At 43.5% G+C, this 71,060-nt stretch overlaps 1 protein-coding gene and 1 long non-coding RNA gene across 8 annotated transcripts; one reads left to right on the top strand and one right to left on the bottom strand.

Annotated features, from left to right (window-relative positions):
- Window positions 1-21,555: 21,555 nt before the first annotated feature.
- On the bottom strand, window positions 21,556-26,332 carry LOC122114599. The gene is made up of 3 exons (XR_006148588.1): window positions 26,249-26,332; window positions 24,606-24,655; window positions 21,556-21,593 (listed from the first exon to the last, which is right to left on the bottom strand). It is a non-coding gene; the product is annotated as an uncharacterized LOC122114599 (long non-coding RNA).
- On the top strand, window positions 26,054-67,391 carry Gabpb1 (GA binding protein transcription factor subunit beta 1). 7 transcript variants are annotated; one of them, XM_042687867.1, is made up of 10 exons: window positions 26,310-26,355; window positions 42,182-42,314; window positions 46,393-46,500; window positions 47,533-47,700; window positions 49,449-49,643; window positions 50,871-50,982; window positions 51,340-51,453; window positions 55,847-56,032; window positions 58,509-58,643; window positions 66,408-66,539. In XM_042687867.1, exons 2-10 carry the CDS (start codon window positions 42,276-42,278, stop codon window positions 66,437-66,439), a joined length of 1,089 nt encoding a protein of 362 aa, XP_042543801.1. In that variant the 5' UTR covers window positions 26,310-26,355; window positions 42,182-42,275; the 3' UTR covers window positions 66,440-66,539. The 7 variants fall into 7 exon arrangements, with proteins under 7 accessions (XP_042543799.1, XP_042543798.1, XP_042543797.1 ...); XM_042687868.1 differs by lacking the exon at window positions 66,408-66,539 and adding an exon at window positions 61,764-61,879 and having other exon boundaries at window positions 58,509-58,624; XM_042687862.1 differs by having other exon boundaries at window positions 26,311-26,355; window positions 58,509-58,624; window positions 66,408-67,391.
- The last annotated feature ends 3,669 nt before the right edge of the window (window positions 67,392-71,060 follow it).

The raw sequence follows: 71,060 nt of genomic DNA, 5'->3' as shown, positions 1-71,060 counted from the left end.
CCCCCCCCCAAAAAAAAAAAAGATTTCTCTAGACTGCTGTTCATAAAAACAAGGTCAAAAGGGGGCATTCTCAATTCAAGTCAAAATAGATGCCCCAAACCAGGCATAGGTGGCTCAGGGCTCTAATCTAGCTACTCAGAAGGTTGAGATCTGAGAATCACGGTTCAAAGCTAGCCTAAGCAGGGAAGTCCAGGAGACTCTTGAGCCAAAAAAACTAAGGGAAAGCTCATGGCTCATGCCTATAATCCTAGCTACTCAGAAGGCTGAGATCTGAGAATCCCAGTTCAAAGCCAGCCAGGGCAGGAAAGTCCATGAGACTTATCTCCAATAAACCATTAGAAAACCAGAAGTGGCACTGTGGCTTAAGTGGTTGAGCACTCGGAGCTGGGAAGGTGGCTCAGTGGTAGAGCGCTTGCCTTGCATGCATGAGGCCCTGGCTTTGATTCCTCAGCACCACATAAGCAAAAAAGAAAAAAGCTGGAAGTGGCGCTGTGGCTCAAGGGGTAGAGCACTAACCTTGAGCTGAAGAGCTGAGGGACAGTGCCCAGGCCCAGAGTTCAGGCCCTACGACTGGACCCCCCACCCCCCCCCCCAAAAAAAAAAAAAAAAAGGTGGTAGAGCACTCAACTTGAGCTGAAGAGCTCAGGGACAGCACCCTGGTCCAGAATTCAAGCCCCATGACTGACAAAAAAACAAAAACAAAACTAAGGAAAAGCCTACAGGCCCTAAGTTCAATCCTCAGTACTGGCACAAGCAACAAAAAAGACAACTACAGTTAGTGATCACAACTCATATTTGATTTAAAAGTAACTTTTTCTCATGGCTATTGAATACAGCACAAGGGACAATTAGCTTTCAAAGATGAGATTTCAGGCCAATATTTCAGAAAGAGACATTTACCTTTCCATGACTATTAAATCAACACTTTATTGAGTTAGGAATATTTTACTTACTTGAAGAAAAGAACAGAGGAAAGCAGGTTTTCTTTGCCTATTTCTGAAACACTTTACTGGAGATTAAAACTATCAGCCAAAAACAACTTTTGCAAATTGAGAAACTCCCACAGGGTTGGGTTTTAAGTGGGTACTTGAAGTAAATATAGGGTTTCTTGGAATCTGAGAGGTCTCCATTAATCTTGCTTAAACACTGGGTTTAAAGAGGAAAGAACTATATTTTCTGCATAGCTATGAAAATCTTTTAGAGACTTTTCAGGCCTTGGAGTAAGTCTTTTTAGAGCAGCTCCAGCTATAGAATATAGACTACACAAATGAATATAGACTATAAAATATTGTGTCTGTCAGGGGGTCAAAGATTTGCCTGGCACTGATGGTTCATGCCTGTAACCCTAGCTACCCAGAAGGCTGGGATTTGAGAATCAAATACTTATCACATCTTTCCTTTGGCCTGGCTTTTCCATTCCCCCTGTCATTTTTGGTATGATCTCCAATTTACCTCTTACCTAGCTATACTAATGGTCCTGACTGCCCTCTTTGATTCTGATGAATCCTAACCCAAGAAATCCTATACAGAACTAACCTTATATATATACAGAACTAACCTTAAAGTTCTAACTTCATTCTGTCTCACTTCGAAAATCTCTATAGCTCTTCCCCATATTTAGACCCCAGCAAACAGAAGCTAATTTTCTAATTCTTTGTACCCATCCATACTTTAGTAAGAATTCCTTTGCTTCATGTTTTCATCTAGTTTTCCAATTTTTGTCATGCAGGTCCCTTATTCCCATCTTCTCAATTCTGAATGTTTAAACCCTTCCAGATTTTGAAGGTAAAAGGTTGACCCTTATTATCTTTCTCCAACTCCTGCATCTAGTAAACTTTGTATTTTAAGACCAAGCTCAGTAGCAGTCTTTCTTATACTAGGTCTGTCACGCTACTTCCAAATAATTTTGAACATACCAGTATAAAACAACTTCTCCCAACAGTATTTTGTTACTGTCTTCCCTTATTAAACTTAGCTTCTCAAAAGCAAGTATGAAAATTTTTCATCTTTGTGATTCTGGCATCTAATGAACTCCTTGCAAGAAGATATCTCTAATACATGTCTATTAACTGAGTATGTGTGTAGAGTGTGTGTGTGTGTGTGTGTGTGTGCGTGTGTGTGTGTGTGTGTGTGTGTGTGTGGCGGTCGTGGGGCTTGAACTCTGGGCCTGGGTGCTGTTCCTCAGCTCTTCAGCTCAAGGAGAGCACTCTTCAGCTACAACATCACTTGAGATTTTCTGGTGGTTAATTGGAGGTAAGAGTCTGACTTTCCTGCCCACGCTGGCTTTGAACCTCGATCTCAGATCTCAGCCTCCTGAGTAGCTAAGACTACAGGCATAAGCCACTGGAGTCCGGCTCATTTTCTATCTTAACTGGAATTTTTCCTTGTAATATCATTTCCTCCATATGTCATGCCATATTACCTTCTACCATGTTATTTATATAAATATCTTATTTACTAATAGATAACGTATCAGTCCACACTCTGTTGCTATAACAAATTATCTGAGGCTAATTTGTTTTTTTTTTAGATTTTATTTTTTAATTTTTTTTATTTTAATTTTAATTTTTTGTGAACATACTGTACAGGGGTTACAATTACATGGGCAAGATAATGAGTACATTTCTTATCAAGCATTGTAGCCTCCTCCTTTGTTTACCCTTCCCATCCCTTCCCAGCCTCTCCCCCCACCCCCACCAAAGTGGTAAGTTCGTTTTCGACATGACAACTTGTACTTCTCATAGTTGCATCGGGACCACCTGTATCCTTAAACGACTTGTTTTTCCCCATCTCCTCCACAAATTATACCGACATCAAATATAGTGAAAGCAGGGGTCTGGGGCTAATTTGTAAGGAAGAGGTGAGCTGGGTGCTTGTGGCTCACATCTGTAATCTAAGCTACTCAGTTGAGATCTGAGGAGCCTGGTTCAAAACCAGCTCAGGCAGTAAAGTCTGTGAGACTCTATCTCCAATATATCACCAGAAAACTGGAAGTGGAGCTGTGACTGAAAGTGGTAGTGCAGTAGCCTTGAGCAAAAGAGAGCCAGCACCCAGATTCTGAGTTCAAGCTCTCCACCCCCCCAAAAAAAAGAGGTGTCCACTTATCTCAGTTTTGAAGTCCAAAAGTCCAAGTCCAGGCAGCCCCGTATTTGGCCTTTGGTGAGGTGTTTATGATACAGTATGGCAGAGAAATGAGAAAGAAAACAGATGAATGCAGCAGGGACAGAGTATGAAGGTAACCTTGGCTTATAACAATTCATCTCGGGAACTAAGGAAGGTCCTCCATGAACTACACTGAAGAAGTACTACCTGTGACTTAAATGCCTTCACTGGGAGCTCAACCTCTTAAAAGGTTCCAGTATCTCTCAACATTGCCACCCTGGGTACACCGCTTGTAACACATGGATTTTTGGAGACTGCCCTGCCATCTGAGGGCCCAGTGGAGGAGAGGGCCCATAAGTAGCTCTCTACATCACTGGCACACTTAAGATTTGGCCTTTGGGTGGAATGTATGACCACACCTTAAGATACAATGTTCCAAACTAACATTCTACAGACAAGCCAGGGCAAGCTACAGGAGTCTAGCATGACTGTCTTCAGCAACTGGCAGTTCAGGTTTTTATAAATAAGGCCAGTATATCTGCTTAGGGAAGCTGTCTATTTTATTTTAATACTATCATTCTGTAGACATCACATCTAAAAGCCAGGCTCATGCTTGTAATCCTAGCTACTCAGAAGGCTGAGATTTTAGGGTTGTGGTTTGAAGCCAGACTGGACAGGTAAGTTTGAGCCTGTTATCTCCAAGCAGTCACCAAAAAGTGGGAAGTGCAGCTGTGGCTCAAGTGGTAGAGCACTACTTTTGAGCAAAAGCAGCTCAGGGACAGCATCCAAACAGAGTTCTGTTTCCAGAACAGGCACGAGTGCACACACACACACAATCGAATATCCATGCAATCATGTTCAATGCCAGTGAATGAGTTTTCATATACATTGAAATACCTCTTACTTCAATGCTAGAGATGGGCAGAAATCCCATACTCCAAGCAATTCTCAGGCTGCAAATTACAGGGACATTAAACAAAGAATTTCCCAATACTCACACACCACACTTAAAGAGATGAGTGTTTCAAAGCTGTGCAGGAGTTACACACAACAGCTGATTACAGTTAATCTTAAGGATAGGATATATTGCCAGCTAAAATAATTCTTTTTTGGATGGATCTATGTCAATTTGTGGAAAAGCAGAAACACATCATCTTACCTGGCTTGGGGTACCAGACCAAAATACCATAAACTGAGTGGATCAAATAAGAGATTTATTTCTCACCGTTTTGAAGGCTGGGAAATTCAAGATCAGTTTGGTTCCTTTGGTTCCTGGTTGAAGGCTCTCTTGCTAGCTTACAGATGATCACCTTCTCGTAGAATCTTCATGCTTTTTTTTTTTTTTTGGTGGAGGGTCCAGTCGTGGGGCCTGAACTCTGAACTCTGGGCCTGGGCGCTGTCCCTCAGCTCTTCAGCTCAAGGCTAGCGCTCTACCACTTGAGCCACAGCGCCACTTCCGGCTTTTTTCTTTTTGCTTATGTGGTGCTGAGGAATCGAACCCAGGGCCTCAGGCATGCAAGGCAAGCGCTCTACCACTGAGCCACCTTCCCAGCCCTCTTCATGCTTTTGAGGTCTCTTCCTCTTCCCCCCTCACTTTTGTGTGTGCCAGTCCTGGGGCTTGAACTCAGAACCTGGGCACTATCCCTGAGCTTCTTTTTTACTCAGGGCTAGTGCTCTACCACTTGAGTCACAGCTTCACATTTCCAGCTCCTGACTCCCCCCTCCCACGGCCCCAATTAATGGATCTCAGCCTCTTAAGTAGCTATTATTAGAGGCATGGAGCCACCAGCACCCAGGTCTCTTCATCAGTCACGTAACCCCCAGTGCAGCGGAACTCACAATCCAACATCCCTACTTCACTCTCCCCGCATCACTTCTGCAGCAAGCAAATTCAATCAGGACTCATCGTCAGCTCCTATCACATTAGGAACTTTATTTTTTTAAAAAAGTCATTAAGACATTTTTTTCTGCCCTCTTACTATGTTGCCTCTACTCCAAAGGAAGGATCTTTTCTGATCCCACTGAGCTTGCAAATTTGCCAAAAAAATAAACATTTAAGTGGAGCCATTTGTAGTCATTCCTGGCCTTTTCTGCAGGCTGGCTGGTCACTTTGATTACACAAGCAACCATGTTTTTGGTATTTTTGTTTTGTTTGGTCGGTAGGGGGGGGCTTTAGTGTGGGCCTGGGCGCTGTCCCTCAGCTCTTCAGCTCAAGGCTAGTGCCCTACCACTTGAGCCACAGCTCCACTTCCTGCTTTTTTCTGGTTATGTGGTGCTGAGGAATCGAACCTCAGGCATGGGAGGCAAGCACTCTACCACTAAGCCACCTTCCCAGCCCTTTGTTTTTACGTAGTTCTGGATGTGTTGCTACAGAGTAGCAGCAAACAAATTTTATATCCTTAACAAATTCTACATTCTGTTAACCGAACTACAATCCCCTCAACGTTTTATTTAATTCGGTTGTTTGAGGTTTTGAGACAGGATCTCACTATGCAGCCAAAGCTGGTCTCAAACTTGTGATCCTCCAGCCTTCTGTCTCCCGAGTACTGGAATTACAGGTGTGTACTGTTACACCTATATTCCCTCAATTTAAACAAATGTCTGTGTTACTGATCCTAAAAACATTAAGCTTGGCTTCAAAAGCTATGAAGTAGAAATCTAAAACTTGATCTTGACCACATTTCCAGTCTACCAGCAATGCCGAGGAGATACCCTGGGTACAAGAAAGGCAAACTGAAAACACCCTTTCACTGAGCAATTCCACCTGAGGGAATTGAGATGAGATAAACTTTGACCTTTCTTGCTGCTGTTGTTTTCAGATAGGGTCTTGGGTTTTTTTTGCCTGGAGCAGGCCCAACCCTAACGTCCTCTAATTTATGGCCTCCAGTAGAGTTGGGATCAAAGATGTACCAATTCAGGTGATTCTCCAGATGTCTCCTAACTAGCTCGCATTACAGGCACAAGCCATACACTTACATATACAAAAAAATATATATAGCATACTATATATATCGCATATATATAACATACTAGCTGTAATATAACATTGGAAAAACAATGCCCTTCAACTGGGTAATGACTAATCTACAAGGGTCTGGTATCTTTTATGCTTTGATATGGAGAAATCAAATATATCTTAAGTCTAGTGCTAAAGGCTAGGTCTATAAATGAAAATAGTATTAAGCATTACACATACAGGGATGCAAAAAAGATGGGGAAAATACACAAGCAGCAAAAACGGGTATAACCTAGGGACTAGGAACTTGATGGTTAAAAAAATCTGAGGCTGGTTCAAAGCAAGCCTGGGGAAGGGAAGTCCCTGAGACTATTATCTCCAGTAAACTACTAAAAAAGCAGGAAGTGGAGTGTAGGCTCCACTGGTAGAGCACTAACCTTGAGCAAAAGCAACTCAGAGACTGTGCCCAGGTCCTGAGTTCAGTCTCCTGGACCAGGAAAGAAAAAACAAAAACCTTTCAGTGGGGTGCCAGTGGCTCATGCATGTAATTCAGGAGGCTGAGATCCAAGGATTGAAGCCAGCTTGAGCAGACAAATCCAACACTCTTATCTTCAACTAGTAAAATGCTGTAAGTGGAACTGTGACTCACGTGGTAGAGCATCAGCCTTGTAAGAAAAAGCTAATAGTGGAAGGCCCTTAGTTCAAACCCATTACAGGCACCAAGAAACAATACAAAATACAACTCACCTTCAGAAGCCTTTCTACCCCCAAATACACATATTAGTCATCTGTGAATCTACAAAAGATTTGTAGTAAACAACTAGTAAACTCATTATAGGGGAGAATTTTCTGTTATTTTAGTAACAGTGCCTTTTCGTAAACGTAGTAGGGAAGTCTTTATTGATTGTAATGGATTATCTTGACATGGCATTGCAGCTTTTCAAAGACATGTTCGTCAGCAGCAGAAATTACCCTTCATTCCAAGTTTTAAAGACTTTGGCTGTGGATTCTGTGACTAAAACTGTTCTGTAGACACAGAACAAAATTATCTAATATTCAAGTTTTTTTTAGGGGGGGGGGGGAGGGGGAGGTCCAGTCGTGGGGCCTGAACTCTGGGCCTGGGCGCTGTCCCTCAGCTCTTCAGCTCAAGGCTAGGGCTCTACCACTTGAGCCACTGTGCCACTTCCGGCTTTTTTTTTCCTGCTTATGTGGTGCTGAGGAATCGAACCTAGGGCCTCAAGCATGCAAGGCAAGCGCTCTACCACTGAGCCACCTTCCCAGCCATCTTAGTATTTTCTTTTTTTTTTTTTTTGTCGGTCGTGGGGCTTGAACTCTGGGCCTGGGCGCTGTCCCTCAGCTCTTCAGCTCAAGGCTAGCACTCTACCACTTGAGCTACAGCGCCACTTCCGGTTTTCTGGTGGTTAATTGGAGATCGGAGTCTCACGGTCTCTCCTGCTCGGGCTGGCTTTGAACCACGATCCTCAGATCTCAGCCTCCTTAGTAGCTAGGATTACAGGCGTGAGCCACCAGCGCCCGGCTCATCCTAGTATTTTCTAAAGTAAAAGATTCCCATCACTAGGTGACTAGGAGTAGGGAGGGCCATCTGGATGGTTATAACATCACTTGAGGATCATACAAAATTACAAGCATGTGTGTCTATTCATCATGTACAAGTGATTTTTTCCCATTTTATTTAGCTCTAAAGCAGAGTTTCAAAAATTATGTGGTCAAAGATGGCTATATAAAATACGATACAAAAGAAAAACAAAACACATACAATGCAAGCTCCAAACTTTTATTAGATTTAGACAATAAAATGAGTCCGCTAGACTTGTTTCTAAATTTTCACCCTTACTTTCTGTAAATGCTTTGTACAGAGCAGTAACAAAGACTCCCTAGACCAGACTTTTGGTGGTGCTACTCTAGAATGCTGACAAAAACCAAGTCTTTGAATTTTTAGAGATGAATTAAAAACATCTTTAAGGGTTACTCTTGGTCTGAAGTCACCAGATGGCCACCTAGTGGCCTCTTTCTAGTTTTAAACACGATCCTGTCACGCCCTGGCTCAGAAAAAAGCCATTGTCCACCTGTCTCCAGGGTAAAATTCCAGTCCTTTATCTTGGAATCCAAGATCTCCTGGCCTAATTCCAAACAAGTTTGTTCTTTATTTTTGCAGTGTTGGGTGAACCCAGCGCCTTGTTTGTGCACAGCAACTGATCTACCCAGCTTTTCCAAACAACTTTTAAAGTCTTTCTATTATTCTGTTAAACTAGACTTTACTGTCCAATGTGTATAAGTGTCAACTAGCTCCAATTGATCATTTAGGAACTCATGCCATTGCAAAATTAGGTGCAGTTTGTTTTCTATTTTTATTTTTTGTCGGTTGTGGGGCTTGAACTCTGGGCCTGGGCACTGTCCCTATGCTCTTCAGTTCAAGGCAAGCGCTCTACCTTTTGAGCCACAGTGCCACTTCTGGTTTTCCAGTGGTGTATTGGAGGTCAGAGTCTCAAGGACTTTTCTGCCTGGTCTGGCTTTGAACCGTGATCCTCGGATCTCAGCCTCCTGAGTAGCTAGGATTACAGGCGTGAGCCACCAGCGCCTGGCTTCTATTTCTATTGAACAGTGCTGGCTTAAAAAATAAATGTGTGAGCCTAGGTACTACTATTGATTCCTCTTTCCCTCACTCTTCATGTATGTTCAAAAGATGCCAAGTCTAATCACAGAATATATAGCCATCTGCTTTATCTCTATCACTGTATCTTTGTCCTGGCTGATTCATTCCTTAAAACTCTTCAATGGCTGGATCTTATCAAAGCTGCACCTCCCAGCTCCCACCTCCATCCCTTCCAAAACCAACTCAATCTTCAGGCCTCAACTTCTTCCCTGTCAAGTCTCAGCTCCTCAGAGAACATATTAGAAAGGCCATTTCTAACCAAATAGCAGAATTTTGTCTGCTCTCAAATGCTTTAATCCACCACTCCTTTATTTTGTGAACTGTTTTGTGCTGAACAGGGCCAGCGTATACAGCTGCTCTTCCAACAGCCTGAACAGATGAAAACGTAACTGCTGACTAGACATGTCTGTCTTACCTCATAGCAGTACAGGACCAAGACCTTCCTAGTTTCTGACCTCAGTGAAGACATCACCATCCTCCCAGCTGCTCTACTGACACTAGTCACCTTTGACATCTCCCTCTCAGTCATTCCCCCAGCCTGTCAACCCTGTCTCTAAGCTCTCCATAACCACTTTGGTCACTTTCTTCATTGCTCTGTACCATTACCTCAGTTCTGGTCACCATTTCCTCACCGAAGACTTATCTCCAGAAGGGTTTGCCTTGCAGCTCTGTGTAACAGACACCTGTAAGAAATGCAAATTACATTGTATAAAGCTTCTGCTTAAAAAGCCTTCAATGGTGAGCTGGGCACCAGTGGCTCACGCCTGTAATCCTAGCTACTCAGGAGGCTGAGATCTGAGGATCGAGGTCCAAAGCCAGCCTGGGCAGGAAAAGTCCATGAGACTCTTATCTCCAATTAACAACCAGAATTGGCACTGTGGCCTCAAGTGGTAGCGTGCTCTCTTTGAGCTGAAGAGCTGAGGGACAGCGCCCAGGCCCAGAGTTCAAGCCCCACGACTAACCCCCCCCCAAAAAAATCCCTCAATGGTTTTTCCCCTTCGGTCTCAAAAGCTGAATTCTTCTCTCTTTTTTTTTTTTGTGCTGGTCTTGGGGTTTGAACTCAGGGCTAGCACAAGCAGGAAATTCTGTGAGACTCATCACTACTCAAAAGCCAGAAATGGAGCTCTGGCTCAATTGGTAGATCACTAGACTTGAGTACAAAAGCTCAGGGACAGAACCAAGGCCCTGAGCTTAAGCCTCAGGACAGACACACATACAGCTCAGGAAAAGCACCTTAACTGAGTTCAAGCCTCATGGGTATACATGCGTGGCCATGCGCACATACAACTTCTACTTAAAGTTCCACAATTTTTTTAATCATCTAAAGCAATGAAATATTATTATATAATGCTTTAATAAGTTGCTACTCGCTTATACTGCTAATTATAAGGAATAAGAAGTGAGTAATCAATATAGGCTCAAGGCTTTATTGGGTATTGGAGCTGCTGGGCTGCTCTAAGTGGGAACGGAGCCAACAGTGGTCGACAAGTGCAGGCAAGATTTAAGCAAAATTTTAGGGGTGGTCTTGGGTCCTATGTGGACTGTGGGCATTAGAAGGGTTATGTTCTGAGATCTGTAAGGAGACTGATGCAGCTGGAGCGGCGATTTGTGTGTCACACTGGGGAAATGGTACAGTATCGGGGAAATGGACACTTAGCAGATTTTTAAAAGGGACTCAGGATGAGGACTTTCCAAGATCAGTAAGCTGACTGTAAACACTTGGATTCATGTCTTTTTATGTATAGATCTTAAAAAATAAGAGGCAGAGGGTCAGCGAAATATCCTCTAGCTGCTTCCTGCTGGTTGGGGATGTCGGGATTTAATGCAGAGGTGTCCTGAAGGCTGTCCTTTTTTAGGACCTGGTATCCTGCCATGTGGTCTGGTGACCTTTTGGTTGGTGAAGGCTTTTATATGTTCTTGTAAGAAATTGCTGAAAATTTCCTAGTAGGGGATCCCACGAATGGTAGGATCCACAGGAGAGACCCCCCCACATGGAGCTGAACAGGGACTGTGACTGTAATTGATCACTAAGTTCTTGGCCTCTCTCCCTCACCAGGCCGGACTTGTTTTGGTAAAAGCAGCATTCTTCCCCTAGGGCCAGACAAGACTGCCTTTTTCCACAAGGAAGTGTCTGTTTTGGAGAGCCATAGGTGCTGAAGAATCCAACTGGTCTTGTTATGTCTGTGAATTGTTGGGTGATTTCTTTTTTGGTCGTGGGGCTTGAACTCTGGGCTTGGGCACTGTCCCTGTGCTCTTCAGCTCAAGGAGAGCGCTCTACCGCTTAAGCCACAGCTCCACTTCTGGTTTTCTACTGGTTTATTGGCGATAAGAGTTTCACGGACTTTCCTGCCTGGGTTGGCTTTGAACTGTGATCTTCAGATCTCAGCCTCCTGAGTAGGTAGGATTACAGGCATGAGCCACCAGGCCCAGCTTGTTGGGTGATTTCTCTTGATCTCGAAGCTCAGTAGAGAAGGTCTTGTAATAAGCAAGAGATGTAGCCAGTCTCAAGGGTTAATTTGGTTAAAGTCTCTTTTAGGGTCCTATTCATCTTCTCTACCTGACCTGAACTTTGAGGGTGATAGGCACAATGTAATTTCCAATTGATTCTCAATGACTTACCAGTAATTGAATTACCTGGGAGATGAAAGAGGGGCCAATGTCTGAATCTATGGCCATCAGGAGTCCAATTATCTCGTACAGCACTTCTTTGCTACTGTTTGTGCTGTTCCCGTTTGGTTGGGAAAGCTTCTGTCCATCCTAAAAAGTGTCTACAAAAACTAGCAGATACTCATATCTGTACTTGCCTGTTTTGTTTTGTTTTTGGGTCCGGTCGTGGGGCCTGAACTCTGGGCCTGGGCACTGTCCCTCAGCTCTTCAGCTCAAGGCTAGCACTCTACCACTTGAGCCACAGCAACACTTCTGGCTTTTTTCTTTTTGCTTATGTGATGCTGAGGAATCGAACCCAGGGCCTTGAGCATGCAAGGCAAGCGCTCTACCACTGAGCCACCTTCCCAGCCCTGAACTTGCCTGTTTTTATCTCCATAAAATCTACTCCCAATAGGCTCCTGGCACCTTTCCCCTTTCTTTCCCTCGATGGCTATATCGGCAGCTGCAATTATCCTTTGGCATGGCACACACTGGCTGTTAATATCTTCTAACATTTTGTCCATTTCAGGTATATAGTAGAACTGGCAGATCGATTTTTCTAACCTGCCTTTTCCTAAATGAGTTCCTTGGTGTATTTGTTTAATAAGAGTCTGTCCCAGCACTTGGGGAGGAATGACTCTCCAGTTGTGAGTCAACTTCCAGTTTCCCTTGTTACTTGCATTGTGAAGAGACTGGAGAATCTTCTGATCTTCAGGAGAATGTTGGGACTTCTCTGGAAGGGCTAGCATTGGGAGGGCTAATGCTGTCGCATCCCTATCTCTTGCATCCAGTTCCGGTGTGGCCTCGTTGCCTCTCCGATTCCCTTTTGCTTCCTGAGTTCCCCTTTTGATGTCCTGGGCAGTGCATTCCAACGACTGTCTTTGGCAACCATATGGCCACAAGTCAGTCTAATATCTGTTCTTTGTTTCTGATGGCTTTTCCATCTGCTGTCAGAAGCCTGAGCTCCTGGTAAGTGGCTCCAGGTACATGTACAGATACCTGTTGTCTGTATAGATGTTGACCTTCTGGTCCTTTCCACAGTCAATGCCTGTGTTAGGGCAATGAGCTCAGCCTTTTGTGCCAAGGTGCTTACCAGTAACGGCTTGGCCCAGATGACTTGATCCCCTTCCACAACCGCCACTCCCGCTAAACTCACCCTGTCCATCACATAGCTGCTTCTGTAGTAAACATGGTCTTCTTCGCGTCAGGCAATGGGACGTCCGTGAGGTTTGGTCTGATATTGTGGACAAGGGTCACAACCTCAGCGTAATCATGCAGCACTGTCTGATCAGTATCTGGTAGTAGAGTGGCAGGGTTGAGGGCTGTGGAAGCTCGGAGTCACTTTAGGATGGTTGACAACAGAGCTTGGTACTGTGTTAATCTGGCATTGGACATCCACCAGTCTAGGGGGCTTCGCAACAAGCTCTTGACCACTACTAGGTTCTGTTCCAGTGTTGGCTTAAGAGTCTTTGACTAACTGAGCTGTTGCTGCAATCACTCTGAGGCAGGTGGGCCATCTTAAAACAACTGGATCCAATTTCTTGGATAAGTAAGCCACTGGCCTATTCCAGGGCCCTAGTGTTTGAGTTAGTACGTCTTTTCCTATCCCAGCCCTTTCGTCCATAGACAAATCAAGTGGAAAGGCTTGTGCTATCTGGAATGGCCAGAGCAGGGGCTAAGATTAGCTGCCTTTTGAGGGTCAGAATGCCTGTTCCTCTATTTCAGTCCATGTAATATTTTCATCGGTCCTTTGGTGATTTCATATGAGGGCTGTGCTACTTCAGCAAATCCCAAAATCCAGAGTCTACAATATCCCACAGTTCTTAAGGATTCCCTCACTTGCCTCTAACTCTTGGGAGTCGGGATTTGCACGACTGCCTGTTTTCTGGAGCTTGACAGGCTCTGGAGTCCCCCTTTGAGGTCATACGCAAGGTGTATGGCTCTCCTGGGGTACAGCGGGCCTTTTCTGCCGAGACCCAGTAACCGAGTTCCTGAAGCGCTTTGAAGAACTCTTTAGTTGCTCGCCAGCAGGTCTTCTCTGTTTCTGCGGCTATTAGTAAGTCATCCACGTATTGTAGCAAGGAAACCTCGGGGAAGGAGAGTCGGTACTCACAGAGGTCGGCGTGTAGTGCCTTGTCAAAGATGGAGGGGGAATTTTTGAACCTTTGAGGCTGCCGGGTCCAGGTCAGTTGCCCTTGATATCCATCTTCCAGATCTGCCCACTTGAAAGCAAATATGGGCTGGCTAGCCTTCACCAGTGGGATGCTGAAGAAGGCATCCTTCAAATCTAGAACTGTATAAACCTGTTTCTTGGGGTCAAACAGACTGAGCAGCGTATATGGGTTAGGTACAGTTGGATAAATGTCTTCGGCTCTCTTATTTACTTCCCTTACATCTTGCACTGGCCTGTAATCACCTGTCTCTGCTTTCTTTACAGGGAGTAGTGGTATATTCCAAGGTGACTGGCAAGGGACCAGTATCTCCATCTGCCGGAGGTGGTTGATACGGATCCTGATCCCTTTTCTTGCTTCTGAGGCCATAGAATATCGTCTTACTCTCACAGGTTCAGCCAAAGCTTTTAGCTGAACCAGCACTGGGCTCTGGTTGACAGCTAGCCCTGGAGGAATTTGGAAGGGCTGCTAGTTTCGTTGGTCTGGTGCAAAACATATTCCTGGGATATTGGCAGCGATAGCTTTAGGGCCGGGTCCTCCTGTGGGTGGGCTCAGGTCAACTTTAATCTATACTGCCTCAAACCTGATTTGTGCCCCTAGCTGATGTACCAAGTCTCTCCCCAGCAGGGGATACAGACATTCAGGCATTACTAGAAAGGAATGGGTTACAGTCCCTTTGCCCAGGTCCACTGTCCGATTTGGATCCTCTCGCTCCCTGGACTTCTGTCCTTGTTTTAGTCATTGGCCTTAGGGCCTGCTTTAAAACTGACATTTGTAGCAGGGCACCAGTGGTTCATGCCTGTAATGCTAGCTACTCAGGAGGCTGAGATCTGAGGATCGTGGTTCATAGCCAGCCTGGGCAGGAAAAGCTGTGAGACTCTTTATCTCCAGTAAACCACTAGAAAACCAGAAGTGGCACTGTGGCTCAAGTGGTAGAGTATTCACCTTGAGCTGAAGAGCTGAGGGATAGTACCCAGGCCCAGAGTTCAAGCTCCATAACCAACAAAGCAAAAAAAAAAAAAAAAAAAAAAAAACCAACAACAGCAACAAAAAAAAAGAAACAACAACAACAAAAAATACCTGACATCTGTTACCCAGTGTCCACCAGGAATTTGACTGGTTTTCTTTCCACTTTTAGTTACCCTGGGATCTGGGAAGGGGGAGCACTGGCCCCATCAATCATCGAAGGCCAGCATTTTGGCCTTCCTCTTCCTCGGGCATTCCTTAACCCAATGCCCTTTTCTCCTTGCAATAGGCATACTGATCCTTCCCTAATTTCCACATCTCTGCTACTTTCTCTTTCCTTTTCTGGTCTCCTGTTACGGGGCTTGTAAGCCTCCCATCTTTTCTTCTGTTCCTATTGTGAGAGAACAAAAATCCTGACTTTCTGACCTGTTTTTCCTCCATGGAGTCTTTGTATCAAAAACCCATGATGCAATCCCTACTTGTTCTGACAAATTCTTTCCCTCAAACCCTTCAATTTTCTGAATTTTTTTTTTTTTGGTCAGTCGTGGAGCCTGAACTCTGGGTCTGGGTGCTGTCCCTCAGCTCTTCAGCTCAAGGCTAGTGCTCTACTACTTTTGAGCCACGGCCACTTCTGGCTTGTTCTGCTTATGTGGTGCTGAGGAATTGAACCCAAGGCCTCATGCATGCAAGGCAAGCACTCTACCACTGAGCCACCTTCCCAGCCCCGTGAATCTCTTTTCTAGTTCATCAGGAGCTGCCTGTCCCACAAATGCCACATTAATCGCCTTCCTATTTCCTTCAGCCTCCCAATCTATGGGAGTATAGGTGCAGTAAACCTCAAGAAGTCTTTCTAGAAAGGCTGTTGGGGATTCATCTACTGCCTGTTTAACTTCTCCTACCTTAGATAAATTGATTGGATATTTTCCAGCCGCCCAAAGACCCCCCAAGAGAGTCTGGCAATAAACCTTCAGCTGCTCTCTAGCTGCTGTAGAGTTCGGGTCCCAGTCAGGATTCCATGAGGAGAGGGCTTCTTCTGTATCAAGGGGGTCCTCCCATGGCTTGCCGTTGGGTCCTGGTACCAGCTTCTTAGCTTCCTGGAGAATCTGGCCTTTCTCTTCAGTGGTGAAGAGAATGTCTAGGAGTTGCTGGACAAAGGCCCAAGTGGGTCTACGGGTCAGAAAAATTTTCTAACAAAAAGGTTAGCGCCTGAGGTCTTTTTGAAAAGGGAGGGTTCTGCTGTTTCCATTTGAACAGATCACTAACAGAGAAGGGAACATGAATCTCATAGGGGTGAAGCTTCCCTGCCCCAGGGGGTCCCACCTGCTGAAGTAGGGGTACAGCAGGAGGAGCAGGGGCCTCTTCGCTATGGAAAGCCGAGGGGCGGATCTGTCTCCTGTCTCTTCCCCCAGCCTCTCCATCCAAAGAGCCAGAACCAGTATGAGATGGGCTCAGGGAGCCTTGATCTGGCTCCTTGGGGAGAGGGCCAGTAGGTACCTGAGGGTAAATAAACGAGGGAATTGGGTAAGGTGGTGGAAAGTTGTCTCCCTCCTGTGATGGAGGGCGCCTTCTGGTGTTTTGGAAGCAGCAGCTGTGATCTTAAAGCCCAGACTGTGGCTGAAGGATTTGAAGGGGGCAAATGGGGCCTCAGCCACTCTTCCTCCACTAGGTAGTGCCAGACTACAATGTAAGGAATCTGGTCTGCATGTCCTTGGTCACTGAAAATGAACACCTGGGAGCTGTAAATGTGCCTTCAAAAGTGCCTTCTGAAGGCCAGGTGCCAGTGGATCACACGCCTGTCATCCTAGCTACTCAGGAGGCTGAGATCTGAGGATCTCAGTTCAAAGCCAGCCTGGGCAGGAAAGTCCATGAGACTCTTCTCTCCAATAAACCACTAGAAAACCAGAAGTGGCGCTGTGGCTCAAGTGGTAGAGCGCTTACCTCGAGCTGAAGAGTGCAGGAACAGTGCCCAGGCCAAGTTTAAGCCTCACAACCGACAAAAAAAAAAAGTTGCAGGACTAGGTCTAGGGGAAGCTCCTAGGTGGATGCTACTTGTCCCATGTCCTCCAGTGAAATAAACCCAGCAATAGCAAGCAAGAGTGGAAGGAAGAACAGACACAGACATGGCTGTACACAGAAAGAGGAACAAGACAAAAAAAAATCTCTCCTTTTTAGACAATTTTTGTTATAAGCTAATCCTCTCCCTGTGAAAACTGCTATCAGGGAGCAAAATTTCTGTTCTTCTGATAAAACTCAGTATCACCTTGGTCCTGGGGAGGGCATTCCACATCCATCCTGGTAAGGACCTTCAGAAGGGGGTCAAAGCGTTCCTTGACCACGCCGGCCTTAGAGAGCTCCGCTGTGTCCAGCCTCTCTCTGTCTTAGGCCCTCAGACAGCGTGCACTTCAACACAATACAGAGCGGTCGACCACCTTGTACTCAACTCTGGAAGTCTTCTTTCTTCACCTGGGCGTCTTCCCCAAAAACGTGGTTAAGGACTTATCCCGGACGAGCCCCCAGGAATCTTACACGGTCCAGGGGAGGGGATTCCATGTCCCTCTAGAGTCCAACACAGTGACAGTCTCATGCAAAAAGATGAATTTATTGGGGAAGTGGATGGCGAGCTGACTGGCCAGGGACACAGCACACTCGAGCTGAAACTGTGACCCCTAACAGTCCCCAAGCTGAGGTTTTTAAAGGCAAAAACAATGTGGTCAAGCCTGGCCACACACAGGTGGCCAATGGGATTGTAACACACACAGAAAGATTGCATAGTTACATCAGGCTACATGCAGGTGGCCAATGGAGTTACAGTCTGTCTTATAGTAACTGAACTAACCTATCATTTTGGTTTTTGCATTGGCGTGCAAATTGGCAGGGGAAAAGGTGGGGTTTACGTTTTGGCGGGTAAAAGGCGGGATTTACATTTTGGCGGGCAAAAGGGGTGTTTTACCCATAAGTGTGCCCACATTTCACAACGCAGTTGGTCAAGATCACACAATCTTATCACAGCAAACAGCACAACTTTCCTAACAGTTTTGACATTTCCCGGAGTTTCAATAGACACAGCATATTTCCTGACTCCGAGGTGCTTGTGAGAAATCAGTATTTAATTTTCAGAGGTGGGGGAGCCATTAAAGATGAGTCAGTTTTGGCTCCCCTTAACAGATGAGTAGTAGTAGAGATATGTATTAGGTTGAACAAAAAAAGGGGAGCCTTTAACCTTCGAATAGGATAGGCATTGAGGTGAACAGGGAAGGCAGAGAGGGACAAACAAATCCAGAATCTAGCTGCATAGAAGGAATTTTGTGATTTTAAGAGAGAAAGTGAGGTTGAGGGAACTTTCCAGGCTTATGGACCAGAGGAGGGGGATTGGCTGTTGCTCCCTAGAAAGGGGGAGGAAAGAGGAGAGAACAAGGACAAATAAGAGGATAGTGATTGGCATGGCTGGTGGGCTGCTGTTTATACATGGTGGGAGAAGAGGAGAGAGAAGGGAGAGAGGCCTGTGGGAGAAGAGGAGAGGAGATTGGAATCACTAGGTGACTCCGGTATAGAAGGGAGAATAGAAGAGTGTGAAATTTTAAGCTTGACTGGGAACAGTATAGTAAGAAGAGTAGGAGAAAGACGAAAGTTAGGGGTCTGAGAAAGGAATGGTTGTTCATGAAAGGGCTTGATTAGAGATAGAGTACCAGGGAGATTTTTCCAAGTTTTATTGCTGTGGGGATGGTTAGGGAGAGTGTATAGGGACCCTCCCTATTTTGGGGGAGCAAGTTGGACTTGGGAGAGCAAGTTTTGAAGAGGCTTGGGTGAACCTTAAGGTAGACTGGAGTGGTAGGTACAGACTGGAACAAGGAGTCTACTTGTTCCTGGAGAAGCCATCTAAAAAGAGCAAGAAGGTAAGGAGGTATGAAGTTAGAGGTGAGGAGTCCAAAGGCAGGGCAGAGATAGGGAGTAAAAAGGAGAAGCCACACATTAGCTCAGAAGGGCTGGGCCAGAGGGTTAATGAGCCGCTGCATTAATGCAAGCAAGGGTGAGAGGTAAGAATTGGGTCTAGGGAAGATGGAGTTTGGAGGAGAGTTTAGTGAGATGAGTTTTAATAATGTGGTTGGCCTTTTCAACCTTACCAGAAGACGGAAGTAGGGGATGTGAAAATTCCACTTAATGTGGAAGGCTTCAGCTGTGAGCTCGGGGACTCTAGAAACAAAGCCAAGTACATTATCAGACTGGAAAGTGGGAACATCAAAATGGGGAATGATTTCTGAGGATGAAATAGGGACAACAGTGGTGGGGAATGCCTCGATCCAGCCTGAGAAGACATCTACCATTGTGAGGGGCAGTCAGTCCTCTCGTATGGAAGGCATGGATGAAATTAATTTGCCAGCCATGTCCCGGCACATGGACTCAGGCTTGATGGGTAGAGAAGGAGCGAACGTGAAGCCCTCCCTTGACTGAAGCGTTTCTGACAAAGGAGACAGGCACAGACAATAGACTGTAGCAGCTGAGACAAATGGGGATGGGTGGAAAGTGAGTAAAGCAAATGATGCAGGGGTTTAAAGGCCATATGGGAAGAGTTGTGAATGTCAGTATGAACTGTTTGGGCCTGAGAATCAGAGAGGATGTATAGTCTATTAAGAATGAACCAGCTGGGGCTGGGAAGGTGGCTCAGTGGTAGAGTGCTTGCTTGCACGCATGAGGCCCTGGGTTCGATTCCTCAGCACCACATAGGCAGAAAAAGCCAGAAGTGGCGCTGTGGCTCAAGTGGTAGAACACGAGCCTTGAGCTGAAGAGCTGAGGGGCAGTGCCCAGGCCCAGAGTTCAGGCCCCACAACCAAAAAAAAAAAAAAAACCCAGCTCTGACATAATTGCTACCACGGCAGTGAGATCATGCCATTTCTGAGGGGAATATGTAGGAAGAAGAGTTGGAAAAGCAAGAAGGGGCATGGTTATAGACATGGATTCGGCTGCTAGTTTCTGTCTCGTCTGCAAAATTATTTTCCTTGGTAATATGCTCTGTGAGGGCCTGGTATCCTTTTTGCTGGAGGACTGCAGCCTGGTAGTTTAGTTAGGCCACCTCCAGGAGAGATTTAATAAGGTATCCCTTGTTAATGGAGCCCCCTTGGATGGTCAGGAATCCTTGTTTCTGCCACAGGAGCGGGGAATGTGGAAGGTATACTTTGAGTCAGTGTAGATGTTAACTCTTTTCCCCTGTGCCAGTGTGGGGGCCCAGGTAACAGCAATCAATTCTGCCTGTTGAGAGGTGGTGTGAGAGGGCAGAGGTTTAGCCTACATTATTGTGTTATCCACAATAGCATAGTCTGATTGGAAGGCAACTCAGAAAGGGCCATAGTGCTGCCGTCAATGAACCAGGAGAGGTAAGCCTTGGAGACAGGCTGGGAATGAATGAGAGGAAAGGGCAAAAGAACAATATCAATGTCCTCTGGCCATTGTGAGTAGGAGGAAGGTCACAGACTGGTAATAGGGAAGCGGGATTTAGAGGAGGGCAAGTTGAGAAACAGCATTGGGAATTTCCGAGAAAATTGAGATGAAATAGTTGTAGATCGCAGGACAAGAAAATAGAAGTGGCTCTATATGATAGGATATCTGGAGGTGGTGGGGGAGCAGATGTCAAGTCTGCTGGCCAAGTGAGTTTGGGGCTCTCGGTGGCCAACACTGCCACTGCCGCTGACAGGGCCTGAAGGCAAGGCATGCACCCTCTGGTGGATACATCAATTGTTTGGACAGGTATGTCACCAGTAAAGGAACCCAAAACATACTGCTCTAGAACCCCAACAGCAAAGTCTCATGACTCCATCACATAGAGAATAAAAGGTAATGACAGGCAAGGCAGACTAAGGGCTGGGGCTGAGAGAAGCGCCTTTTTGAGGGTGTGGAAGGAGGCTGAAATAGGTTTTGTGGGGGTCTAAGGGCTCAGAAAGGTTACCAATAAAATGCCTCATCATCCTCATGAAGGAAAGAAGTTGGGGTAGAGAGAGTAGAGAGGAGGGATTTGCAGTCTATCAGAAACAGAGCAGTGGTGGGAGTAAGGCAGGTAACAGACTGTAACGAGATTTGGGCCTTTTTGGAGAAATATGGTACCCGTGGTCAGCCAGAAAGTTAAGAAGACAGACAGAATGAGTGGTTGAGTGTTGGAGAGAAGGGCTACAGAGAAGATCATCCATGTACTAGATGAGAAAACTTGGGGAAAGGTCAAGGTGGAGTAAATTAGCAGCAAGAGCCTGGCCAAAGAAATGTGAACTGTCCCAAAACCTTTGGGGGTAAGCTGCTGGGAAGGATATGTCTGGATCTGTCTAGGTGAAAGCAAAAAGGTCTTGACATTGAGTGAAGAAAGCATCATTAAGGTCTAGAATGGAAAACTTTTGGGTTTGTGGGGGAATGGTGGATAAAAGGTTGTAGTGACCGGGGACTACTAGCTGGATAAGGATGGCCACATTAACAAGGCACAGGTCCTGAACAAGGCAATAGGAGTTGTCAGATTTGATAACAGGAAGGATAAGCATGGTGGGACAGAAGGGTTTAAGGCCCCTAAGATGGCTAAGAGCAATACGGTATTGTGGGGTGGAAAGAAAGTGAGATGAATCATGAGAGAGTAGTACCGATGTAAGGTGGGCAGCTATAGTGGGAGTTGTAACAGACCACACCTTGGGGTTTACCTCTGGTGGGGGGGGGGAGGCTCTACATCTGGGAGCAAGCTGGGGTTGGTTATGAGTGAGGAACAGTCACAGGAGGAAAGAAAAAATTCTCCAAGTGCAGTCCTGAATTTGGACAAAATTTCGTAGCTCAACAAAGGCATGGGACACTGTGGTATTACTAAAAAGGAATGGGAAAACTGAACCCTGAAAGGTACACAGCAAAAGAGGTGTCATCCTAGGATGCTGGATGCCACCAATGCCCACCACGATGGAAGCAAGTACAGTGGTCATTGATATTCAGGCAAAGTCTGATAAGAGGGGCCTGGTATCTACTGCAAAGGAAATCAGCTTACCCGAGACCAAGATGGTTACATTAGGTTCTGAGTGATGTCCGTTGAGCCTTGGGTAGCGTCAGTCTTCAAGGGCTAGGCCTAAAAACCCAGGCAGGGAAGGGAGTGAGGCCATGTATTTAGACTGGGAAGGGGCTCCCATCCCTCTCTGGGAAACAGAGCCACCACTCAGTAAAAGGGTGCGGTGGCCTACCCATCCTTTGACAAGTGGGACAGTCGCTGCCCCCCCCCCCCCCCCCCCCCCGCCAACCCACACCATGCCCTAATTATAGTTATCGCAGTGAGGGCAGGGCCCAGGAGGAGGTCTGGGGTTTGGACAGATTCTAGCCCAATGCCCAGGATGAGAGTATTTAAGGCAGGGACCCAAGGGTCTAGCCTGAGAAGACTGTGCATCCCAGGTCTTGGAAGCACTAATACACCCTATAAGATATTAGCTGGCCTGGTCTGGATCTTGTTTTTCCTGTTCCTACTGATTGTTAATGACATGGAAGGCAATATTGAGTTCCTGTTGAGGGTGTTGGGGACATTCTAAGGTTTTTAGTTTTGTTCTGTTACCAATGGAGGACTTAGAAATAAAAAGAGAACAGCCGGACGCCGGTGGCTCATGCCTGTAATCCTAGCTTCTCAGGAAACTGAGATCTGAGGATCATGGTTCAAAGCCAACCCAGGCAGGAAGGTCCATGAAACTCTTATCTCCAATAAATCACCAGAAAATCAGAAGTGGTGCTGTAGCTCAAGTGGTAGAGTGCTTGCCTTGAGCTGAAGAGCTGAGGGACAGCGCTCAGGCCGAGTTCAAGTCCCCATAACTGGCCAAAAAAAAAAAAAGAGAATGGAGAGCAAGGCCCATAGAAGTAGATGAGTCAATGTATTAGAAGCAGTAGAGGGCATCTGTCTAACAGCTGGAAAATTCTGTCTCAATGGGTCACTGAATTACCTCCCTCAGTTTGTCAGAGCTGACAGACTTGCCTATGGTTTTGTCAAGGCTATGTAGGAAGTAGAGAATCATGTCATACCTAAGACCCAGGTTGGAGGTTAGGCTGATAATCCTACCCTGGGTCCATGCAAGGGACAGTGTCTGAACCAATAGGTTTTTGTTTGTTTGGGGCATAAACTTTATCCTGTCTCTGCTGTGCACCAGTCCAGACTCCTGATCTTCAGGAGTCAGGGTAAAGGTGAGAATCATAAAGAGGTTGTACGAGGACTGACCAATTATGGAACAGATGGAATAGAAGAGGAAGGTGGGGGCTGATAGGGTGGTAGGGAGACACTGAGAGGTGGGGTCAAAAAGGGATGTAGAGGAGGAAAATGGTTGGTGGGTTGAACCAGCAGGTCTGCACTGGGGAGAGAGGCAGGAGTAAGTTTAAGCTTTGAATGGGCCAAAATGATGTGAGGAGTACATGACTGGCAAACAGAGGGACAGGATCAGAGGTAGAAGAAAGTCTGAGCATAAGGGATTTCTGCAGCCTTGCCATTTCAGTGACAGAAGTTAACTAGATCTGTCAGGATATTTATTAAAGTCAAAAGTGTCCACCTGGTATTGAGGTAATTCAATAGAAAATGAGTCTCTTGGGTTTAATAAAGTAGGAGCCAAAAGACAACCCAAAGGGGTGGGCCGAGGTGGTTCAGAAGAGAGGTACCCATTTTAGGCTGAGAGTGGCGATTGAGATCCTGGTTGAGGAATACTCTGTGTATCTTTAGGAATGCAGAAGGATGCCTAGGAGCAGGACAATGTGTCAAGAGATCATCACCTTGTGAGACAGGTCAAAGAGGGCATTGCAGGCCAGGCACCTGGACTTTTGAGAACAAAAGTGGAGGCGGGGAAGCCTGCAGGCCTGCAGAGGAGGAGGTCAATAGTCACCCTTGCAGGTCCATAAGGCATTTACAAGTCTGAAATGGCCATCAGGAGAGGGCTGGGGGCCAATCAACCCTAGAGAGGGGATCATCCTGACCCAGACTGCTCCCCCTGGGTTTCAGCACCAAAATGTAAGGAATAACAGAAGAACAATTAATACAGGCTCAAGGCTTTATTATGTAGGAGTGGTCTCGTGTTATACTATGTGGGTTGTGGGGATTAGAAGAGAGTCATGTTCTGATATGTGTAAGACTGATGCAACTAGGATGGGAATTTGTGTGTCACATTAGGGAAATGGTACGGTATGGGGAAATGGACACTTCACAGATTTTTTTTTTTGGTGCTAGTTCTGGGGCTTGAACTCAGGGCCTAAACACTGTCCCTGAGCCTCTTTGCTCAAGGCTAGCTCTCTACCACTTGAGCCACAGTGCCACTTTCGGCCTTTTCTGTTTATGTGTCACTGAGGAATCAAACCCAGGGCTTCATGCACGCTAGGCAAGCATTCTACTGCTAATCCACATTCCCTGCCCAACTTAACAAATTTTGTAAACAGGAAAGGACGAAGGGGACAACTTCCTAAGGTCAAGGAGCTGAATCTGAAGAGTAATAAAATACTTTTACTACTACTCACTTTTTTGCATCAATATTACAAAAGGGTAAATAAATGGAGACAGAAGACAAGTGTATGCATTTCATTTAAGCTTGTCATCTCTCCTGGATTAAACTCCTGTTGTCCTAGACATTCCCAAGTTCTAGATGCATACATGTCACACAAAGTTTAAGTCCAGATCCTTTTAAAACAGTTATTTAGCAGAGCACGGGTAGCTAACGCCTGTAATCCTAGCTACTCAGGAGGCTAAGATCTGAGGATCATGGTTTGAGGCCAGCCTGGACAGATTGTTGGTGAAACTCTTCTCTCCAATAACTACTCAGTAGAAGCCGGAAAAGGGGCTGTGGCTCAAGTGGGGGAGTGACAGCCATGAGCACAAAGAGGCTCAGAGACAGTGCCTAGGCCCAGAGCTCAAGCCCCAAGACTGGCAAACACACAAGTTACCAAATGTTGCTTTGCAAATAACACTCGAGTAAAATTAATAAAAAAAACTTCTCTTGGTAAACCACCGTTTCCAAATAAACCCAGCCTACTTTTAAGATTAAACAAAACAACAACAATCCTGAAATCTCATGCGATTAAATTTACATACAACACCACAACAACATGCACAGAAAGCCCAAATTCGTACCTTCTGAAGTGACGGCACTGCAAAGGGATCCAGCGAGCAGTTACCGGGATCTATCGAGGAGAAAGCAACATTAGAAATGGTTTAAAAATACATAAAATGGCCGGGCCCCGGTGGCCCACACCTGTAATCCTAGCTAACTCATTGGAGGCTGAGATCTGAGGATCGCGGTTCAAAGCCAGCCAGGGGCAGGAAAAGTCCTTGAGACTCTCATCGCCAATAAACGACCAGAAAACCGGAAGTGGCGCGGTGTCTCCAGCGGTAGAGCGCTAGCCCTGAGCAAAACAAAGCTCAGCGGAACCTCACTATGGCCCTGACTTCAGAAAGCCCTAGAACCAGCACCCCCCCCCCCAAAAAAAATTATCCAAAGAGACCACTTTTCCTCTGAAAAAAAGGGCTGCAGAAACAGACACCGATGATCCTCACTCACTTGCCTGCCAGCCGCGGGTCAGCCTGGTAAAACAGCGGAGCCACCGTCTGGGCCTCCCGGCTGGTCCCCCCGGCGGGCCGGGTGCTCCCAGCCAGCCCGCGGCCTCCACCCACCGCCACCGCGCCTTCCAACCATCATCTCGGAAGAAACAAGGCACCACCACACGCACACGCAGCACGAGAGCCTTCCCCCCCCCCTTCCACACCCCCCCAAACTCCTCTCACCCCGCCTCACTCAGGAAGGGGCGGCGCACGCCAGGCCTGACCCGGCAGCTCCACCCCCGGCGGCACAGGGCGCGCCAGCTTTCCCCACCTTCTCGCTGACTGCGCAGGCGCGGCCGCCGGATCCCGCCCCCCCCCTCCCTCCCTCCCTCCGCCGCCGCCGCCGCCGGGACTCGCGCGGGAGGTGGTGTGTGTGTGGGGGGGTGGGAGAAGGGGGGGGGCTTCCGCGAGTAGATCATTCCGCCGCCGCCTTTTGGTGTGGCGCGGCTCGCTTTAAGGGAAAAAAAAAAAAAAGGTCGATTTCCTTTCCTGGGGTGAAATCATAATAAACAAAATAACAAACACAAACAGATTCCGCCTCTCCACCCCGATTCCTCCCAGCACCCGGAAGACGGTCAGGGTCGGGCCGAGAGAGAAAGAGAAGTGGGGGGGGGGGGGGGGCGGGGAAGCGATCGCACTTGGCCGAAGGCGGAAGCGAGCGGCGGACGGAGCGGCCTCCGCGAGGCCGGGAGGGATGCTGGGAGGGAGCGCGCGCGCGCGCGCACGCACGCACGCCGCCCGCGTGTCCCTCCGCGCGCAGCCCCGGGGACTTTTCGGGTGTGGGATTTTTTTTCCCCCCCCTGTTTATTTATTTATTTATTTCTCTGAGCACCGACCAGACGCGGCCTATTCCGGGGGAAGGGGGGGGGGAGAAGGAGAAAAAAAAAATCCCCCCACCAACCCCCACCCCCAGAAAACCAACCTCCTCCCACCTCCCCCCCAAGGGAAAAAAAAAAAAAAAAAACCCCAAACCAAACCCCAAAAGCTCCCGGGTGCAAAAGTTGAAACGCTTTCTGGTTGTAACGAGGCTGCGTCGAGACCGGCTGCGTACGCGCGCGGTGGCTCGGTGGTCTCCGTCCTCCCTCCCTCCCTCCTCGCTCACTCGGCCCTCTTCTTCTCCCCCCCTCCCTCCCTCCCTCCCCTCCCTCCCTCCCCTCGCTCCCTCCCCGCAGCACCTCCCGCCGCTCCCCCGTCGCCGCTCGCTCCCGAAGCTTTTCCAGGTCAGTGCGGGTCTGTGTGAGGGCCCTGTTACCACCGGATGTGGAAGTTGATCTCTTCGCTGGTAAAAAATAATTCCACTTCCCCCGGAACCCAGATCATCCCCGCGATTTCCTGTTGATTGCATTAAGGCGCCGGGTTTCCGGGGCTCCTTGGTGGGGTGGGGTGGGGGTGGGGGGTGGGAGAGAAGCGGCCCCCCCCCTCTTCCCCGCTTCTTTCGTCCGTGGGGGTCGACCGGGGTCGGCCTAGAGCCGCGCCCGCTCCGTCGTCGCCGCCGCCGCTTTGTCCGCCGAGCACCCCGGGCTTCTGGGAGGGGCGGAAGGAGCCAGGCCTTGTTGGCGGCCGCCGCGGCTCCTCCGTCTTTTGAGGGGAGAGGGGAGGGTGTCCCGCGGCGTTTTTCGGGGGTGTACCGCGCGCGGCCTTCTTTCCCCCCCACCCCCTCGACCCCCTACCTCAGTCCCCGAATGGCAGCGGCGGCGGAGGCCGAGGCCTCGGGAGCCGGAGATCCCCCGGCGCGCACGGGCCCGCGGTGGGCGGGAAAGGGAAGGCGGCTCGGCCGGCGCGGCCCAGGCGCGGCCCGGGCTCCGGGACTCCCGGGGCCTGTCTTTTGTCTGGTGGGGTTTGAGCCATCCAACCCCGCCCGGGGTTCCCGGGAAGAGCTCGGAAGTGGGATCGGGGCTTTCGGATCGAGGGAGAGAGCCCGGTGTCAGCGCGTCCCGGCCCGCCTGGGGGGACCTTAGCGCGGGGACAGAGGGGGGGAACCCCGAATGCCCTGGGCGAAGTAAGTCGTCCTGGTAGTGGTAGTAGGTGGTTGGTGGGAACGAAATGCTGTTCTGGACCTGGCTTTGGGGAAGGGGGGTGGGGTGGGGTGGAAAAAGTTGGGATTCTTGTTTTTGTTTCTAAGCCAGGTCATCCCGGCCCCCCCCCATCCCCTCCCCCGCCCCTGGCCGTGTTAATCAATCGGTGTATGGAGTGCATCTGATGGCAATCTCTTACTCCTCCCCCGCACCCCTCCCCTCGCCCCCAAAGTGTGTGGAATCCAGCGTGTCTTAGCCCCCGAGGGTGCACGGTTTTGCAAACTGCAATCGGAGCAATGACAACAGGCCTGGGCTTTTCTGTGTGTGTGTGTGTCCTTCCTCTCCCCCCCCCCCCCCCACTTTTATGCTTGCTGCTGCTGCTGCTGCTTCTGGCTTTTAAATCTGATTGGACTGTGGAGAGCGCACACATCTGTTCAAAAGGCCCGGGGCGCCGCGCAGTGCTGCTGCTGCTGATGGGGGGGGGGGGTCGAGGGTGAGAGGAGTGGGGGGGGGACTTGATAACGTGTAAATGTTTTCTGTCTGTTCTCTGTGTCCCTCTCCCCCCCACCCCCCCGACCGTGGTTTTGCTGTCTGCAGTTCAGGCAAGTTAACTTTTCACCGGTGGAAGTTTGTAATCTGCACCTAACGATCTTTAGTAGCTGTCAACCACCCCCCGCCCCCCGGGCCCCCCCAATTTCTCAGGCAGAGGTTAGTTAGTGGTGAGATGATTTTTTTTTTTTTCTCTTTAAACCCACAGCTTGGTTGAAATGTCTCACCGAAACGGTTTTTAGAGACTTCCACTTTCAGGCTTTGAATTTAAGGAAACTAAAGATTTTAATCACTTTTTTCCTCACTTTTCTCTTTGCAAGCTTCCCACCCCCCCCAAAAAAAAGCACTAAAAGTTGGTTACATAGCTACACGAGTAACATACCAGGCAAGAGTAACATTACTTTGCATTGTGCAACCTTTTTTTTTTTTTTTTAAGTCAGGATCGCAAAACAAAAAAAACCCCGTGCAGGCTGGCCTTGCACCTCCTGATCCTATCATGATCCTTTTACATACTTGGTTTAACTGACGGTAGCTAGATTCGTAAATCTGCTTCTGCCTTGATCTGTTCTTATAGTGGTGTCTCATATCATCACGGAAAACTCCGCTTAACACTTATTAAAAAAATTATAGAAATGTGTCATCCTGCTTTGTGTAAGTCAAATGAGGGTATTATGCAAGGCACACTACCAATAGGAATAAGGCATGATTCCTCTCTTTTTTAACCTAGGTTCTAACTTTAAAAATAGAAATTTTAGGTGACGCAGACAGTAAAGGTGAAGATTTTATAACATCTCATCCTAAAGCCTGGGAAACTTTTTGGAAATAATACCTCTCTCATGGTTTACACAAAAATGAATTCCACACCAATGTGCTTGTCAAGATTTGTGTGTAAATGTAATCTTTGAAGAGGGTAGGCCACTTTTCAAAGCTTTGTTTGAGCTCTAGATTTAAATGGAATCCTGCAGAGAAACCTTTTGTGAAACAAAGAAGAGTTTGTGTGTACCCTAAGAACTCTTTCAGCGGCAGTCTCTTAATCTGAATCCGATTCCTTGGTAGGGGACAGTTAGGTTTAATTTTAAGATCAGATTTTGCTTTAGTCGTTTTGAGAGGAAGCCAAATTTATTTCTAATTGTTTCTGTGAACTCTAGTCTGAATTTGTACAACTATAGTTGTCTACTGTTCCATCAACAGGAAGCATCTGGCCATTCTTCATGTAATTGTTAAAATACCGGGTGTGCTTTTAATACTTGCTGTTCACATGAAAATAGATTGGATCTTAGTTAATTTTATTTGATTGTAGTTTGATTTTTCCTCCATGGTGTCTAAATGTCTTTATAAATGGAAAATGTCCCCCCCCCCCCCCCCCCCCCCCCCCCCCCCCGCCCCATAACAGTAAAACAAATTATTTTGTGAATTTTGTGTTTTCACTTTTGAGGAGGCATAAGGCCCTTAATTTTCCATTATTCACTGCTGTGCCCTATCTCTTTTGCTCTCTCTTTGCAAACATTAAAAACAATCCTAAAGAAGCATAAGGCAGAGCTGAGAAGGTGGTTCAGTGGTAGAGCACTTGCCTTGCATGCATGAGGTCCTGGGTTCGATTCTTCAGCACCACATAAACAGAAAAAGCTGGAAGTGGCACTATGGCTCAAGCGGTAGAGCGCTCGCCTTGAGCTGAAGAGCTGAGGGACAGTGCCCAGGCCCAGAGTTCAGGCCCCAGGACCAGCAAAAAAAAAAGTGTAAGGCATTAAGCAACTTAGTTTTCTTCCTTCTTTCTTTTTCTTTCCTTCTTCCTTTCTTTCTTTCTTTCTTTTTTGGTGGTACTACACTCCATTTTTTTTTTTTTTTTGTTCAGTCATGTGGCTTGAACTCTGGGCCTGGGCACTGTCCCTGAGCTCTTGAGCTCAAGGCAAGCACTCTACCACTTGAGCCACAGTGCCACTTCCAGTTTTCTAGTGGTTAATTAAAGATACAAGTCTCACAGACTTTCCTGCCCAGACTGGCTTTGAGTCTCGATCCTCAGATCTCAGCCTCCTGAGTAGCTAGAATTAAGGTGTGATCCCTCAGCACCTGGCTTGCACCTCATTCTTGCTTAGCCAAGTACACTAGAGCCACATGGCCAGTCCCCTTTGCTTTTAGTTTATTAGTGATTCATGCTTCACCCCTGGCTGGACTCAGATATCAACGCTTCTGCCTCTGCCTTCTGGTGACTGGGATTACAGGTGTGAGCTCTCATACCAGGCCTAGTTTTCCTTTTTACTCACTTTTTTTTAAAATTGGTTTTGGGGCTTGAACTCAGGGCCTGGGCGCTGTGAGGTGTACTGGTAATTTTATATGTTGAAAGTATTCAAATTCCTCTCTTTTAGTTCTATATACCTAAATTGTAAACTCTAATTAGTCCAATTAGGTGGCTAGTTTTCTTCCTTTCTTAGCATGGCTGTCCTGTCCCCCTGCTCAGTGTCCCAACTTGGGAATTCTGGAGTAGAGTTGATGTGGTAGAGGAGGGGCTTGGAATAGCTGCCATCAAGTTCCCAACAACAGTTTGTGTGTGTGTGTGTGTGTGTGTATACGTGTACACATGTGTACACTGGTCTGAGGGCTTGAACTTGGGGCCTGAATGCTGTCCCTGAGCTTTTTTGCTCAAGGCTAGCACTCTGCTACTTGAGCCACAGCTCTACTTGTGCATTTTGGTAGTTAATTGGAGATAGGAGTCTCATGTACTTTTTCTGCCCAAGCTGGCTTCAAACCATGATCATCAGCTCTCAGCTTCCTGAGTAGCTAGGATTATAGATGGGAACCACCAGCGTCCTGCCTAGCAGCAAGTTGTGTAAAGGATGTATAGGGCCTCACATGGAAGAAGAGCAAAAGCCAATTGAAACAGTTGAGCTTAATTTGGGCCATGGTTTCTCCTTAGAAGTGATACGGAGAAGGGGGGCTGGGAAGGTGGCTCAGTGGTAGAGCTCTTGCCTTGCATGCATGAGGCCCTAGGTTCAATTCCTCAGCACCACATAAGCAAAAAGAAAAAAGCCGGAAGTGGCACTGTGGCTCAAGTGGTAGAGCGCTAGCCTTGAGCTGAAGAGCTGAGGGACAGCGCCCAGGCCCAGAGTTCAGGCCCCACGACTGGACTCCCCCCCCCCCCCAAAAAAAAAGGTGATATGGAGAGGGTGGATGAAGAGCTTTAAACTATGTTGTCATCTGGCAGACTCAGCAGCCTGGACAATGACACGTATAGACATGCATATCAAATAATTTATCTTGATGTAATAGGATGTGCGGAAAGCATGCGGAATGAAGCTTTTTTGATAGCTATGTGTGTCTCTTGGCAGTGGAGGCATGTGTAGTTCTGTGGTAGACAGCTGCTCAGCATGCTGGAGGCTCAGCCCCCAGCACCAGAAAGAAGAAAACACTGTATTAACACAGCCCCCACAGCCATCCTAGGAAGTGGGTGGTAGTCTCATTTTGCAGACTGTACTGAGCCACTGGGAAATGGGTAGCTATCTTGGTAGTTTGAATTAGTAAGTAATAGATTAGGGACCCCCTGATGGCTGTGCTGTACACAACCTAAACGTTGTACAGAGAGAGTTGGGACACCCCCACATAAGAGCACTGCCTACCTGTCCGTGAAAGGTGGCATTGGAAGAATGGAAATAGGTAAACGTTGTGTTGGCATATCTAAGTGGGACAAGTAGGTTTTAAAGCAGGATTCCATTGGACTTAAAGGGGTATTTTGATGCCTAAGAGAATATATGCAGGATTGTGAAGTGGTTATCTCTATGTGTAGTTTTATAGATGATCTTTGTGCTTACCTAATTTTTCTGACTTCTACAATAAATATGAATTATAATGTACCACTTACAGTTAAAAGATAATAAAATATTACTTGCTCATACAGAATTACAGATATGTAATGTAAGAAATGTCTTTATTTTTGTTTTTTGTTGGTTGTGGGGCTTAAACTGATGGCCTGGGGACTGTCCCTGAGCTCTTTTGCTCAAGGGTAGCACTCTACCACTTTGAGCCTCACTTCCACTTCCAGGTTTTGAGTGGTTAATTGGAGATAAGAGTCCCACACCTTAATTCTCAGAATTCAGCCTCCTGAGTAGCTAGGGTTACAGGCATGAGCCACTGGAGCCTAGCAGGAATATCTTTATTCTTTCTGCTCGTTAGGTTTATAGTAGCTGAACATTTGTTCATAAGAGCTCATAAGTGCCGGCACCAGTGGCTCACGCCTATAATCCTAGCTACTCAGGAGGCCGAGATCTGAGGATGGTGGTTCAAAGCCAGCCTCGGAGGAAAGTCTGTGAGACTCTTACCTCCAATAAACCACCAGAGAAACGGAAGTAGCACTGTGGCTCAAACGGTAGAGTGCTCACCTTGAGCTGAAGAGCTGAGGGACAGCGCCCAGGCCCAGAGTTCAAGCTCCACAACCGACACACACACACACACACACACACAGATTTTATAAGTACAGAGTACTACTAATAATTTTTTTTCTTTTTTTTTTGCCAGTCCTGGGCATTGAACTAAGGGCAACTGTCCCTGAGCTTTTACTCAAGGCTAGCACTGTACCACTTGAGCCACAGTGCCACTTCTGGCTTTTTCTGTTATGTGGTACTGAGGAATTGAACTCAAGGCTTCATGCATGCTAGGTAAGCACTGTATCACTAAGCCACATTTCCAGCCCAAGTGTGTATATATATATTTTGGGTCCAGTTGTGGGGCTTGAACTCTGGGCCTGGGCGCTGTCCCTCAGCTCTTCAGCTCAAGACTAGCATTCTGCCACTTGAGCCACAGCACCACTTCCGGCTTTTTTCCCCCCTGCTTATGTGGTGCTGAGGAATTGAACCCAGGGCCTCGTGCGTGCAAGGCAAGCTCTCTACCACTGAGACACCTTCCTAGCCCCCAAGTGTGTGTATTTTTTAAACTTTGATTCCTTACTATCATAGACATGTTAACCAAGAGGGAAAAATATCACAACTAGCTGTTTTGTCGTGTTTTCTTCCATTTTAAATACAGTATTCACCCCAGTTAGTTATTTTGTAGGTAGATAATTTTAGGCAATTTACTTAATCACTCTATGCCTTAGGGTTTTTGTTTGTTTGTTTTGTAAAATTGGGGTTGTTATAATACCCCTCTTTTGGTGGTAGGGATGAGTGACTGAACTAGTACATAGAAGATGATTAGAACAGTGTTTGACCCAGAGTTAATAGCTCAGTAAATGTTGGTAATTATTATATAATCACAATTCACTATTCAGAAAACTTTCAAGATCTTTTGGTTTTGAATTAAGATGTTTTAATTAAGATCTTTTATCTAATTAAGATGTTTTGATCTATGCAAGGTAATATATAACCTTCCAAAGGTTTAACATTCCTTCCCTCCCTCCCTCCCTCCCTCCCTCTCTCCCTCCCTCCCTCCCTCCCTTCCTTCCTAATATATATATATATAGAGAGAGAGAGAGAGAGAGAGCTTAGGCTGGACTTGGAACTTAAGATCCTTCTTCCTCATCCTCCCAAGTGCTAGGATTAGTCCTGTGCCACTGTCTCTGGCTTCAAACACATTACTACTTCTGCAGTATAATGTTCGGGCACTTTGGACTAAATGGGTTAATTCTGAACTGGCTTCGTGTACTTAGTTTTTGGCTAAATAGGATAATTTAGCATAATTTAGGAACACTTTAGGCTAGATGAGATAATTATAAAATAGCTTCATCTACTTAGTTTTACTACTTAGATGAGTTATTTTGGGTTTCAGAGGGTTTTTTTTTTATTTTGGAGGTGGACAAAACTGTAAACTATGCTGGGCATGATGGTACATGCCTGCAATCTGAGCACTCGAGGCTAATGCCGGAGGATATTAAGTTTGAGACCAGCCTGAGCTACAAAGTGAGATCCTGTCTCAAAATCAAACCAACCACAGACATGCACACACAAAACAAAAAGACTCACAGAACTCGTAGAACATTTACTACTGGATTTCAAGTTCCATTTTGTTTTAATATTAAAACACATCTTTATCATAGTATTTGATAACCTTAGAGTGCAAGGTACATGAAAAAATAAAAATTTAAAGAAGGAATTGCTAGTAGTGGTACATCCTATATAACCCCAGCACTGGGGAGCCTAAGGTAGGAGGAATGGAGGGTACCAGGCTAGTTTGGGCTGATAGAGAACTTACGTCTGAGTGAGTGGGTGAGATGAACACGGAGAGATACTATGTCTAATATATGAGTGAATAAATAATAGAAAAAATAACCACCCTGTCTCCTTTGGTTAAGAAATATGTTAAACCCATCTGAGTCTGTGATTCTATTACATAATTAGAATCTTTCCCCCCCACCTAGAAAAGGCTTGAGAGTTTTCCTAACACAGTTTAACTTGTTGAGGGATAAATACTTATACTGTGCTGGTTTACTACAAAAGTGATTCTATTAAGGATGTGCTGGGCTGGGCCATGACCCCTCCTTAGCACTCTTTCCCATTCTGTAGGGATGGAGAGTGAGGTGGGTATTTACTCTAGGCCATAAGATTAATTATAGTACTGGACTTTAGAATTAGGTCAGTTCTCACGATCAAGTATTGGATGTCCAGTTCCTTCTGACTCTGGTATTCCTTCTTATGAATAGCACAACCGATCCAAATAGAGGAAACATAATGTGATGTATAAGTGACTTACTGAAAAAGTTTCCTTTCTATCCTAGAGGACTGTATGAACTCTTATATCTTTGCCCGCCTGATCCATTACTCTCCCTGTATTCCTGTGTCCAGTCCATCACAGGACACCCAGATTCTCTTCCTTAGTCCCATAGTCTGAATATTTGTGTCCCTCTGCCCCCCATATTAATACATTGAAGTCTAAATCTCCAAGGTGATTGTTTAGGAAGTGATTGATTGGGTCATAAGGGTGATGAATGAGATTAGTGCTTTTATAAAAGAGACTCCAGCCAGCCAGAGTGGTCTTTGTGTGATCTGAGCTTATAGCAGTTTGCATGGCTGGTGTCTAAAAGTTGACCATTGCTAGACACGTGATCTGCCAGTACCTTTTTAGATTAAGACTTTCCAGCCAGGTGCCACTGGCTCACACTTGTAATCTACTCAGGAGGCTGAGATCTGAGTATCATGGTTCTAAGTTAGACTGGACAGGAAAGCCTGTGAGATTCTTATCTTCAGTAAAACACCAGCAAATTGGAAATGGTGCTGTGGCTCAAGTGGTAGAGCGCTCACCTTGAGCTGAAGAGCTGAGGAACAGCGCCCAGGCCGAGTTCAAGCCCCACAACCGCCGGCCCCCCCTCCCCTCTTTTCAGCCTTGAGAACTGTGAGAAATACATTTCTGTTATGTGTAAGGCACCTACAGACTAAGACACACTTAGCGTATTCTTTGTTTCAGTTCTACATTAGTCACTTCTTTTATATTTTACTGGGTTCCCATTGTCAAAACTTTCCACCATTGATTTCCTCCCACATGACAGAGTGTGTGTAGAGGAAGTTGAATAGCTAGGATTTCTGGGCCACTATAAGTTTAGGTTTCCAAGTGGCTCTTGCTATTTCTTGGCAGTCATTTTATTAGTCTCATACTTTTCTGATGTCCTTACTTCTTTCCTCTTTAATTCTCAGTAGAAGCCATTGACTTTCACCTACGGGGAAAAAAAATGTACTATAAACTTGTACATCTTTTTAAAAATTGTCACCAAGATGACTCAGTTTCTGTCATCTTATTTCGTAAATTAAATGAACATTTCCTCACTGGTCACTTCATTATTTTCAGTGTTTTTTCCTCCCTGCCTTCAATGTACAGGCTTCTGTCAACTTTAATGAACAGCCATTCCTGTTCTTCCCAGCTGTCTTCTTAATTTCACATAATTTAAGAACAGAGTCACTTGAATGCAATTTTGGCATAGTATGTTCCAGCTGTTATTTCCAAGGACATTTTTCTTGTCAATAATATAGGCTTCATCTTGATTTTATTTAGCCTAGAGAGATATATTACTATTGATTTTCACCCAGGCTGTTAACATTCTTTCTTATTTGGCTTTCATGTTGGGATATCAGATTGACTTCCTTTTCTGACAACTGCTTTTGTGTTTTCTTTATTGTTCGGTGATCCTGTCACTACTGTCATTTCCCCCGCCAATCCATGGTCCTTGGCTCCCCTTTCTCCAGTGTCTCTCAGATGGATGTTTTGTATGCTGGTGACTCAGTCCCCTGGGTGTCCTTTCCAGAGTTGCTACTCAGGTAGTTTACTGGATGTTTACATTGGAAGGCTCAAGGAATTTCCATCCCTATTAGATTTATTTTTACTCAGCCTCCTGTCTGCTCCCAGTTTTTGTATTAAATTCATTGTCATTAAACTTGAATCTTGAAGTTGTCTATGATACATTGGTTTTCTTTTTTCTTTTTTTGGTGCGCAGGGTCTGGGTACTGTCCTTGAGCTTCTTTTGCTGTAGGCTAGTGCTCTACCACTTGAGCCACTGCTCCACTTCTGGCTGGTTTTGGTAGTATAAGTAGTGATAAGTGTCTCACAGACTTTCCTGCCTGGGCTGATTTTGAACTGCAACCCTCAGATCTCACCCTCCTGAATAGCTAGGATTATAAGCGTGAGCCACTGGCGCCTGGCTCTCCTTTATTTTGTATATGCATCAATCAACAATTTTTCTCACTTAGAGCCTTTTTCCTTGTGTCTATTCTAGAGTAGAGCTGCCCGAATAATTTTCCCCAAAACTTAGTGAACTTATTGTTACTAAACTGAAAATTCAAGGTCAGAACATGTGCTGTTGATCTTTGCACTCTCCACTGTGCCAAATAAAGTGAATTGAACCTGGGCCGAATAAATGTTTAAATGGATCACCATTTGCTCAAAACTTTGAATAACTCCCAATGCAGGGTAAAGTGCAAATTCTACTTTATGACTTTCAAACCCTTTCCTCTTTATTCTTCAACTTTATTCCTTACTCTGTAGCATCATTAAGTTGTTTTCTTCATATACCCCATGCCCAACATTTTGTGTTCTTTGTTTTTCTTTTGCTTGTCAAAGCCTGTTCAGAAATGATCGCCCTGCGCCCTGTTTTATGATACTGAATAAAACAAGATCAAGTCCCTGTTTACTTTAGGGCTCCTGGGTAGTATGGGATGGCTGCTATTATAGGCCTCAGGGTGTCCTGCAGTGAGGGAATGTGCCATGCTGTTGTCTAAGTCAGAGGATTTCTAGGCAGAGGAAACACTGGCAGGAATTGTGTCCTGTTAGAAGAACTGCAATGCTTCTGTGGGAGAGGGCACAAGCGGCAGGAGTAAAGGGAATGTAGGGGAAATGAGGTACGTAGTGGGGGAGCTGATGGTGTCCATGTTCTTTTTCACTGACTACATCAATCATGAGAACTTTGCCCGAATGGCAGCTATAAACATAGTTTTTGATCTTTTTTCACACACAGATGTCTAATTGCTTATCACAGAATTTACAGGCACAAAGTGCAAATGTCCATCTTATTTTTACTGTGCTAGGGATTGAGCTCAAGACTTTGTACGTGTTAGGCAAGTTTTCTTCTCCTTTTTTTTTTTGGTCATTCATGGGGCCTGAATTCTGGGCCTGGGCGCTGTCCCTCAGCTCTTCAACTCAAGGCTAACGCTCTACCACTTGAGCCACAGCGCCACTTCCTGCTTTATCTGCTTATGTGGTGCTGAGGAATTGACCCGGGTCCTCATGTATGCCAGGCAAGCACTCTACCACTGAGACACCTTCCCAGCCCCGTTAGGCAAGTTTTCTATTACTGAGCTACATTCCTAGCCCCAAATATCATTTTATTGTAATCCCTTCTAAGGAATGTATTTTAACAGTCATTGTGTGTGTGTGTGTGTGTGTATGTTGCTATGCTTTTGTAAACTGGCATGCATGTCTGTATGGTAAGTGATTGATACAGGTTCATAGTTTTAAAAATATTGGCTTAAGGTGGGCCCTGGTGACTAAATCTGTAGTCCTAGCTACTCAGGAGGCTGAGATCTGAGGATCATGGTTCAAAGTCAGCACAAGCAGGAAAGTCTATGAGACTCTTACTTCCAATTAATCACCAAAAAGCTGGAAGTGGAGCTGTGGCTCCAAAGTGCCAGCCTTGAGAGAAAAAGATAAGAATAGCACCCGGGCCCTGAGTTCAAGCCCTAGGACTGGCAAAAAAAAAAAAAGTTGGCATTTACCAATAAACATGATCACATATCTGCTAACAGGTCGTGACTTGTAGTCTGAAAAGCACCTATTTATGTTGTTTATCCACTTTTTAAAAAATCCACTCAAGCTGGGCGCTGGTGGGCTGGTGGCTCACGCCTGTAATCCTAGCTACTCAGGAGGCTGAGAGCTGAGGATCACAATTGAAAGCCAGCCTGGGAAGGAAAGTCCTTGAGACTTTTTTTTTGGGGGGGGGGGAGGAGGTCCGGTCGTGGGGCCTGAACGCTGGGCCTGGGCGCTGTCCCTCATCTCTTCAGCTCAAGGCTAGCGCTCTACCACTTGAACCACAGCGCCACTTCCGGCTTTTTTTTTTTTTTTTTTTTGCATATGTGGTGCTGGGGAATCAAAACCCAGGGCCTCATGCATGCAAGGCAAGCGCTCTACCACAGAGCCACCTTCCCAGCCCCTCCTGGAGACTCTTATCTCCAATAAACTACCAGGAAACCGGAAGTGGCTCTGTGGCTCAAGCGGTAGAGCACTTGCCTTGAGCTGAAGGATAGTGCCCAAGCACAGAGTTCAAGCCCCAACACCGACAAAAACAAAACAACAACAAAAACACTCAACTGGGCTGGGAAGGTGGCTCAGTGGTAGAGTGCTTGCCTTGCATGCATGAGGCCCTAGGTTTGATTCCTTAGCACCACATTAGCAGAAAAAGCCGGAAGTGGTGCTGTGGCTCAAATGGTAGCGTGCTAGTCTTGAGCTGAAGTGTTGAGGACAGGGCCCAGGCCCAGAGTTCAGGCCCCACGACCAACCAAAAAACAAACAAACAAAAAAAACCACTCAATTATGGACTGCTTTTGTTATAATCTACACATTCCTTTCAACCTCATTAATAATGTGTTAAAAATTGACACATAATAATTACACATTTATGGGGTATATTTTGGCATTTCAATACTTACATAAAATGTCTAACAATCAGATTAGGATAATTGGCATAAGAGTTACATCAGACCTCATTTGTGTTGGAAACATCCAGAATTCATCTCCATTCTCTTACCTTGAAATGTACAATCAGTTGTCATCAGCAACTTTTACCCTACTGAGAAATCCATCCTCCTCCTATCTGCCTGCACTCCAGCACCCTCCCTCCCTCCTCCACACTTTCCCAGGCTCTGTAAGTACTACTGTCTGTTCTTTGAGACCAACTTTTGCTTCTTTGTGTATGATACTTGTCTCACTGTCCCTGACTTTTTGACTTAATGTCCTCTAGTTGTGTCTAGGTTACTGCAAGTGACAGAAATTCATGTATTTTAGAACTTGGTGATCAGCTCTCTTGGCTTACCATAAGTGCCATCAACTAGGTGGCTTACCAGAAACAGAAATTTATTTCTCATGGTTCTGGTGGCTGAGAGATCCAAGACCAGGAAACGGGCGGATCTTGTGTCTTGAGGACCTGTTCCTGCGTTATAGATAGAGCTTGCTCCCCGTGGCCTTCCATGGTAGAAGGGACTCTGTCACTCTTTTTCAAGGACACTACTTCGAGTCACGAAGCTGGAGCTCTCATGATCTATTCAACCTCCCAAAGGCCCACCTCCTGATAATCACCATCAAGATAAATGGAGAAAGGTTTCCCCAGCTCCACCCAGAGCTTGCAATGCGAGGGAACCTAGGGAACCTGGACATGGCATCTTCCCTTGGGTCTCCTCAGTAATCTTTTTACTTTTTTAATTTTTTTTTTTTAATTTTGGGTCAGGTCGTGGGGCCTGAACTCTGGGCCTGGGCGCTGTCCCTCAGCTCTTCAGCTCAAGGCTAGCGCTCTACCACTTGAGCCACAGCGCCACTTCCGGCTTTTTTCTTTTTGCTTATGTGGTGCTGAGGAATCGAACTCAGGGCCTCATGCATGCAAGACAAGCGCTCTACCACTGAGCCACCTTCCCAGCCCTCCTCAGTAATCTCTTAAGAGGCTTCCCTGGTCATTTGATCTGTAATAGTGATTCCCCATCCTCATTCCAAGACCCTGCCCTACATTTAGCTACTACTTGTTTGCTTTTTTGATGCATCATTCTCCTCCCAGAACATAAACTCCATGCCACCCACATACTTAATGCCTCCAGGAGAAACATACCTATCATCCAATCAAGTGCTGGGAAAAGTTAAAGGAAAGGATTACTCCTTAAGCTATATTAAAGAACAGATCATTTGAAAGTGGGCCTGGCCTGAGTCTAGGGTGGGCACAAGGGAATATAACCTTTCTAAGGAGGGAAAATAGCCTGAGGGGAGGATTGGGTTTGGGTTAGGTGTGTGCCTGGGGTGGGGGGAAGGGTGGGGAGATGGGAAGAGAATTGTTTAAAATGTGGTTGTCTAGATTAGGAGTTTGTGCTGGAGTTTGGGACAATTGATAGAAGGATTCATACTGCAAGGTGAGGTCTTCCCCTTCCGCAGAGTAAAAGATAAAGTATTCTGGGCTGGGAAGGTGGCTTATTGGTAGAGTGCTTGCCTAGTATGCATGAAGCCCTAGGTTTGATTCCTCAGTACCACCATATACAGAAAAAGCAGGAAGTAGTGCTGTGGCTCAAGTGGTAGAGTGCTAGTCTTGAGCCAAAAAAGCATGGGACAGTGCTCAGGCACTGAGTTCAAGCCTCCTGACCAACAAAATAAACAAATATAAAGCATTCTTTTAGAATTGAAAATGAACTGTGATATTTTTTCTCATAGTTGAGCCCTGTACAGATATAAAATAGTATTTTTCTATTAGAAAGATGAATTAAGTGGGCTACAAAGCTCCGTGCAGATAGTATGTGTGTAGTATGCTCATTTCATATGAAAAGTATGATCTATGAGATCCAAGGCAATTAGTGGGAAAGACTAGAGGAGGGTGAGTTTGAGATCCTTGAGAGAAAAGGGGGAAATGCATGTTTTTGTTTTTGTTTTTTGGTCAGTCGTGGGGCTTGAACTTTGAAAATGAAAATTTAGTTCAGTCCGAGTCGATCAGTTCCTTAATCTTTAGATGAACATGTAAAATCTTACAAGGGCAAAGGCTACTATATATATTGTTGTTGGTGGTTGTAGTGCCTGAACTCTGGGCCTGGGCGCTGTCCCTGAGCTCTTCAGCTCAAGGTGAGCACTCTACCACTTGAACCACAGCACCACTTCCGGTTTTCTGCTGGTTAATTGGAGGTAAGAGTTTCACGGACTTAACCTGCCCAGGCTGGCTTTGAACCTCAGATCCTCAGATCTCAGCCTCCTGAGTAGCTAGGATTACAAGTGTGAGCCACCAGTCCTCAGCTCACCTATAATTTTTAGAAGGTAATTTTTTTGTGTGTGCCAGTCCTGGGATATAAATTGAGGGCTTGGTGCCTGTCCCTGAGCTGTTTTGCTCAAAGATCTACCACTTGATCTACAGCTCCCTTTCTGGCTTTTTTGGTAGTTTATTGGAGATAAGAATCTCACTAACTTTCCTACCAGGGCTGGATGAGCAGTGATCCTCAGATCTTAGCCTTCTATGTAGTTCTTTATCAATAAAGTAGTTGGTGAAGATTTTATTCCATTCTGGGTGCTGTTTAATTCTGGTAGCATTTTTTTTTTGTCATGGGGCTTGAACTCTAGGCCTGGGCGCTGTCCCTCAGCTCTTCAGCTCAAGGTGAGCACTCTACCACTTGAGCCACAGCGTCACTTCCAGTTTTCTGGTGGTTAATTGGAGATAAAGAGTCTCATGGACTTTCCTGCCTGGGCTGGCTTTGAACTTCAGTCCTCAGATCTCAGCTTCCTGAGTAGCTAGGATTACAGGTGTGAGCTACCATCGCCCCGATTTAATAATAGTTTTGTTCAGTGGGCGGAAACTTTTTAATTTAATCTAATCCCATTTGTCTTATCTCCTGGGCAGTTGGAGTCCTATTGCAAAAATAATTGCCTTTACCTGTATCTTCTAGTGTTTTCCTGTGGTGGTTTCAAACCACATCTGGCTTTAATGTTCAGTCAGTACTATAATTCTCACAACTACTCTAGGAGCTATAAATTTCAGAAAATTCTAAACAGAATAGACTTTAAATGTAAATACTGGTAGTGATCTCTGTTGCCACCAGATGGCCCTGTGGGCAAGGATATATGAGCAGCAGCAGATACTTTGTAGTTGCTTTTTGGCTCTCATTAAATGATGTTTTACTTGGAGCTTTTTATCAATAGTAAAGGGATCAACAGAACTGGCTTCTGTTTTCATCTGGAGAAGACAAATATTAAACTAAAATCAGTGCATAGTATTTTCACCATTGTCAACACCCACTACAATTTATTGAATTACCTCATGTTTCTTCGTTTCATGGGGGAGAAGTTATTTGCTATGCTTAAGAGTGAAATGTTCTTATCGCTAACCATTTGGATGATTTTATTTAAATCTAGCGCTGTACCTCTGAGGATTTAACATAGAATGAAGCTGAGTGGCGTGGAGACTTGACTTGCAGCTCGGCCCCCCTTGATTAGTGTTACTGTCTGAATGTACCCGGTTTCCTTGAGACTCACAAGTTCCTCTCAAGTGAGAATAAGAAATAATTGTTGTAATTTGGCATCTTTCATTATTTTCAGCTTTGCTAATTAATCTTGACACAAAACCAGAACATGTTTGATTTTGATTTTGCCTGATCATGTTAGTCTATTGATTTTCAATCTTACTAAAAAAAAATTGTATATGACCCTTTTGCTACTTGAAATGGAAAGTCAGTTAAGATTTCTGTCCGTATCATTTACAAACATGAATGTAACTTACAAAAATGTGTATTAAATCCATAAATACTAAAGCAGACTGTACCAGGTGATTTAGTGAGGTAAATATATGCTTGCATTTGTATATAGACCAGTGTGTATGTGTGGTTAGGCCCCTGTGTCTGTAGGTTCTACATCCTAACCAATCACATTCAAAGTGCATGAAAAATGATGATATGTTTTTTTTTTGGGGGGGGGTCTGGTCGTGGGGCCTGAGCTCTGGGCCTGAGCTCTCCACAGCCCCACTTCCGGCTTTTTTTTTCTGCTTATGTGGTGCTGAGGAATCGAACCCAGGGCCTCATGCATGCAAGGCAAGCGCTCTACCACTGAGCCACCTTCCCAGCCCCTGATGATATGTTTTTTAACATGTAATGACTTCTGTCATTTCCTAAAACAATTATTTATACACATTATATTCATATACATTATATTAGGTATTTTGGTAGTCTAGAGATGGCTTAAAGTTTGAAAGGATGTGCATAGATTATATGCAAATAATACTAGCACTCAGTGTAAGGCATCTGAACATCCACAGACTTGGTACCTGAGTGAGTCCTGAACCAAGTTTCCCCATAGGATACCAGCCTACAACTGATGGATAAGATCTTATGTTAGTGATGCAGATACTGAAGTGACATTGACATTGCTAACACTAAAATACTCTTAGTACTAAATTCCCAACAAAGCATAGATTTATGGCATTCACGAATATCTAGAAAAAAATTAACTGAAAAAATACGTTTTGCTTGCATCTTAATTGGATTCTATCTAGTCTTAGATATCATCAATGGATATTAAAAATTATACAGAACATGTGACAGTTCTTTTCCACACCAAATTGTTCTGTTGCTAGACCTCTAAAATTTCCCACACTTAACCATCGAGAGACCCCCTACCTTTAATCCCCCAAAATGCCTCCATAACTGTCCTCTAGGGGGCAGTGCTGCTACCATTTGAGAACATTGCTATATTAATCTATAGTATAAAACAGCTATGTTGCTCATGGAGTTTTAAAATCACAATAACTGACATGTATGCATTCTCAAATGTGATATATTTTGCATCCTAGAATTAGAGGAGTTGATTTGTTCAAATCCATTGTGTTATTGCAGTGGACAAGGGACATAATTTGTCCCTTTGAGAAAGAGACATTTTATTTATTTATTTTATTTTTTGCCAGTCCTGTGGCTTTAACTCAGGGCCTGGGCACTGTCCCCGAGCTTCTTTTGCTCAAGTCTAGCACTCTACCACTTGAGCCATAGCACCACTTTGTGGCTTTTTCGTTTATATGGTATTGAGGAATCAAACCCAGGGCTTCATGCATGCTAGGCAAGCACTCTACCACTAAGTCACATTCCCAGTCCCTTTTTTTTTTCCCTGAGGCTTGAACTCAGGGCCTGGGAACTATCCCGGAGCTTCTTTTATTCAAGGCTAGAACTCTACCACTTGAGCTACAACACCTCTTCCAGCTTTTTCTGTTTCCGTGTTGGTACTAAGAAATTGAACCCAGGGCTTCATGCATGTTAGGCAAACTCCACTAAGCCGTATTCCCAGCCCAAGAAACATTTTAAATTAGGAAAGCAGTGTAGTAACATTACATAAACTAACATTTGTTTTATATATATTTTAAATTAAGTTAAAATTTTGAGACAGGAACTTGCTATGTAACCCAGGCTGCCTTGAACTCATAATCCCCTTGCTCAGCCTTCTTAGTGCTGGTATTACATGTGTGAACCATAGTACCCAGCTGATATTTTGATGTTTTTGTTTTTTGCAATGCTGGGGATCGAAAGCAGGGCCTTGCTTGCATATTCTAGACAAGTATTCTTCCATTGAAATACATTCCCAGCTCCGTTGCATGTCCAGATATGAAAATTTTGGTTTTATTGGTTCTATTCATAACATGACCTAAATGTTTTATGCTATAAAGCTTCAAAACGAATTTAATTATTGCAGCTTGTTCTATTAAGTGATAGAGCATTTTCCTACCTATAGATACTTTTTTTTTTTTATTTTGTTTTTTTTTTTTTTGGTCAGTCTTGGGGCTTGAACTCTGGGCTTGGGTGCTGTCCCTGAGCTCTTCAGCTCAGGACTAGCACTCTACCACTTGAGCCACAGTGCCACTTCTGGTTTTCTGGTGGTTAATTGGAGATAAAAGTCTCATGGACTTTCCCGCCCAGGCTGGCTTTGAACTGTGATCCTCAGATCTCAGCCTCCTGAGTAGCTAGGATTACAGGCTTGAACCACTGGCACCCGACTTATGTATAGATGCTTTATATTATAAAAATTATATATGTCAGGTATATATATGCTGTCTCATAGATTTTTCTGCCTGGGCTGGTTTTGAACCATGATCCTCAGATCTCAACCTCCTGAGTAGCCCAGATTATAGGTGTGAACCACCAACACCCTGTGAATTTACTGGGTTCTTGCTATTTTATATAATTATATTTTATATATTAATTTTATATAATTAATTTTATATAATTAAGACATTAATATTTCTTCTAGTCATTTTAAAATTATTTAGGTTAGTCTCTTTAAATATCTATATAGACAGAAGATATTCATTCTGGCTTACTAGTGAGATCTGTGCTTTATTCAATAGCATCTTTAGACTGAGTATTTTCATGGAATGTGAATTGTGTCCCTTTCTGGAAAATGTTAATTTAAGTGTATGTTTCATGTCCTCCAAGTGTAGAAAATTAGTATTTTAAAATTCTCAATACATTTACTATTGCAAAAAAAAAGTTAAGATAGGGCTGGGAAGGTGGCTCAGTGGTAGAGGCGCTTGCCTTGCATGCCTGAGGCCCTGAGTTCGATTCCTCAGCACCACATAAGCAAAAAGAAAAAAGCCGGAAGTGGCGCTGTGGCTCAAGTGGTAGACCGCTAGCCTTGAGCTGAAGAGCTGAGGGACAGCGCCCCAGGCCCAGAGTTCAGGCCCCACGACTGGACCCAAAAAAAAAAAAAAAACAAAAAAAAAAAGTTAAGATAGACTTATTCTAATTTAATTTGTGCCAATAAAAGAAGACAGTGTTTTGAACCTCATTTATTATTTCTTTTTTTTTTTTTGGGTTGTGGGGCTTGAAATCTGGGCTTGGGCACTGTCCCTGAGCTCTTCAACTTAAGAGTAGTGCTCTACCACTTGAGCCACATCGTCACTTCTGGAATCTCACTGATGGGAAAAAAAAAAAAAAAAGAATCTCACTGATGTTCATGCTTGGGCTGGCTTTGAACTGCAATCCTCAGATTTCAGCCTCCTGAGTTGCTAGGATTACAGGCACGAACTAGGTATCAGTGCCCAGCCTGGACCTCATTTACTTCTTCTATGAAAAATTTTATGACTATACCTCTTTCATTTAGAACCATTTAGTTGTCAGTTTTATTTCCAGACCTGCTTTTCTCGGCTAACTTGCCTCTGTGGTCTTTATTGGATGTACTTGAAGACTTTTATAAACCAATTTTATTCTAGGTTAAATGCTTATAAAGAAAGACAGTCCAGGGGCTGGGAAGGTGGCTCAGTGGTAGAGCGCTTGCCTTGCATGCCTGAGGCCCTGGGTTCGATTCCTCAGCACCACATAAGCAAAAAGAAAAAGCCGGAAGTGGCGCTGTGGCTCAAGTGGTAGAGTGCTAGCCTTGAGCTGAAGAGCTGAGGGACAGCGCCCAGACCCAGAGTTCAGGCCCCATGACCGGACCAAAAAAAAAGAAAGATAATCCAAATAGCAGTTGGTTTTGTGTGATCTGTAGTTTTTGCCTCTGGAAGGAATAATTGAAAATGGACTTACTAATAAAAGTCATGTCACAATATGTAATTGGAGGTTTTAACGTCCACCTTCTCTTGTTTTGTTTAGATGTCCCTGGTAGATTTGGGAAAGAAGCTTTTAGAAGCGGCACGTGCAGGTCAAGATGATGAAGTTCGTATTTTGATGGCAAATGGCGCTCCTTTTACTACAGACTGGGTAAAGAATGACTTTAATTTTGAAATTTTTTTGTTTTTTTTCTTATTTTTTTTTCAGATGCAAATTTAGTATATTTATAAGTGATAAAAACAAAAAAAATTACTTCTCAAGTTTTATAATTAGGAAATGAATGGTCAGTATTTTCTTTGATATTAGACATCTTTAGCCAAGTACTCTATCCACAAAAATTGGACTGTTAAGCCAGGCACCAGTGACTCACATCTGTAATCCTGGCTACCCAGGAGGCTGAGGATTGCGACTTGAAGCCAGACTGAGCAGGGTTTCCTGTGAGACTCTAACCTCCAAAAATATTCAGAAAAGGCCAGAAGTAGTGCTCAAGTGGCAGAGCAAAAAGGAGCTCAGGGACAGTGCTCAGGCCCTGAGTTTAAGGACTGGCAAAAAGAAAAGAAAAACAAGGCTGGAGTTTGAGATTTTAAAGTACATTCGTATGGGATAATCAATATATAGCCACTCTGGATTCAATTTAACAGTCTTAAATAGCACAGATAGAATTTATAATTCAGAAAATAAGAGATGGGAATTATATAATTCCTTTTAAAAAGCAAAGAAATTTGCATTTCAGCTAATTACCATTAATAAACATTGCTCTACAAAAAAATAATGAGGTTGTACATACCTATAATCCTAGCACTTGAGAATGTGAAGCAGAAAGATCTCGAGTTCTAGTCCTGCCTTGGCTATACAGCATGACCCTGTATTAACTAGTTAACTAGCATATGAGTCAAAGGAAATATTGAAATAAACTAACGTTTGAAATATTGAGATAAAGTAACAAATGTTTGAATTAAAGGAAATATCTCTTCCTCATGAATAAATGTATGGGAATTCTCAAAGGCTTCTTGTGAAGATGTTTAATCAGGTTAAATCAAGGGATTAATTAATTTCTTTGGAGTTGTGTATATATATATATATACAGCATTGCTTTTCCATAGACAATAATGGAAACAGCAGTAGTAGAAGTATATTAAGGGTAACCACGAAGTGTGGATTTTATTTCTCTCTCTGGGACAGCTGGGAACATCTCCTCTTCACCTGGCAGCACAGTATGGGCATTACTCCACCACCGAGGTACTACTCCGAGCTGGTGTAAGTAGAGATGCCAGAACCAAAGTGGACCGAACACCGTTACATATGGCAGCTTCAGAGGGCCACGCCAGCATAGTAGAGGTCTTGCTTAAGGTATGTATTCTCTTTTTCTGTACTATTTTTTTTTTTTTTTTTGTAGGGGTAGGGGAGGAGCCAGTCATGAAGCTTGAACTCATTAGACCTGGGTGCTGTTCCTGAGCTTCTTTTGCTCAAGGCTAGTGATCTACCACTTTAGCTACAACTCCACTTCTGGCTTTTTTACTGATTAATTGGAGATGAGAGTCTCACAGACTTTGCTGCCTGGGCTGGCTTCAAACAGTGATCCTGAGATCTCAGCCTCCCCAGTAGCTAGGATTATAGGCATAAGCCACTGTGCCTACCTATACTCTGCGTTTGAAACTAAGCCCCACAGAGACTTTATAAGAGGTGATCTAGTTTTACTGAGTGCTTGCTTTGTGTTTTGTAAATATTCGTGTGCGTGCGTGCGTGCGTGCGTGCGTGCGTGCGTAAGTCCAATGAGATAAAAAAATTACCTTCAAGCCAGGCACTGGTGGCTCATGTCAATAATCCTAGCTACTCAGAAGACAGAGACCTGAGGATTGTGGTTAGAAGGCAGCTGAGGCAGGGAAGTTTATCTCCAATAAATTGCTAAAAGAGCTAGAAGTGGTAGAGCACTAACTTTGAGCTAAAGAAGCTCAAGGACAGCACTCAGGCCCTAAATTCAAGTCCTAGGACCAGAAAGAAAAAAAATTTATCTTTAACACTTCAGTCAGGAGGGGAAGAACCTTCCTTTATGTGTATTCTTTTTTTTTTTTTTGGTTGGTTGTAGGTCTTGAACTCTGGGCCTGGGTGCTGTCTCTGAGTTCTTCAGCCCAAGACTAGCGCTCCATCACTCACAGTGCCACTTCTGGCTTTCTGGTTGTTAATTGGAGATAAAAGTCTCATGGGCTGGGCACCGTGGCTCATGCCTGTAATCCTAGCTACTCAGGAGGCTGAGATCTGAAGATCGCCATTCAAAGCCAGCCCGGGCAGGAACATCAGTGAGACTCTTATCTCCAATAAACCACTAGAAAACTGGAAGTGGAGCTGTGGCTCAAGCAGTAGAGCGCTCGCCTTGAGCTGAAGGGACAGCACCCAAGCCCAGAGTTCAAGCCCCATGACCAACCAAAAAAAAAAAAAAAAAAAAGAGTCTCATGGACATTCCTGCCTGGGCTGGCTTTGAACCACAATCCTCAAATCTCAGCCTCCTGAGTAGCTAGGGTTACAGGCTTGAGCCATGGGCGCCTGGCCTTTATGTGTGTATCTTTAAATCTGGTCAAACAATGGAAAGACAGTCCTTTGGGTGAGGGGCTGCAGCTTTGTCTTCAGTGTAGATGCTCATGGAAGGCAGCATTAGGCTTGGAGGGTTTGCAGGTTATCAAATGACATAAATTACAAGTAACCTAGCTTTAGTCACCCAGATGCCAGAGGATGATGCGGACCACCTGAAACAGTGATCAACATCATTTTGTTATTTATATTATTATTTATTGCTTATTCTCTTAGATCATAAACGCATCTAATGCAAGCCAAAAAATACAAACCATGTTTTATTCTAGATTCTCTTCCTGGCTGACATACCCAAAAGTAAAAACCTTAACTTTACTATTTAACCCAATATATTTATCAATACATAATTATTTATAAATAGTGTTCAACATGGAACCACATAAAATTAATGGATTGTTTCATGTTCTTTAGTTATGTGGAGCCAATTATACTGTCTGTTCTTGTTTTAAAGCAAAAATTGTCCAACCGGGCATTCTTGTTGTATTTATCCATCCCTTTGAAATCCTTTGCAGCATGGTGCTGATGTGAATGCAAAAGACATGTTGAAGATGACTGCACTGCACTGGGCCACAGAGCACAATCATCAAGAAGTGGTGGAGCTTCTAATCAAATATGGTGCTGACGTACACACACAAAGTAAATTTTGTAAAACTGCATTTGATATTTCAATAGACAATGGAAATGAAGATTTAGCAGAGATTTTACAGGTAAGTTGGCTTTCAGTTTCAGAAAACAAACAAAAGGTGGATGGATCTCTTGTCTTTCATGATTTAAAGCCAGTGGCTCTGCAGTTAGGACTCAATTCTTTTGCACAGACTTTGTTTCTTTTCACTTCTTGTGCTCATTAGGGTTCACGATTGTTTTGTTTTGTTTGTTTGTTTTTCCAGCCCTGGGGCTTGAACTCAGGACCTGGGCACTGTCCCTGAACTTCGTTTGCTCAAAGCACTGTACCACTTGAGCCACAGTGCCACTTCCGGGCTTTTCTGTTTATGTGGTACTGAGGAATCAACCCAGGGCTTTGTCCATGCTAGGAAAACATACTATTACTGAATCACATTCCCAGCCTCTGGGATATAGTCTTTATCATCTGATTTCTTTCTTTTATTTTCTACCATCCTTAAAAAGAAAAAAGAAAGATTTGTAGAATTTTTTTTTCCCTTTTCTTTTTGGTACTGGGGATTGAACCCAGGACATTGTACTTGCTAGACAAGTACTTTGCCACTGAACTACATCCCAGCCCTACTTTTGTTTTTTTTTAAGTAAGCAGCAATACTTCTCTTTTCTTCAACTAGATAACATAGATATCAATTATCTTCTTTTGTTTACTGTTCTTCTCACCTATCTCCTTGTCCTCTTCCCCAAAAGAGACTGAGCTCTCTCCTCTAATATCCTTTACCTTCATTGAAATTCATGGAGGACATGTGTTATATTAGGAAAATGAGTTTGACTTTTTCTCATTCTTTTATACCTAGCGGGTTGAAGACTAGGAACTAATTGGAAAGGCTAATGCTTTATGTATGTAGTATTATCACATATTGCCTGATATAGTAGAGAAAGTAATTTAATTTAAACAATTACTGTTGCTACTGAGCAGCGAAGTATCCAATGATAGTGGGCTCTATAAAAACCTCTCACTGAGGGTAGGGTAGGGGAACCTTAAGGTATGAATTCATCCTTTTTTTTTTTGGTTAGATGTGGGGCTTACCTCAGGGCCTGGGCGCTGTCCCTGACCCTCTTTGTGCTCAAGGCTAGTGCTCTCCCACTGAGCCACAGGGCCACTTCTAAATTCATACCCGTGTGCTACCATTACACTCTCAGTATTCCATAGACAATGATATGTGGTTGTTAGAGGATACACTCTGGGTGTGTATTTCTGCTGCAGTAGAGAACCTGTGCCCCGGGGTTCTGCTAACACTCTGGTATCTCTTCCTTAGATTGCAATGCAGAACCAAATCAACACAAACCCAGAGAGTCCTGACACGGTGACCATCCATGCTGCAACACCACAGTTCATCATCGGCCCCGGAGGGGTCGTGAACCTAACAGGTCTGGTATCCTCAGAAAATTCATCCAAGACCACAGGTATTGAGATGTATAGAGGATATAGATGTTGGCATTTCATGCCTCAGTAGGTATTCAGCCTTTCAAAAGAAAGGACTATTGGAGAATGAGGGTAAGATGATAGCAGCCACTCTAGTGTTCTTTGGTATTGGCCAGAGGCATTTCTATGAGATAAAACAATCTAAAGAAAGGCCATATTGCAAAGTGTACTACTGTTACCTTTCAAAAACTAACACAGCCATTCCAGCTTCCCTTAAGACTTGAATGAGGTAAACTAGAACCTGAGAAAGAGCCCTTGGGCCAAGCTCCTTGAAAACTCCTCTACTTTGTCTTTTCTCCTAGATGAAACGGGAGTGTCAGCCGTTCAGTTCGGAAACTCTTCCACATCAGTATTAGCTACATTAGCTGCCTTAGCAGAAGCATCTGCTCCCTTGTCCAATTCTTCAGAAACTCCAGGTTAGTAAAACAAGTCCAGATGTGTTTATTAAAAGTTGCACATTTCAGGGCTGGGAAGGTGGCTCAGTGGTAGAGTGCTTGCCTTGCATGCTTGAGGCCCTGGGTTCGATTCCTCAGCACCACATAAGCAAAAAGAAAAAAGCCAGAAGTGGCGCTGTGGCTCGAGTGGTAGAGCGCTAGCCTTGAGCTGAAGAGCTGAGGGACAGCACCCAGGCCCAGAGTTCAGGCCCCACGACCGGACCCAAAAAGAAATAAAATAAAATAAAAGATAAAAGTTGCACATTTCAGCTGGCTGTGCACATAGATGCCTCCAGCACTCGGGAGGCTGAGGCAAGGGGATCAAGAGTTCCAGGCTAGCCTTGGCTACATAGTGAGACCCTATTTCACAAAACAAATTCTCAACATACAAACAAGAATATTAAGTCTTGGCAAGTATTTAAAATTTAAAAACAGAACAGAAAATGTCTGTTGATCAAATCTGGCCCCCCTCCCTCCCCTTTAAAAAAAAAGTAAATAAATATATGTGAGCTTTTTTATAAATTGATTTTTGGATATTCAATTAGAGCAATAACAAGATTTACATTATACCTATCCAAAATAATTTTCTTCTTTTATATTTTTGGTGATGCTGGGATTTTTTTTTTTTTTTTTTGTCCATTGTGGGGCTTGAACTCTGGGCCTGGGCACTGTCCCTCAGCTCTTCAGCTCAAGGCGAGCACTCTACCATTGGAACTACAGCGCCACTTCCGGTTTTCTGGTGGTTTATTGGAGATAGGAGTCTCACAGACTTTCCTGCCCGGGCTGGCTTTGAACCGCGATCCTCAGATTTCAGCCTCCTGAGTAGCTAGAATTCCAGGCGTCAGCCACCAGCGCCCGGCTGATGCTGGGATTTTTACCATCAGTTTTTTCGCTTTGGTATTTTCAGATAGAGCTTTACATTTCTGTCCATGTGTGTGGCCTAGACCACGATCCTTTCATTTACACCTCCCTGGTAGCCGGGATCACAGGCATGAGACCCATGCCTAGCTTATTGGTTAAGATAGGGTTTTGCTAACTTTTTTTTTTTTTGGGTCCGGTCATGGGGCCTGAACTCTGGGCTTGAGCACTGTCCCTCAGCTCTTCAGCTCAAGGCTAGTGCTCTACCACTTGAGCCACAGCGCCACTTCCAGCTTTTTTCTTTTTGCTTATGTGGTGCTGAGGAGTGGAACCCAGGGCCTCGAGCATGCAAGGCAAGCACTCTACCACTGAGCCACCTTCCCAGCCCTGGGTTTTGCTAACTTTTTGCCTAGGCTGACCTTGAAGTCTAATCCTCTTGATCTCCACCTCCTTAGTAGCTGGAATTAAAGAAAAGATGCCTAGTCTCTAAAATAGTATTTGCTTTAATTATTATATTAGTAAATTGTTTTTAATTAAAAAATTTCAAAAACTCAAATTAGGTGCCATGTTGCATACCTGTAATCCCAGCACTCAGGAGGCTAAGGCAGGAGGATGGAGAGTTCAGTGGGAAACAAGGAGTACGTCGAATTCTAAGAGAGCCTGGGCTACCTCAGTGATACCCATATGTGGAGTGAAAGAGAAGGGAGCCTTTCAAGAAATATACTTCTGGCTGGGAAGGTGGCTCAGTGGTAGAGCGCTTGCCTTGCATGCATGAAGCCCCTGGGTTAGATTCTTTAGCACCACATATGCAGAAAAAGCCTGAAGTGGCACTGTGGCTCAAGTGGTAGAGCGCTAGCCTTGAGCTAAGAGCTAAGGGACAGCGCCCAGGCCCAGAGTTCAGCCCCCACGACCGACCAAAAAAAAAGGAAAAAAAAATACACTTCTGGGCTGGAATGTGGTTTAGTGGTAGAGTGCTTGCCTAGCATGCATGAAGCCCTGGATTTGATTCCTCAGTATCACATTCACAGAAAAAGCCAAAAGTGTTCCTGTGGCTAAATGGTAGAGTGCTAGCCTTGAACAAAAGAAGCTCGGGGACGGTGCCCAGGCCCTGAGTTCAAGCCCCAGGTCTGGCAAAAAAAAAAAAAAAAAAGAAATACACTTCTTACTTTAGTTCAAGCCATTTCATTTAACTGAATCAGGTACTTCTATGTATTGGTTTTTTTGGTCCCTTCCTAAAATAAGGTAATAAAATGTAAGTTACTTTAACCGTTAAGTTATTGGGCCATGTGTGGGTTTTTGTTTTTGCTGCTGCTTGATTTTAATTTCAATTTAATGATTGCAGGCATACTTTTGAAATGTTCCTTTTTATTCAATAAACATAGTTTCTGTTTTTTGTTTATATCTACATACAATTTAAAAACTTGTAAAACAGATACTTCTCTTCCCAGCCTTATTTTAGTTTTGTGGTATTCAGTTAAAAAATCATGACAAACAAAAGATCGTAGATATATTGTAACCTAACTTTTGAGTTAGACCAATAAATATTTAGGATATTACAGTTGCTTTTTATCCAGAGGGAAAACAGAATATATTGGTATCAATTTTAAATCTGCAAGTTTTTAGGGTCTCTATTCTTACGTGTTTCAACATCTCACCTCACTGTTGGGGGTGATCTTTAGCATTTCTGAGGGGCCACTCTGTCTTCTCTGTAATTGGTTTCTTTTTAATTTTTTTCTTAAATACTTTACATTGCATAACTTAAAAAGAAAGCTTTGTAGATGAAAGGTAAGAACTCTCTTATTTTAATGACATCCATTGCTAATAATACAAAGATGAAAGTTCTTGTGTCGTGCCTTGATTGTGTGTGATCTCAGAAATACGTTCCATATGGTCATGCCTTAAAAGATTACTACTTGAAGTTAGCATTCGACCACCGAACATTTCTTTTTCATATGGATATTTTTTTTTAAAATCAAAGCCACAGTTAATGTGCTTGAAAGCCCTGGTAGTTGCTAGTGCATATAGTTTTATGTTGCACATTTCTTTTTATAATTGCCTTCCTGAAATTTTCTTAAGTGCCTGGTGGCAAAACTCAGTGACAATTTATAGCAAACAAGAATAACAAAAGCTCTCAACACAAAGGTGGTTGGCATTTTGAGTGTTCAGTAGCTTGTATTGTGATGTTTGGTTATCAGGTAATATCTTCATACAGTTGAAGCCCATCCTGTTGCCAAAAGTATGTGTTGGAAACCAAGGTCCCCATATGCGCCTTGCTTTTTTTTTTAATTGTGATTAAGTGATTATATAAATTTCACAAATTTCATAGTCTTGTGAGATAGGGATACTTAGTTAAAGACACAAACACATCCTAACCTTCATGGGGCAAATTGTCTTTATCGTGGTCTATAAAGTTTGTGAATTCTATGAGCTTTGACAATACAGTTATTTCTTCCACATTGGGTTATATGTACATTTCTTTCCTTTTGCTTAGTATCAGCTGTTCCCTCTTTCCCTCTCATTCCCTCCCTCCCTTTGCTGCCATTGAGTGCCTTGCTTTTTTAAAAAAGGCAGTCCAAATAGGGCATTAGTAGCTCATGCCTGTAATCCTAGCTACTCAAGAGGCTGGCCTAGATCAAGGTTCAATGCCAGCCCTACAGGAAAGTCCATGAGACTTTTATCTCTAAGATAGAAGTAGAGTTGTGGCTTAAGTGGTAAAGTACCAGTCTTGAGCAGGAAAAAATTCAGGGACAGAATCAGTACCAAAATAATTTTATAGTAATACTAGTATTATATACTGGATCATTCATTGGAGAGAGTATAATTTTTTTTTTGGGGGGGGGGGGTTTTGGTCGTGAGGCCTGAACTCTGGGCCTGGGCGCTGTCCCTCAGCTCTTCAGCTCAAGGCTAGCGCTCTACCACTTGAGCCACAGCGCCACTTCCGGCTTTTTTCTTTTTGCTCATGTGGTACTGAGGAATCAAACCCAGGGCCTCAGGCATGCAAGGCAAGCGCTCTACCACTGAGCCACCTTCCCAGCCCCTGGGGATTTTATTTATGTAAATGTTCATATATTCATTCTTCACTGCCATATAGTGCCAGAACTGCGTTCTGCTTATCAGAGCAACCCTTGTTCAGTCAGTCCAAAAGGGATACTATGGTATATGCTGACTCCTGTATGAATGTGAATAGAATGGAACCATATTCAAAGTTCTCTTTTGAATTGTGGAATTTCATTAGGCAGATAGAACCTTTGTCATGACTTAGTCATATTTATACCTCGTGCAACTGAAAGAAATTGCTTTCTTCCACATAGTCATAAAAAGGTCGTTGGAACTCAGTGATTACCAATTGTATCTAATAGATATGGCCATCACCATGAAGACCTGCTTTCAAAACTGTGTTAAAGTTGTTCTGTGCAGGAAAGAAGCAGAGAACGCAAAAGTAAATTTCTGGTCACGCTTATTTAGTGTCTTTGCTGATATTTCCCTTCCATTTTTTTTTTTTTTTTTTTAACTCCAGTTGTGGCCACGGAGGAAGTGGTCACCGCAGAATCTGTCGATGGAGCAATTCAGCAAGTGGTTAGCTCGGGGGGCCAGCAAGTCATCACGATAGTCACCGACGGAATTCAGCTGGGAAATTTGCACTCTATCCCCACCAGTGGCATAGGGCAACCCATCATCGTGACCATGCCAGACGGACAGCAAGGTGGGTGGTAGACCTTTCCATAATGTTTCCTCTTCATTCTCAGCTCTCAAAAAACAATTGACACGTCTTTCCAAAGCATACACTTTGGCCTCAAATTACACATACCTAGTTTGTGCGGGTCCTAGCTTGAACTCAGGGCCTGGGCGCTGTGCCTGAGCTTTTGCGCTCAAGCATAGCAGCACTCTACCACTTGAGCCACAGCCCTACTTCTGGCTTTTTTGGTGCTTCAGTGAAGATAAGTCTCGTGGACTTTCTTGCCTGGTCTGGCTTTGAAGCATGATCCTCAGTTCTCAGTCTCCTGAGTAACTGGGATTATAGGTGTGAGCCACAGGTGCTCCAGCTCAAGTTATATTTTTTGTAATCTGTTACAACACATGTAATTGCCTAGTTTTTTTTTTTATTTTAGTCAGTTATGGGACCTGAATTCTGGGCCTGGATGCTGTCCCTCAGCTCTTCAGCTCAAGGCTAGCACTACTACTTGAGCCACAGTACCACTTCTGGCTTTTTTCTGCTTATGTGGAGCTGAGGAATCAGACCCAGGGCCTCATGCCTACAAGGCAAGCACTCTACCACTGAGCCACCATTCCAGCCCTGTAATTGTCTAGTTTTGTTTGCTTGGCCCGATAATAAGCTTACTTTTTTAAGTAGAAAGATTTTCTAGGTCCAAGATTTAGATTAGGCCCAGGGCTTGCAGAAAGTTTTGAAGTACTAATTCTAAGTATTTGGAAAGATGTAAACATTCAAAATACTTATATTAAGCAGATAGATATAAAATTGGCTGCAAGTCCTGACATGATGTAGACTAATTTATTTATCTATTTATTTATTTATTTTTTGCCAGTCCTGGGGCTTGAACTCAGGGCCTGGGCACTGTCCTTCAAAGATAATGCTCTACCACTTGAGCCACAGAGCCATTTCTGGCTTTTTCAGATCTCAGCCTTCTGAGTAGTTAGGATTATAAGTGTGAGCCACCAGTGCCAGCATTGTAGACTGATCTTAATGCTGAAAAGATGAGGGGGAAAAAACCCTAAAAGCCACGACTCAGTATCGTAGCACTCTCAGTTCTTCCTGATTGAGTTGGTAAACATAACTTGTCATTCAGTGAAGACTCCTAGTTTGCTTGGGTTGCTATAACACAATAACAGAGGCTGGGTGACTTAAAAGGTAGAAATTTATTTTCTCATGGTTCTAGAAGCTGGAAGTCAACATCAGGATGTATGAGGTTTGGTTTCTTCTGAGGCCTCTCTTGGACTTGAAGATGACTGCCTTCTAGGAGTGTTTAGTTTATTATCTGTGTACAGATGTCATCAATATAGGTGTCCAGATGACATAAATATAGGTGGCCTGTAATCCTAGCTACTCAGGAGACTGAGATCTGAGGATCACTGTTCAAAGCCAACCGGGGCAGAAAAGTCCATGAGACTCTTATTTCCAATTAACCATCAGAAAACCAGAAGTGGTGCTATGGCTCAAGTGGTAGAGCTCTCACCTTGAGCTGAAGAGCTGAGGGACAGCGCCCAGGCGCAGAGTTCAAGCCCCAGGACTGCCCAAAACAAAACAACAAAACCCTCCAAAGTTTAAAACTGCATAGCTAATATGAATATATGCAGTATGCAGACAGTTCAGTGAAAAAAATAGAATTTCTCAGTTCTTTCTGAGTTAATTGTAAGTGTATTATGAATAAAAAGAAATAAACCACTTCATACTCCAGATCTTTAATGCTTTAAATTACATTGCACTTAATTGGCATTGGTTTTACTATTGTTTTCATTTCTGTTTACAATTTTAACTGACAGGTTTTTTTTTTAAAAAAAAAATTTGATAACAAAAAAACTCAGCAGACAATGGATTTTCCTAGTTTACTATTTAACATGGTCCTATGCTGCTGTATGAGAACAGCTTTTCTGTATGTTCACATTTATAGAAAGAGCTACAAAACCACTGACACGAAGACCATAGTCCAGTAGTATGTTTACAAAGGGCTTTTTCTGATGTTCTATCCACACGAAGGAATATTATGCAGGTATAGGAAAGCTCTCTGTATGAATATAGGAAATCATAGGGAGTGAAAAAAGCCAATGAAGAACAAGGGAACGTGTATATCTGAATGAATGTATATGCACATTTGTCTTCACACAAACTAATATAAGAATAATAGATAAGAAATTCATATAAGCTATTATCTGTGTTAGCTTGGGTAGGCATGAGACCTCCTGAATAAGCCTGTCAAATTCTGTTTTCCCTTTTGATCCATGTGAATGAATGTATTATGTATAAACCTAAATAAATACTTTAGCAAATGGATTTCAGTAAGACCAGAAAGTGAAGAAGAAAAGGACGTCAGCATAAAACGTTGGTGTTTTAATTATTTTTGGACTGTACTTATTTAGATGAGTAGCATTGCCAATGTCAAGGCGTGTCTATCTCTACCAAGCCTGCCTGAGAATGAATTAATGGGTACACCTTTTCATTTTAGTGCTGACAGTACCAGCCACTGACATCGCTGAAGAAACTGTCATAAGCGAAGAGCCGCCAGCTAAGAGACAGTGTATCGAAATAATTGAAAACCGGGTGGAGTCCGCAGAAATAGAAGTAAGGAGTCTTTTACCCGGTGTGTTTTGCCGCAGTCATCCAAAATAAATTCCATTAATTTTTCTTTATTATTTTTTTGTCATTTATATTTATTACTGACAGTGTTCTCATGCAGAATGAAAGTACATAGTATTATCATTTTGTTTATTTTTTTTTTTGCCTTCTACATATAGCAAGCCCTCAATAAATAAATATTGAATGAATGAATGCATGAGTGAAGAATTTGTTTGTAACAGTCTGTCATCCTAGTAACACTGTTTGTCTTTGGTCCTTTTACTCCACCCTTGATTTTCTGTTCAACTTTCTGTACATACCATTTTCACAAAGCACTAAAGGGAAATACTACGATATATGATTTTCCTTTCAAAAATGCACTGCAGATACCTAATTGAGCTGAGGGTCTTCTTAAAGAAGACTGATGCTTCTCAGACCCTCATGTTTTTAAAAGCAATAGATAATTATTTAATCCTTTAAGGAACTTAACTTACAGGTATGGTAGGATTTGACTTTTATCCTTTGTCTCAAACTAACTTGTGTTATAATCACACCATAGTTGCTTCACAGGTGTTCTTTCTCTCTCTCTTTTTTTTTTTTTACTTATATGACTATAACTTTATATTCCGAGTTTATAATTTTGTATCAAATGAAAATAATCACTGCTGAGTAAATTTAGAAGAGCAAATGCTATGTCATCATGGAACCTAAAACCAAATAAGCTGGGTTTAGATATCACATCTTGACCTGTCCACTTTGACGCCGGTTACCTTACCTTTCTGAGTCTCACTTTTGTTTTTCTCCAGTATTGGATAATTTAGAGTAGTATGTTCCCGGTTCATGAGAATTCCACATATGTATTATACATATGATCATAGTACATGATATATGTAATAAATCTACTGAATATTTATGAAGGCTCTGCTTATCATAGAAAAATTTTTAAGTCACTAAAAGACTTAAAGGTTAAAAGATAATTAGAGTATATCTTTCTCATTTAAGTATCAGATTAGCACATCTTTGGCCCTAATCACAAATAATAACACTATTGAGTTAAGAATCTGCTCAGCTAGTAAAGACCCTAAGTGCCTGCAATCCCATCACTTGGGGGAAGCTATGGCAGGTGGAAAGCTGGTTTAAGGCTAGCCTGAGCTACATGCAAACACCCTGACTAAAAGCACAAAAACCAAACAAAACCTGTGACTAATAGTTTAACTAAAATGTTTGGTAAAATTACAACTTTAGTTATTGAGTGTGGGTTTTCTTTTTCTTTTTTCCAAACTTAAAATGATGTATATTATAAACTTAACAATTCATTTCATGAACAGTGTCACTATACTTATTTAATAATACTCTTTGTTTCTGATTTGTCAGATGATCTTTTTCAGGCAGATAGGGTTAAAAAATTGCTTTACTATGTAATAAAGCATTTTAAAATTCTTGAATGTTTATTAAATGTAAGCTTATTCCGTTGAAAAGTTACGTATTTTAAACAATGAGTGTGTAGCCTGTGCCTTTATTGACTAATAATCCGTGAAAATTGCTGTTTCTTCCCAAGTTCTGACTGAGTCCTCTTTTAGAGTCTTTCAGAGATTAAGAAGAATAGTTACAAATAAGAAAGGAGGAACTGAGAAAAACATAATTGCCTAGGACCATGGGGGAGGAACTGTAGGAGATGGCATTTAGCTTGAGATAAAGAGCAGTGGGTTTTGTTAGTGTGATTTGGTTTTCAGTAGACTTTCTGGTCATGGAAATCATGGAAATTCTCAAGTCAAAGTCACATGACCTTTTAGGGCTACTGCAGAGACTTTGACACAGTGAGTGTATATGGTAGGGGCAGGCTGGAATTACAGGATGAAGAGATGACCTCCAATATGTACATCAAACCAGGTAATCATTTTCCTATACATGAACCCATGCTTTTGAATGTGTCTTCGCAGATGACCAATGTTACCTTGGGGGCAAACTCGTATACTGCTAAATTTTCTGTACAGCAGCAATCTACAGCTGGGACAGTTTTGATCTTAAGGCCATTTGCCTGTATGTAGAGGTATTTTTAGTTGTCATGGCTAGGGGTGACCCACTGGCATTGAGTAGGAAGAGGCTGGATGACCTCCTGCAATGCCCAAGATAGCATTAGACGTTTATATGGTCCAAAAGTAATGGAAAACTAGCTCACGAGATATAACTTAGCATGTGGCTTTTCTCTCTTGGGTCCCTGTTACCCATTACCAGAGTGACTGACTACCAGTGAGGAGATGCTATGTATTTATTTATATTTTAGAGTTTTCCAAGTCACCTTTGGAAAAGTTTTGCCATGATAGGGAAAAATTAAATTGGAGATAATACATTACAAATTTCATCAGCGGTATTGACAGTGCAGGAAATCAAGTGCATTTGGTGGGGAAGATCTGAGTAAGACTAACTTGTAGTCTCTCACGTTTTGATAGTACTGTATGGAAGTCTTTTTTTGGAGGAAGTATACTATTCATAGACTTCTTCCATAAATATGTAGCATTGTCCTATTCCAAATTGAACTTAATCTTTCTGCATGTTTGACGGAGAAATGTAATGAATGAGTACCTTATAAGGAATAGATTGTCCCTGTTTATGAAATACATTTTCTTAGTTGTGGAGGTAGTGACAGAGATGTTTTTAGTATATTTTATTGGGTTTTTTGAGATTGTATTTGTGTGTGTGTGTGTGTGTGTTGTAGGACTTTAACTTTGGGCCTGGGTGCTGCCCCTAAGCACTTCAGCTCAAGGCTAGTGTTCTACCACTTGAACCACAGCACCACTTCTGGTTTTCTGATGGTTTAGTGGAGATAAGAGTCTCCTGGACTTTCCTGCCCAGGCTGGCTTTAAACTGTAATCCTCAGATCTCAGCCTCCTGCTTAGCTAGGATTACCAAGCATGAGCCACCTGTGTCCAGCTTTTTTTTTTTTTAAGTAGACTTTTGTGTTTGTGTGTGTGTGTGAGGTGCTTGGGATCAAACACAGGGTTCCATGAATGCAGGCAAGCAAGCACTCTGCTACTGAACTACCCCCTCCCCCCAGCCATGTTTATATATTTTTAATGAAATATTTGTGTTCTTTAACCAAGAATGCATTGAGATCCTTAGTGTTGTTTCAAAAATTGACTTCTAGGCCGGGCGAAGAGGTGCACACCTGTAATACCAGCACTTGGGAAGTTGAAACAGGAAGACACATGATTTCCAGGCCAGCCTGGGCTACATAGCAAGACCCTGTCTCAAAAAGCCCAAAGAAATGAACAAATAAATAAATCTCTGTAAACTTTTTACAATGTTTTATTTGGCACCCTTTTAATCTCTGCCTTTTATTAATCTCTTTCTTCTTGATCTACCAGAGTTTAAACATTTATACAATACTATTTCTTAAGTAACAATTTTTGTACAGAAAGCCAGATAGAAATAGTTCTGACTTTACAAACCAGAAAGCAGCCTTTGTACAGGTTGGAAAGGCCTGGGTGGGGCTGTATTTCAAGAGTGCTTTATTTTTAAAAAATAAGATGATATTTATCATATTTGACCCAGAGTGGTTAGAAAAATTGGGCTGGGAGCCTAGCTCCATGGTGCTAAGTAGAGCCTTTGCCTAGCAAGGCAACCCTAGTACCACAAAGAAAGAAAACTGAAGTTTACATACAAGGAAATGGTTCACATACCCGGCCTACTTTTTAAAAAGCAAAACAAAAAGTTAAATTTAAAATACATTTAGAGCTGGATGTGTGGCTGTCACACTTGTCATCCTAGCTACTCAGGAGACTGACATCTGCGGATTCTGGTTTGAAGCCAGCCCAGCCAGACAAAAGCTGAGATTTCCAACTAACTAGCAAAAAAACCAGAAGTGGAGGAATGGTACAAGTCATGGAATGCCAGCTGTGAACAAGAGTCAAGTGAGGGCTTAAGCCCCTCTGCTCTAGCTCCAATACTGGCGTGCATGCGCACGCGTGCACATGCGTTTGCATACACACAGAATATGAGATTGGAACCAAATTTAGAGTGTATTTTATAAATTTTGATTGTATGATTCTGTTCAAGCTATTCAAACTTCCCCATCAATTAAAAAAAAGGAGAAATAATAGTACTTATAATACAAAATTGTTGCAAGGATTAAATGAGGATACGCTTGAGGTTTGGTACAATGGAGGGCCTAGAGTAAATGCTCATTAAATATGGTAGAAGATAAATCACTATAATAGTTAACACAAAATACAGATTTGAATATCTTAAAATGATAAAATTGTCCCAGATAAGTGCTCTCTAAAGCACCATTTAAGATAACCAGAGACGGGCTGGGAAGGTGGCTCAGTGGTAGAGCGCTTGCCTTGCATGCATGAGGACCTGGGTTCGATTCCTCAGCACCACATAAGCAAAAAGAAAAAAGCCGGAAGTGGCGCTGTGGCTCAAGTGGTAGAGTGCTAGCCTTGAGCTGAAGAGCTGAGGGACAGTGCCTAGGCCCAGAGTTCAGGCCCCACGACCGGACCCAAAAAAAAAAAAAAAAGATAACCAGAGACAGGGGATTTAGCTCAGTGGTTGAAAGAGCACTTTTCTGGCAAGTGTAAGACCCTGAGTTCGATCCATAGCTCTGCCAAAAAAAAAAAGCTAAACCAGCCAGACGCTGGTGGCTCGGGCCTGTAATCCTAGCTACTCAGGAGGATGAGATCTGAGAATCATGGTTCAAAGCCAGCCCTTTCAGGAAAGCCCGTGAGACTCTTACCTCCAATTAACCACTAGAAAACCAGAAATGGCACTGTGGCTCAAGTGGTAGAGTGCTCGCCTTGAGCTGAAGAGCACAGGGACAGCCTCCAAGCCCAGAGTTCAATCCCTACAACCACCACCACCAACAAAAAAAAAAAACAGCCAAATTCCTGTTCCATTAAAGAACTGTCTTGTATGTAAATGTATGTCAGTAAACATTTGACAAAAAGTAACAAAGGCTTTCTAAGTAAAATAAGTAATGTTTTCTACTTTTCAGGGTTTTTGTTTGCTTTAAAAATGACCTGGCAGATCTCTTCCCTAAACCTGAATTACTGAGATATAAATAAAAAATGAAGACTTAAAATTTTTGTGTTCTTCAATCATGCTTTTAGTGTGCACAAAGGATAGCCCAGTGATTCTCCCCGCCCCCCCCACCTCCACCCCACCCCCCCAGTCCTGGGAATAAACTCTGGGCCTGGGTGCTGTCCCTGAGCTTGTTTTGCTCAAGGCTGGCATGCTACTACTTGAACCATAGTACTACTTCCGGCTTCTTTTTTAAATGTGGTACTGAGAATGGAATCCAGGGCCTCATGCATGCTAGGCAAGCACTTTACCACTAAGCCACGTTCCCAGCCCTCCAAAGAACTTCAGTCATTCAGATTTTTCTAGATAAAGCCAAAAATATGTTGTATGTGCATCTTTTATTGGCCTAGTAGGCAAAAGGGACTATTATTCCCTTTATATTACAGTATAGTCTGGTTTTTTTTGGCAGTACTGGGGTTTGGCTTGCTATGCAGACACTCTACCACTACAGTCCTGGCCTTTTTCTTTTTTTTTTTTTTTTTTTTGCTTCAGGTTATTTTTCATTTAAAACCATTTTTTTGCCCAGGGTTTTTGGGGCCATAATCATTTTACCTATTCTTAGTTGTAACTGCGGTTCCAGGTGGGAGCCTACATTGCTCCTTTGCCGTGATAGAATCTGACTAACCTTTTGATCCAGGCTGGCTTCAGATCTCTGTCTTCCAGATAGCTGGAATTACAGGCATGAACCACCTTGCATAACCCAACACAAGTGAACTTTAAAAATATGCAAGGCTGAGAGCACTCTGGCTGGTAGGGAAACTGCCTTCCATCCTTTCTCCTTACCCATTGGTGTTCAACAAGCTCTGCTTACCTGAGGCTTGTGGTCTTTCTGCCAGTCACCAGTCACCTTTCTCGGAATTGTAGTGAGAAGAGGGGCAGGGTTGTTCCTGAGGCATCTGGGTAGGGGTAGGCGTTGCTTAAATTGGGAGATAAGCAGTCTTTTGTTTTGTGTCCTGGGGCTTGAATTCAAGGCTTACTCTTTATCTGAGCTTTTTTTTTTTTTTTTTGCTCCAAGTTGTATGGAAGCCACAGCTTCACTTCCAGTAGCTAGGATTACAGGCCGGGGCCACCTGCCCTTCAGTTTACAGAGTAATATTTTATTGGTCTGTTTAATGGTATGACTTAGGGAACACTATTTTAGACCATCACTCTTTTTTTTGGGTCCGGTCGTGGGGCCTGAACTCTGGGCCTGAGCGCTGTCCCTCAGCTCTTCAGCTCAAAGCTAGCGCTCTACCACTTGAGCCACAGTGCCACTTCCGGCATTTTTCTCTTTTTGCTTATGTGGTGCTGAGGAATCTAACCCAGGGCCTCAGGCATGCAAGGCAAGCGCTCTACCACTGAGCCAACTTCCCAGCCCTAGACCATCACTCTTAATCTTAGATGTGAGGTATCTTGCTTACTATTGTAGAGGAAGATAGTTTTAAAATGAATATTAGGAGCTGGGCACTAAGTGGCTCATACCTGTAATCCTAGCTATTCAATGGAAGGCTGAGATCTGAGGATTGCAGTTCAAAGCCAGTCCAGGCAGGGAGGTCTGTGAGACCTTTATCTCCAATTAGTCACAGAAAAATCCCGAAGTAGCAGCATGGCTCAAGTGGTTGAGTGCTGCCTGGATTGAAAGGAGCCCCCTCTACCCCCCAAAAAAAATAGGGCTGGGCAATGTGGTACATGACTGTAATCCTAGATACTCTGTAGGCAGAGATATGAGGATCTGGTCAATTTAGGCCAGAAAGTCCTGGAGACCTCATCTCCAATTAACTAGAAGAAGTAAAAACAAAGCAAAGCAAAACAAAATAAAAAATTAAGTGAAGACATGGCTTAAGTGGTAGAATTCTAGCCTTGAGGGCCAGGGGAGGAAGCTCAGTTAAGCCCTAGTACTAGAAAAGAAAAGGAAAGGAAAAATCAATTAGTAGTAGAGGTACATGAATCCAATTCCTCACAGTGCAGCTTTGGGAAAGCTACCTCATCTCTGAGTGCCGTTTTTCTCAGCTGCAACATGGGCTTCATATTTAAGAGGCATGTTTGTAGAAGACACCATGTTTTGTCATATAATGAGTACCCAGTAAATGCTATTTTGTTTTTTCTTTTCTTTTTTTCTTTTGGTCATTGTAAGGCTTGAACTCTGGGCCTGGGCCCTGTCCCTGAGCTCTTCAGCTCAAGGCGCACACTGTACCACTTGAGCCACAGCGCCACTTCCTGTTTTCTGGTTGTTTATTGGAGATGGGAGTCTCGCAGACTTTCCTGCCTGGGCTGGCTTTGAACCGCGATCCTCAGATCTCAGCCTCCTGAGTAGCTAGGATTTCAAGCGTGAGCCACCATCGCCCGGCTAGTAAATGCAATTTCTTTTATTTTTTATTTTTTTATTTGTGTAAATGCAATTTCTTAATTGATACCTTTAGATGAAAGCATCTCCTGTAGAGACATAAAGAGGTATGGTTGTATCTTTTCTTTTCAAACTCTTCTCTAGTTTTTATAGGATATATATAAGTAGAAGTTCCCGATGTGTGTGTCTTCTGTTACTCTTATTTCTAATTACAAAATAATCCCCTTGAGAGTAAAAAGCAATTGATATTTCCTAGTGTGAAGTACAAATGAGTGTAATTACTGGTTGGAAAGGCAGATTGTTTTATTTATTTGAAGGGCACGTGCTTGTAGGTATGTTAATGTATTTGGGCAAAAAGTAAAACTTTTTTTTTTTCTTTTTAATTAGGAGAGAGAAGCTCTTCAGAAACAGCTGGATGAAGCCAATCGAGAAGCACAGAAGTATCGGCAGCAACTTCTTAAAAAAGAGCAGGAAGCAGAGGCCTACAGACAGAAACTAGAAGCTATGACCCGTCTTCAGACAAATAAAGAAGCTGTCTAGTAGAAATGAACATGTAGTTCGGTTTTACTTTTTGGTCAAGAATGCGATCTGGAACTGCGCCCTCTAAGGGTAGAGTCATGGAAACCCAGGCGAACAGAGACTACAGATTATTGATAATTGGACTTAAGCCATGAGCTCTGAATTCTTGTAACATAAAACTTGACTCGAGAACTTGTGAAATGTATTTAAAACTGAATTCTGTAAATAGTTTTTGTTGGTTTTTTTTTTTACAGTTTCAAATGAGTTGATAAAGATTGTTTAAGAGATCCAAAAACCACAATAAGTCACTGTTATTGTGAATTCTTTTTGAATTTAGTACAAAAACCTTAATTTCTCAGAAGCAGAACAGTTTTAAGGGTGATCGTTGTTGATTAGACCAAATGTTATATAATTATGGTGGACCGATGCTGGTAATACTTTTGTAGGTTTAAACTTCTATATGAAGAGAAAACTTTTCCCAGGAAATCTCTGTACAACTTCAAGTTGTCTCAGATTTTCTGAAAACATTTTTTTTTTTTTTAGAAAGCAAGATTTTTTTTTATATCTGTTCAATTTCAGCTATGCCCAAGTAGATTGACATGTATATGAAGCAAATATTTTTTAAGCTTTTTTCTGTTTGTACATATTCTGCACGTTTTATCATTTCAAAATGCATCCCATGCATAAGTATTTTTTTTCCCACAAAGATGATGCAAATTTCCGGAAGAAAAAAATATCCTTTTAGTCTAGAGGTCATTGAAAGTAAGTAAGCTAGCAGCTGGTTTTATTGGAATGACAATGTTCTTCAGAAGGAGCGGCTTACCACGTAAACTTGAATTTGCAAATTGCAAAGAAAAAAAAAAAGGCTATGCTTTTTTTTTTTTTTTTTAAATTTCATTGTGGGGACGTGAACCTGTATTCTGTGCCTTCATCATGGTTTCCACATGAAAGCACTTTAAGGCACTGGATTTTAAAATAATGCTTTTGCAAAACTCAATGCATATGGATTTCTAAAATATATTTCATGGACATATCTCCCTTCTTCCCACCCCTCCCTCCAGGAAATTATTCTTATGGAAAAAAAATGTTTGGTTTTGTATGTAGAACAAAAACCTTTTTGTACCACAGTGGTGTTAGAGATAAATCTCCCTCTTTCCCTGTCACAGCTCAATGTGGGACTTGATCTCAGAAAGTTCTAGAATTCCACACTATATGGACCTGAAACGGATTGACTGTTCATTTTTTTTTTTTGTAACACATACCTTCAAGCCCCCTCTTTTTTTCTTGCTTTATTTTTTAATGTGTTATTGCTTTATGAAAAATGTTTAACCCTAAAACCCCTCTAGATTACCTATGCTGTATAAAGAAGCAATTGCCCTTAAAACTGTATTCTGGCCTACTTTTCTATTTTACAATTAAATATCTTTTCCACATATGTTCAGTGTAGACTTCTGATTTGATTACATTTTCCTCCACACATTAAACTTTTCAGCTGGTCGCTGGTGGCTCACACCTGTAATCCTGGCTACTCAAGAGGCTGAGATCTGAAGATGGTGGTTCCAAGCCAGCCCAAGCAGGAAAGTCCATAAGATTCTTATCTCCAATAAAACTCAGAAAAGGCTGAAAGTAGCATTATGGTTCAAGTGGTAGAGCGCTGGCATTGAACAAAAGAAGGAACAGCACCCAGGCCCTGAATTCAAGCCCCAGGACTGGCCAAAAAATAAAGCTGGAGGCTTAGACCCTCTGGGTTCAATCTCTAGTACTAAAAAAAAAAAAAAAGGTATGGGGGGGTGGAAATTGAGGGGAGGAAGAAAAGTTACAACTCTATTTAATTTGTATTTTTCCAGGTGAACTATTGTGTGTTGTTTATATTACAATTCTAAAATTCTAAGAGTAATTTCTTGGGATTTGTTAGTTCTTTCACTGGGGTTATCCACACTGTTGTTAATATAGGAAAGGGAATGATCAGCTTAATCTTAGTTGCTTCTTAGAAGCTTTACTTACACCAGATTTGAGGATTAATTTAAGAACTCTTGCCTAGGTGTTGGTGGCTCGCCCCTGTAATCCTACCTTCTCAGGAGGCTGAGATCTTGAGTATCAAGGTTTGAACCCAGGCAGGAATGTCTATGAGACTTACCTCCAGTTAATCACCAAAAAGCTGTGGCTCAACTGCTAGATCCTTGAGCACAAAAGCTGGACAGCATCCAGGCCCTGAGTTCAAGCCCCAGTACCAGCACAAAACAAAAACACTCTATAGATAGGCACTGGTGTTTCATGCCTGTAATCGTAGCTACTCAGGAAGCTAAGATCCGAGGATCACAGTTCAAAGCCAAATCCAGGCAGGAAAGTATGTGAGACTTTCTCTAATCAACTATTCCAAAAAAGCCAGAAGTAGTTCTGTGGCTTAAGTGGTAGAGTGCTAGCCTTGAGCAAAACAAGCTCAGGGACAGTGCCCAGGCCCAGAGTTCAAGCCCGAGGATTGGCTTTTTTTTAATCTTTTTTTTTTTTTTTTCTTGGGTCCGGTTGTGGGACCTGAACTCTAGGCCTGGGTGCTGTCGCTCAGCTCTTCAGTTCAAGGCTAGCGCTCTACCACTTGAGCCACAGAGCCACTTCTGGCTTTTTTCTTTTTGCTTATGTGGTGCTGGGGAATCGAACCCAGGGCCTCAGGCATGCAAGGCAAGGGCTCTACCACTGAGCCACCTTCCCAGTCCCAGGCTTGGCTTTTTTTTTAAGCCCTACCCGTAACAAATGGAGACATTGACAGAAATAGTTACAGGTGCTTCTTTCTGACAGGCCTGTTTTGTTCTATATTGCCCTAAACAAAGTTCTTTTTTTCCTGATAAAAATCCATAGATTTGTGCTTTAGTGTACTGTGCAAACCTCCCAACTTGACCCAAAAGTAAAAATACAGCAAGAAAGAAACTTTTCAAATAAAAATTACAAATCAGTGCAAGGAACCTTGCTGTCCATCTGTGTGGCTTCCCAAAGCATTAGTACTTAGGTTTATATAGCAAATGGAAAAGCCATTTCTGTTCAACTGGTAACCATTGAATAAATAATCCTTCCAATGTGTCCGATCAACTTAGGAATGGACTTGTCATTTCACTAACTAATATTTACCCTGCTTGCGTCTCATTATAGATAAGTAGTCTACTGTAGTTTGAAGTGGGCTTTGCTGTTTGCTTTCCCCGATGGTACATGAGTCCTGATGACGTCAGCTCTCCAATCAACAATATTCAGTCTCAGATTGCTCTGTGTAAACCAATAGAAAATGGACCATTCTCACTGGGATGTGCTTCCGGTTCCAGATGTTCTTTGTGATTTTGGAAACTACATATCCCAAATGGATGTATGTGCACAGGTACAAGATAGCATCTGACACTTTGATTCCTTGAGTTTCCTTTAAAAACAAACAAAAAACTCACTTCAGTTATAATTGGGATACAATTTTCAGGGCTCTTCATTTTTAGATCAATATTATAAGTCACTCACTCCCCTCCCCCAACAACTATTTGCTTTCTGGGAAAATCTTGATCTAGTTTCTGACATTCTAATCACTATGCTTGCTTGCTTGCTTGCTTGCAATTCCTTCCTTCCTTCCTTCCTTCCTTCCTTCCTTCCTTCCTTCCTTCCTTCCTTCCTTCCTTCCTTTCCTTCCTTCCTTCCTTCCTTCCTTCCTTCCTTTCCTTCCTTCCTTTCCTTCTTTCTTTCTTTCCTTCTTTCTTTCTTTCTTTCTTTCTTTCTGGTTGGTTGTGGGGCTTGAACTCTGGACCCAGGCGCTGCCCCTGAGCTCTTCGGCTCAAGGCTAGCACTCTACCACTTGAACCACAGCGCAGCTTTTCAGTTTTCTGGTGTTAATTGGAGATAAGAATCTCAAGGACCTGCCTGGGCTGGCTTTGAACTGTGATCCTTAGTTCTCAGCCTCCTGAGTAGTTAGGATTACAGGCCTGAGCCACCGGCGCTCAGCAATTTTTATATTTTTTTAAATTCAGGAAAGCATTCATTTTTGTTTTGCTATGACGAGTCTATATTTACCATAACCTTTAAAATATAAAAATGAAGTCTAAATTGAATTTTTTTTTTTACTTCATAGGAAAATACATATTAACAAACAACAACAAAAAAACACAAGCTGGCTGTGGTGACACATGCTGGTATTAAAAAAGAGGATGAGACAGGAGGATCACAAGTTTGAGACCAGCCTGGGCTATACCTTTGTAGGGCACTGTCATTCATACCTGTAATCCTAGCTATTCTGGAAGCTGAGATCTGGCGATCACTGTTCAAAGCCAGCCCAGACTGACTGGGAGGTCTATGAGGCTCTTATCTCCAGTTAATCACCAAAAAAGCCAGAAGTAGAGCTGCGGCTCAAGTGGTAGAATGCTAGCCTTGAGCAAAAAAAAAACTTAGGGACAGTACCCAGGTACCCTTGGACCAGCACCAAAAAACCTAAGACAAACCAGAAACCCACACTTGAGTGAGACTGTATAAACAAAAAAGGAGGGGTGAGGAGGAAGGAAG

Source organism: Dipodomys spectabilis, unplaced genomic scaffold (genome assembly GCF_019054845.1).
Source record: "Dipodomys spectabilis isolate Male_0828 unplaced genomic scaffold, ASM1905484v1 ptg000108l, whole genome shotgun sequence".
NCBI lineage: Eukaryota > Metazoa > Chordata > Mammalia > Rodentia > Heteromyidae > Dipodomys > Dipodomys spectabilis.
The sequence above is the reverse complement of the archived record's forward strand: the minus strand, read 5'-3'. Positions and strand labels throughout refer to the sequence as shown.

Excerpts from the sequence above, each read along its gene's own strand:
- Gabpb1 (XM_042687862.1), top strand. The coding sequence starts at position 42,276 with ATGTACCCGGTTTCCTTGAGACTCACAAGTTCCTCTCAA. Across the intron at positions 49,644-50,870 it reads ATTTAGCAGAGATTTTACAG|ATTGCAATGCAGAACCAAAT; the intron begins GTAAGTTGGCTT and ends TCTCTTCCTTAG. Across the intron at positions 51,454-55,846 it reads CAATTCTTCAGAAACTCCAG|TTGTGGCCACGGAGGAAGTG; the intron begins GTTAGTAAAACA and ends TTTTAACTCCAG.